This window comes from Pelophylax lessonae (genome assembly GCF_965119305.1).
Source record: "Pelophylax lessonae genome assembly, chromosome: 1".
Lineage (NCBI taxonomy): Eukaryota > Metazoa > Chordata > Amphibia > Anura > Ranidae > Pelophylax > Pelophylax lessonae.
Genome location: NC_138768.1, coordinates 128,128,642 through 128,200,730, shown reverse-complemented (window position 1 = coordinate 128,200,730; position 72,089 = coordinate 128,128,642). Strand labels below are relative to the sequence as shown.

General features: G+C 41.5%; 1 protein-coding gene across 1 annotated transcript; it reads left to right on the top strand.

Moving 5' to 3' along the window:
• The first annotated feature begins 24,051 nt into the window (after positions 1–24,051).
• On the top strand, positions 24,052–64,303 carry CRHBP (corticotropin releasing hormone binding protein). Its single transcript, XM_082242495.1, has 7 exons — positions 24,052–24,199; positions 24,366–24,456; positions 25,907–26,064; positions 46,169–46,379; positions 57,763–57,911; positions 59,230–59,350; positions 64,090–64,303. Exons 1-7 carry the CDS (start codon positions 24,110–24,112, stop codon positions 64,242–64,244), a joined length of 975 nt encoding a protein of 324 aa, XP_082098621.1. The 5' UTR covers positions 24,052–24,109; the 3' UTR covers positions 64,245–64,303.
• Positions 64,304–72,089: the final 7,786 nt, after the last annotated feature.

The following is a 72,089-nucleotide window of genomic DNA, read 5'->3' as shown; positions in this document are numbered from 1 at the left end:
GCCACATTTCAGGCTTCAAACATAAAGATATAAAACTGTAATTTTTTGTGAAGAATCAACAACAAGTGGGACACAATCATGAAGTGGAACGAAATTTATTGGATATTTCAAACTTTGTTAACAAATAAAAAACTGAGAAATTGGGCATGCAAAATTATTCAGCCCCTTTACTTTCAGTGCAGCAAACTCTCTCCAGAAGTTCAGTGAGGATCTCTGAATGATCCAATTTTGACCTAAATGACTAATGATGATAAATAGATTCCACCTGTGTGTAATCAAGTCTCTGTATAAATGCACCTGCACTTATTGCTTCTCGGCCTTTTGGCTAAGATCAAGTGTAGTATCTGTTCTTATCAGTGTTGGAATGGAACCTGAAGGTTAGTATCGGTGGTGGCCGAAATATACCGGGGCGCTCTGGGCGTAACTGGAGGACCGGAGTAGGCCAAACCAGAGAAAGCCGGAGGGTTCCAATGCCTTCCTGATTTGAATGGGTCCGCCCCTACCAGTTTGAAGGGAGCGAGAAAACTGGATCTGCGGCCAGTTAGTACTGCTCCTGGATGTGATTGGTAAGGAACGGCGGTGGCGGTGGGGGAGCCTTTCCTCCTGGGTTGAATCTGGCCTTGCAAAAGGCTTGTCCCCAGTTGAAGGCAGGTTCTCCCTAAGCTGTCCAAAGTTCTGATGCCTCCTGGTAGGATAGGGCTACACTTGGTCTGGCCTTTGGGCCGGGGTAGAAAGAGCCCGTAGTGTATGTGCCCCTGGGGTGGCAGCCCAGGGGTGCCTTAATTCTCACTGGTGAGGGGCAGCTCGCCTTGAGTTTTTCGGCACCATGGTCACTGCACCTACGCACACTTTTTTAAGCACCTGCCTCTTGGGCAAGGCCTTTTGGCTTCGACCAGAGGAATTTTTATTCCGGCCGGAAGGCCTGCCTTTGTTTTTCACTTAGGCACTAATTCACCTCTCCACTTCCCCTCCCCCACCTTTTTGTTTGTGTGTGCCTTTTCTTTGTGGTTTGTCACTTTTCTATCACCTTTTTTCACTTGGCACGACTTGTAGGGTGTGGGTCCTCGGGCCCTACCTTGAGTCTTGGGAGGGGGTGGATATGGCCTTTTGGCTTGGTCCGCCCTCTCTCATGGGGTCTCCCTTCGGGGGAGCCCCACTTAGTACTCGGTGGGGGCTGTTTCGGCAGTCCCCCTGAAGAACGGGGTCAGTCTGGTTCCGGCCAGACAGACCATGAGTACCTCAAATCCCTGTCAGGAGTCTTGCGCCCCGGGGGATCGAGGTTCGGGTCCTACCTCTTCGGAGGGAAGACCATTTGTTCGCACACCCTGTGCACTTTTTGTGTTCCTCACGTTTGTGTGTGTGTGCACTTTTTTATGCACCGGGTGAAGTCTTTTGAGTGTGTTTCACACGCTACGGGCTTTAAAAAAAAAAAAAAAATGCACCTGCACTGTGATAGTCTCAGAGGTTCATTTAAAGCGCAGAGAGCATCATGAAGAACAAGGAACACACCAGGCAGTTTAAAGCCGGATTTGGATACAAAAAGATTTCCCAAGCTTTAAACATCCCAAGGAGCACTGTGCAAGCGATAATATTGAAATGGAAGGAGTATCAGACCACTGCAAATCTACGAAGACCTGGCCGTCCCTCTAAACTTTCAGCTCATACAAGGAGAAGACTGATCAGAGATGCAGCCAAGAGGCCCATGATCACTCTGGATGAACTGCAGAGATCTACAGCTGAGGTGGGAGACTCTGTCCATAGGACAACAATCAGTCGTATACTGCACAAATCTGGCCTTTATGGAAGAGTGGCAAGAAGAAAGCCATTTCTTAAAGATATCCATAAAAAGTGTCCTTTAAAGTTTGCCACAAGCCACCTGGGAGACACACCAAACATGTGGAAGAAGGTGCTCTGGTCAGATGAAACCAAAATCAAACTTTTTGGCAACAATTCAAAACGTTATGTTTGGCGTAAAAGCAACAAAGCTCATCACCCTGAACACACCATCCCCACTGTCAAACATGGTGATGGCAGCATCATGGTTTGGGCCTGCTTTTCCTCAGCAGGGACAGGGAAGATGGTTAAAATTGATAGGAAGATGGATGGAGCCAAATACAGGACCATTCTGGAAGAAAACCTGATGGAGTCTGCAAAAGAAATGAGACTGGAACGGAGATTTGTCTTCCAACAAGACAATGATCCAAAACATAACACAAAATCTACAATGGAATGGTTCACAAATAAACATATCCAGGTGTTAGAATGGCCAAGTCAAAGTCCAGACCTGAATCCAATCGAGAATCTGTGGAAAGAACTGAAAACTGCTGTTCACAAACGCTCTCCATCCAACCTCACTGAGCTCGAGCTGTTTTGCAAGGAGGAATGGGCAAAAATTTCAGTCTCTCGATGTGCAAAACTGATAGAGACATACCCCAAGCGACTTACAGCTGTAATCGCAGCAAAAGGTGGCACTACAAAGTATTAACTTAAGGGGGCTGAATAATTTTGCGCGCCCAATTTTTCCATTTTTTATTTGTTAAAAAAGTTTGAAATATCCAATAAATTTTGTTTCACTTCACGATTGTGTCCCACTTGTAGTTGATTCTTCACAAAAAAAATTACAGTTTTATATCTTTATGTTTGAAGCCTCTTCCTCTTTTTGGGTATTGAAATTTATCAATAACCCCTCTGGTGGATTGGTTCATCCGGATATTGGATCACTCTTCATATGAGACCCCTTTTTTACCATCAAGGATCTACCTGGACCCCTGTGACTTGTATTCATGCTAACATATTAAGTGTCTCTGGTAAGCAGCCCACTTAGTCACATCTATAGAGGATAGCTTATAGCACACAGGGATCTTGGTGGTGGTACCTCATTAGATGTTATCCTGGTGTCCAAACATACCACACCATGTTTATTTCTTTATGTTTTGAGTTTGTTCTACATCTTTGAGACCTGATTTTTGGAGTGTTTTCTGCTATCGGACGTGAAGGGGAGTCACTACCTGTGCACAATTGTGTATTTCCCATCAGAATCTGGTAAGCAGCATGTCTGACTAACAGTGTTTATTGATCTTGGAGGGATCCTGGTGACGGTCTCCTTTTGAATATATCACCCAAATCTATACATTTCTGGTGAGCGGCCTATCTTAATTTAGGATAGTGTGGCACAGCAGGGGTTCTTGTGGTGGCCCTCTTCTTGACTTTTGAATAGTTGGAATATACTGCACCATGAGATCTCTTTTTGTTTGTTTACACATATCTTGCTGTCTCCGCCGAGTGGACTGAGCTAATTTGGAAAAGAGAGATTCAACATCATCTTTACTTGCTGACAGGCTAATTTTGACTTTCCATCTGGTAAGCAGGTTGGACTATCCCTATTACCAATGCAGACTATTATTTGAGCGCCGCAACCTCACACTTTCATAATGGAGGATTGCAGAGTAGGGGGTATGTGTTTGAGAGCGAGTTGTTTCCATTTGTCCGCTAGTAGAAGCATGGGTAAGTCCCCTCCCGGAGCCAGAGACACTTCAAGGTCAACCCAGCCAGGGATGTCAGTGTCAGAAAACCAATGTCTAGTCTGCTCCATCTGGGCTGCCCAGTAATAGTTAGAAAGGTCTGGCAATCCGGCACTTCCTATGGAACTGTGTTGTGCTAGTATGGAGTGGGCGCATCTAGCCCTTTTCCCATTCCAAACATAGAATTTAATGGTTCTAGATAGAGCCAATATATGGTGGGTTGGGACAGGAATTGATAGGGATCTAAATAGGTATAGTATCTGGGGAATGATGAACATTTTGATGGCTGCAATTCTACTGAACCACGATATTTCATGGCATGCTAGGTTTGTCAATTCTTTAGTCAATTTGGCTTGGAGGGTTTTGTAGTTTGTGTGGACCAGTGAAGGTATTGAGGAAGTAAGAGTGATCCCTAAATAAGGGATCCCCTCGTCCTTCCAGGAAAATGGGAAGTGTTTTTGGAGAGGACACTTTGTTAGCCTGTCAGTGCCTAAGTTTAATATCAGGGATTTTGAGGCATTAACCTTATAGTAAGGTCCCAAATTGTGTTAACATTTGGTAGGCCGCAGGAAGTGATGAGTTGGGGTTCGTTAGGAACAAAATAATGTCATCAGCGAACAGGTTAATTTTTGTGTTGGGTGCGTTTTATGGTAAATCCTGAAATATCCGAGTTCGTTCTTATCGCCTCTGCTAGGGGTTCTATTGCCAGGTTAAAAACTGTTGGGGATAATGGGCAACCTTGGCGGGTGCTGTTAGATATTGCAAAGAGCCTGGAGAGGATGCCAGGGGTGTTGACTCTAGCTGTAGTGTTGGAGTAGAGGGCCAAAATTGAGTTGAGGATGTTACTGTTGAGACCAAACTTTTGTTGTGCCAATTTCATATAGAGCCAGTTCACTCTGTTGAACGCCTTCTCTGCGTCTATAGCCAACAGCAGAGAAGGCGTTTGAGTGCACATTGCGTAGTGTATCAGGGTGATTACTCTTCTGGTTGCGTCAGATATCTGATGCCCTGACACAAATCCAGTCTGCTCCTTCCCGATTAGTGAAGGGAGGACTTTCATAAGGCGTGTGGCCAGTATCTTAGCAGATATCGGAGTTGAGCAAAGATATGGGGCAAAAATTTGCAGGTGTAATAAGTTCCTTGCCTGGTTTAGGCAAAGTGACTACCAGGGCCGTCATCATCTCCGGTGGGAAAGAGGTGCCTTCAATAGCTTGAACGTATACATATTTCAGAAATTTGGTTAAGACCGGATCAAAGATTTTATAATACTCGTTTGGCAGGCCGTCTGGACTGGGAGATTTGTTGTTAGGGAGAGTGGGGCATTTAGGGCATCTTATTCATAAACAGCATTGAGGACGGGATCAGTAGTTCAATATCAGTTTTTGCAGATGACACAAAATTAGGCAGGGCAATAACAGCACAGCATGAAGCAGATATCCTACAGAATGACCTGGACAAAATAACGGAGTGGGCAACGACATGGCAAATGAGGTTTAACGTGGAGAAATGTAAGGTTTTACACTTGGGGACTAGAAACATAAAAGCACAATACACGTTAGGAGGGGAACCCTTGGGAGAATCAAAAATGGAGAAGGATCTGGGAGTCTTGGTTGATGATAGACTAGGCAACAGCATGCAATGTCAAGCGGCAGCTGCCAAGGCTAGCAGAATATTAGCATGCATAAAGAAAGGGATGTATTCCAGAGATAAGTCTATAATCCTTCCACTTTATAAAACTCTGGTCCGACCTCATCTGGAGTATTCGGTCCAGTTCTGGTCACCAGTCCTCAGAAGGGATGTGTTGGAGCTGGAGAGAGTCCAGAGAAGGGCAACTAAACTAATTAGGGGATTGGAGGACCTTGATTATGAGGAGCGTCTGCAATCGCTTGATTTATTCTCCCTGGAGAAGAGACGCCTGAGGGGGGACATGATAGCAATTTTTAAATATCTAAATGGGGATCTAGGCTTAGAAAAAAAGCTGTTCAGTCGAAGGGATTGCATGAGAACTCGGGGGCATACAATGCGATTAGAGGAGAAGCGTTTTAACCTCAGGCAACGTGGGGGGTTCTTTACTGTTAGGGCTACAAGATTGTGGAATTCTCTACCACATGAGGTGGTTTCTGCGGGAAGTATGGTGGCTTTCAAAAGACTCTTAGACTTACATCTCAAGGATCAGAACATTCAGGGGTATGCAAGATGATTACAGCCACACACATCTACACAGGTTGAACTGGATGGACTTTTGTCTTTATTCAACCTCACCAACTATGTAACTATATGTAACTATGTAACTGTGTTGTGGACAGGGAAGGGAGGTATATCAAGGAGAGGAAGGATTGTATGGCCGAGGGAGAGGGTTGCAGCGTCGAGGGGTCGTCTTTTAAATTGTAGAGGGCCTCATAGTACTTGGCAAACTCATCTGCAATCTCTTTAGGGTTGGTGATGCGGGTTCTGTTGTGTTCTCTTAGATTGTTTGCTTACTGAGTAAAATCTTCCTCATTTGTACATATGCGTCTAATCCTAAGGTACTGGCTATAAGGAATGGATGTAACTAATGGTTGTGGATGAAAACTGCTGGCATGTAATATGCTATTTCCAGCAGTTGGTTTCTGAAACAGTTCCTAAGACAACATGTGGTCCTTGGACTTAATGATTTTTACATCCAAAAAGGTGACCTGTGTTTTTCAAACAATCTTGTTTTTCAGAGCCGTCCCAGAGAGCAAAAATGTTATCTGTGTAGCGGTACCACATCAAAATGTGGTCCTTATACATAGAAAAGTTGTCATCAATGAATAGAGAGCGCTCCCACTCTCCCAGGTACAGGTTTACGTAAGCCGGGGCACAGCATGTGCGCATGGCCACGTTCTGCATCTGGAGGTAGTGGAAGCCCCCAAATGTAAACACATTGTGTCTCAGTATGTATTCTAGTGATGTGAGTATAAATTTGTTGAACGGTTGCTCGCCATCGTTCATTTGTGATAGGATTCGTCGCATAGTCGATAAGCCAAAATTGTATCAAACTATGCAGAGCCACCACGTCTAGAGTAACAAGAAAGAGATGTGGATTCCATCCAGTACCTGCAATAGATGAATAGTGTCTTTGATGTATGATGGCAAACTCATCACGAATGGTCTCAAATGTTCATCCATCACCCTACTTTTTTTTCTGTGATAGCTCCCTCTCCCTGGGGGATTCTGTGTGTTACACACAACCCAGCTCAGGAGCACACCCACACAAGTGGCCCCCCAAAGCAGCCATCTTGCAATAGGGGCAGTTGCGTAAGAGGAAGAGCAGACAGCGCTGGTGGGGGACCCCAAAAGCGGAGCAATAATATTGCACAGAATAGGTAAGTACTGTATAATATGTTTATTATTTTTGGAACAAAAATGATGCTTTTACAACTGCTTTAAATTATGCAGATGAGGAGAAGCAAGGGGTTTCTGTAGTCTAAGGCTGGGTTCACACTGATGTGAATTGGATGCGGGTGTCCCTGCATCCAATTCACATGACAGGAGAGTGTGACCGGCTCTCAATGGAGCCAGTTCACACAGCGCCGGTCGGCTGCAGTCCAGTTTGCAGAAGGGTCCTGTGCGTTTTTGGCTCAGTTTTAGGTACAAATTCAGGCCAAAATTTAGGCTTGATTCGCCCCTGAAATGGAGAACAGGACGCAACGGACCCCCTGCTGTGAGACGATCCGCAGTGTGTGTGAACCCAGCCTAAATCAACAGTGAGCAGCCAAGGTTGACAACACTGCTCTTCCATAAGTTACAAGCTATATTGCTCCTCTACAGGCATGCATGCCCATGATGACTCATCCAACAATGGGTGCTAGTTTCCAGCAGTCGTCAGCCGATGCAAAGGTTCGTCATTAAATAATAAGAAGAAAGAAGCCGCTCTTGATTTTAAAAGCCTCATATGTAGGTTTTATCAAAGCATCTGATACATGGACTATTCCAACGTCTCGTCCAAACTCTCTTGTGTTTCACTCACTGACAGACCCTAATCATAGAGTGAAGATGACAGGGGGAGAAAACACTTATACCACAATATAGTATATGAGACACCATATACCTATGTCTCATAAAACCTGTTTGAACTGCCTTTACAACTTTTTTTACAAATCGGATAGATGGCTCCTCAACCAGGGCATACGCTTAATGCTCAATAACAGATGTTTGTTTCAAAATAGGAACTCAGTGAAAATTTAGTAAGACCTAATAGACACATACACTATCTTACTAAAAGTATTGGGGCGCCTTACATGCACATAAACTTTAATGGCATCCCAGTCTTAGTCCATAGGCTTCAATATTGAGTTGGTCCACCCTTTGCAGCTATAACAGCTTCAACTCTTCTGGGAAGGCTGTGCACAAGGTTTAGGAGTGTGTCTACGGGAAGGTTTGACCATTTTTCTTAATTCATCCCAACGGTGTTCTATCAGGTTGAGGCCAATTAAGTTCCTCCACCCCAAACTCGCTCATCCATATCTTTATGAACCTTGCTTTTTGCACTGGTCCAAATCATTTGGTGGAGGGGGGATTATAATGTGGGTTTGTTTTTCAGGGGTGGAACTTGACACCTTAGTTCTAGTGAAGGGAACTCTTAAGGCGTCAGCATACCATGACATTCTGGACAATTTCATGCTCCCAACTTTGTGGGAACAGTTTGGGGATGGCCCCTTCCTATTCCAACATGACTGCACACCTGTGCACAAAGCAGGGTCCATAAAGACATGGATGAGCGAGTTTGGGATGGAGGAACTTGACTGGCCTTCACAGAGCGTTGACCTCAACCCGATAGAACACCTTTAGGATGAATTTTAGCGGAGACTGTGAGTCAGGCCTTCTCGTCCAACATCAGTGTCGGACCTCACAAATGCGCTTCTGGAAGAATGGTCAAACATTTCCATAGACACACTCCTAAACCTGTTGGACAGCCTTCCCAGAAGAGCTGAAGCTGTTATAGCTGCAAAGAGTGGGCCAACTTAACTACTTGCCGCCCGCCGCATGACAATATACTGCGGCAGTCAGCCCCCTACAGGCAAAGTGACGTATGGGTACGTCAGTCGCCTGCAAGCCTGTAGGGAGCGAGCGCCCCCAGCGGCACGCTCCCGCCCCCGCTTGTTCCCTGCCTAGCCTGCGTGTGTGACCGGCGGCTCCGATGTCCGCCGGCCACTCACGATCTCCCTCAGGAGAAAGAGAAAGGCAGACGGCTAATGTAAACACAAACATTCTCCCTGAATTAATGACAGAGGCTATGCGATCCTGCTATGTAGGATCGTATGTCTCTGTGATTACTTCACAAGCCACGCTCCCTAACAGTTAGAATCACTCCCCTAGGGACACACTTAACCCCTTGATCACCAATAAAGTTAACCCCTTCCCTGCCAGTGTCATTTTTACAGTAACAGTGCATATTTATAGCACTGATTTCTGTAGTAATGTCACTGGTACCCCCAAAAGTGTCAAAAATGTCAGTCAGGGGTCCGATCTGTCCACCACAATGTCGCAGTCCTGCAAAAAAAAATCGCAGATCGCCGCCATTACTAGTTAAAAAAAAAACAATAAAAATGACATAAATCTTTCCCGTAGTTAGTAAACGCAATAACTTTTGTGCAAACCAATCAAAATACGCTTATTGCGATTTTTTTTTTTTTACCAAAAATATGTAGCAGAAAACTAATTGGCCTAAAATGTTAAAAAATTTTGATTTTTACATTTTTTTGAGACTTTCATATAAAAAAAAATGTGAAAAATATTTGAGAATTTCATATAAAAAAATGTGAAAAATATTGTTATTTTTTCAAAATTGTCGCTCTTTTTTTGTTTATAGTACAAAAAATAAAAATCGCACAGATGATCAAATACCACCAAAAGAAAGCTTTATTTGTGGGAAAAAATAATGTCAATTTCATTTGGGTACAGTGTCGCACGACCGCGCAATTGTCCATTAAAGCGGAAGTAAACCCATCGATTTGATAGTTTCAAAAAAGAGTTAATATTCCCGGCATGCCGGAAATGCTAGCTGTCACATTGGTTGTGCTCTCAACCAAACTGTCAGACCATCCAATGGCTGGTGGCATAATTTATCACATGTGCAGCATCAAGGCAGTTGCAAATTAAACAGAGGCTAAGATGGCAGCTTCCTTGGCTGAAAACGATAGGGGGGTTTACTTCCACTTTAAAGTCACGCAGTGCCGAATCGCAAAATAGGGCCTGGTCTTTGAGCAGCCAAATCCTCCAGGGCTTAAGTGGTTAATATTGAACCCTATGGACAAAGACTTGGATGTCATTAAAGTTCATGTGTGTGTAAAGGAAGGTGTCCCAATACATTTGGTAATATAGTGTATATCTAAATCTATTCCAACCCAAATGTAACGAATATGAAACACAACTGAATATGGATAAGACAATATTATATCTAATCCCCCCTGTGCAAAATAACCTGCACCCTAATAAAACATTGTATATTATAAGTCCCTACACACTGCTCCCTCAATAACAGTAATGGGGAAAAAAGGGGAATTTAATGCAGCCACTCCATCTAAAGGAGGCTTTCCAAACAGGTTCACATATTAGTTTTTCGGGCAGACCTGATTGGAAGCTCCTTGTAAGTCCAGAATGAACCACTGTCAAATTGCAGAAAAAGCACAGATGCCATAAAAGTGTCATTCATTGCGTTCTGCTGTAATTTGGCAGGGGATCGCTTCACAGATCCCCTACTGAACGAACCAGATAGGGACCATGTGAAAGGACTGGTATGCTAAAACAAAATGCTTTTTATTCTTGGGTTTAAAAGTACTTTAAGCGAAACCAGGTAATATGGCTTAGCACCTAAGCACAAATTTTACAATTTGCATCTGTCTTTTTTTTTTTCAATTTTTTGCTTATTTTAATCAACACCAAAAATATGTGAGTAAATTCAGCATCAAATTGACACAAATTGTCTCTACAGTGGTTGCTTAGAGGATTTTTAATGATTTCAGCACTGTAGCCTCAATAATCTCCACTGAAGGCTCCAGATTAATTGGTTGTACAACCCAATGGGATCTTCGCACAGAAATCAGATAGCATGCTGTTTCCAGGAGTGTATTATATTTATAATTTTTCCTTGTCTGGTCGTTAACCCTACCAGACATCTACCTAAAGAGATGGAATAATGTGGTTAATGTAAATGTGTTTGGTGTATAATAGAAGAGATAAGTAAATCAGTTCATATGAACCAGTATATGATCTGGATCTGGCATATTCACGGGTAACTAAATAACTAAATGCACCCCGGCCCTATTATTATGAAGTGATCTGGTAAAAATGTCCTTCAGAGTTTAGAACCCACTAATACATAGCCAAAAACAAGTGTCAGCTACCCTCCAACCCCTATCCCTATTCTGATTTATGAAGAATTGGTAAAGGGATCAACTCTTTAAATAGATAGCCTCAATAATTTCCACTGAAGACTCCAGATTAATTGGTTGTACGACCCAATGGGATCTTTGCACAGAAATCAGATAGCATGCTGTTTCCAGGAGTGTATTATATTTATAATTTTTTCCTTGTCTGGTCATTAACCCTACCAGACATCTACCTAAAGGGATGGAATAATGTGGCTAATGTAAATGTGTTTGGTGTATAATAGAAGAGATAAGCAAATCAGTTCATATGAAACAGAATATGATCTGGATCTGGCATATTCACGGGTAACTAAATAACTAAATGCGGCCCGGCCCTATTATTATGAAGTGATCTGGTAAAAAGGTCCTTCAGAGTTTAGACCCCACTAATACCCTCCAACCCCTATCCCCATTCAGATTTATGAAGAATTGGTAAGGGGATCAACTCTTTAAATAGCTGGTGGTGAGCAGGTCCTTTGTAATTTTTTTTCAGTTGGAGGGGCCCCTTAACAGTAAAAAAAGTGACCTAAAATAAATGATAAACCGCATTTGTTCTAAAAAAAATATGTTAGGTTCCGAAGAAGACACCTTCCTCAATCTTATTGACTGTAATACACATTAAACAGGTACAACAAGGCAATCATTTCTGCAACACAGTCATGTTAAAACTAACTTCTCAAATAGTAAAATGATAAAATAATAAAAGTTGAAATGTAAAACATCTGCCAGAAGCCCTCATCTCTTTATTTGCCTCTGTTCTGTATCCTGGCACCCACACATTTAAAATTAAAACAAAAATTAAAACTAATTTCATAATTAGATTTTTTTTATAAAAAAAAGTCTGGGGGTCTTATCTTGCAGGGGGGCCCAGGGCAATTGTTCCTTTTGCCCCCTTTATAAATTCAGCATTGGATGGACCCTTTCATTCATCAAAGAAAGGGCTGGTGCTAATACAAAGTGTGAGAAGGAGTCTGTTCTATTTCTTTTAATAACAATAAAGATTTAGAGAGATATGAAAACACAACTTTTCCTTTCCTTCACTTTTTAATAACTCAACAGCAGCATGTAAAGGAAGATCTTTGTCTTCTAACCTGTTTTTAAATGAAAAAAAAAAAGAATTTCCTAGACTCCAGAGCTGCCTAAAGGAAAATGTCTGCCAAGATAAAATTGTTCATAAACCTACATTATATCAAAGTGTCTGTGTGTAAGCTTGCATTCATTGGATTGTTGATTTTGCATCCCTATTATGAACACAATTGTATTCAAGCAAAATGTAGTTTCTCCCCCCTCCCCCCAGAATTATCAAAATTATATTTTAGGTAAATAAAAGCTAAAATCATTATTAACGGACACAAACACAACATAACTTACAACATTCCTGCTAAATCTAAAAGATAAAACTGACGAGTTAATAAATAAAGCCTTGTGTAGGAATGAGGTCTTGGGGCCCATTCAGATAGGGGCTATATAGTGTGAATCAGCAATGTTTTATATGTGCCTGAAGCTGTGTGCAGGCAGCCTGTGTTATGCTATGGGGACACAGTGGCTGTACGAGGAAGTGTTTTCGCACGAAATGGCCGTAGAGCAGTATTACATGCCAGAGGTCCTAGCTACCAGTGCTATTGTGGGTTCTGGTGGCTTTTAATGCAAGTGATGTTCTGAAGATTGGACCTTTGTGTTTGGCTTTTTCTTGTTTTTAGTTGTCTTTTAATAAATACTACACTATGGAAAGCATTTTCTCTCTTGCATATCTATTGATATAACTTCCTGCTGGTTGGAGTACTTGAAGGAATTTTTTCCGGTGTCATCCTCTCTTCTGATTTGCTTTCTGGCTCAAGACCTGCTGTATAATATACAAAAACACATTAGCTGTCCTAATAAGACAGCAACATGGTCTGGTGAGTGCGCATTTCTGTTTTTGGGTGAAGGACCACTGGTGGAGGATTGACCTTGTTTACACTGACACTGATTATCCATATGGACTTTTTTTGCAGTTTTATGGACTGAGTTCATTATTTTTGATCATATGCACTATATGTTCACTAATTTTATGTTTTAGCGCTGCAACCTATTTTTTCGCTGTGCGAACACAGCCACAGGTCTTAATTTGACAGGTGTGTTGGTGCAAAACCTATGGCCCCGGGCACAGGCAGTGTGCATTTGGGGCCACTCACCCACATTTGCACACGTGTGAAAATGGCAGCTCCTGATTTTCCAGTGAATTTAATCTTTCACATAATATATTCAAATGGAACACACTGGGCATTATACACCAAGCTGTGATATCATGAACTGTATCCTAGAAGAAGCACATCATCACGCAATATGTGACAGCAGTTGAGTCAGGAACGAGGATAAAGTTTCATTGTTAAAATATAAGATTTTCACACCTGATTTCACCAGAAGATCAGAATGTAGAAAATCAAAATGTATAAAAAGAACAAAACAAATAACGTGGGCAGGGGGCCTTAAATCCCAGCAGTCTGGCACACAAGATGCGGGGGCTGCTATCAATTTTTCTGGAAGGTTGCTCCTATTTCTAGGAGAAAGGAAGTAGGTTTTGACTCCCAGCACTGTGTGCTAGTAAAGGGGTCTTTCTCATGGGTACCAAAATGTAAAAAGAAAAAATCTGAATCCCAGTGAGTCATCATCCACAGTGAGGACGACATGGGAACTTACCGGATAATAATGGCCCCCATTACAGAGAAGTTATTAAAAGCTTTTGCAAGTATAAGCTGGTTCCACAAGACCTCTTGTTTACTCACTGCGATCAGGGGAGAACAGTATATAGCTTCATAGTATGTCACACCATATACTGGGCATTTAGGGCTCCATGTGTGGGAATTACCATAAGGAGAAATTAACATTCTTTATAGTGTGAATCAGTCTAAAATAGCACATTTATAATACAATTTATAACAAAACAAGCATGTGAATCAAGGCAAACTCAGGTGGTTGTTTGTTGCTTGTTTTGTTAATAATTGCATTAAACATTCTCTGTTTTAAACTGATTCACACTATAACGAATGTTAATTGGTAATTATCACACATGGAGCCCTAAATGCCCAGTATATGGTGTGACATACTATGAAGCTATATACTGTTCTGCCCTGATCGCAGTGAGTGAACAAGAGGTTTTGTGGAACCAGCTTATACTTGCAAAAGTTTTTTATGACTTCTCTGTAATGGGGACCATTATTATCCGGTAAGCCCCCACCTTGTCCTCACTGTGGTAACTCACTGGGATTTGGATGTGTGACCCTTGTGGGATTCACTTTACATCCTGTGAATTGATTACCAGTTACCTGGGATCTTTTTACCCGACATTGCATTCACTCTTGTGTTTATCTATGGCTATGCTATTAAGTATTCTTTACTTTTAGCATGGACTTAGTTTGCACATATGTGATACCTGTTAAGCTCTGCACTTTTTTTTTTTTTTTTTTTATTGATATGCCCTGTATTATGGTATTGTGACAGCTGCTTTTTTTCAATTTGTATATGGTTTTAGGCATCCAGTGCATTTTTTTTCAGTTTTTTCTTTTTTTTTGTTTGTTTGTTTGTTTTTTTTTAATTCCAAGCTTCTTTTGCTGTGCATCCAGCAAGCTATTATGACGGAGAATGTACTTGCTATGGGATGGGGCATTCATTTAACCACTTAAGCCCCGGAGGATTTGGCTGCTAAAAGACCAGGGGGTTTTTTGCGATTTTTTACTGAGTGACTTTAACGGACAATTGCGGGGTCGTGCGACGCTGTACCTAAACAAATTTGACGTCCTTTTTTTCCCACAAACAGAGCTTTCTTTTGGTGGTATTTGATCACCTGTGCGATTTTTTGATCATGCGCTATAAACAAAAAAAGAGAGACAATTTTGCAAAAATAACAATATTTTTCACATTTTTTTATATGAAATTCCCCCCCAAAAAAATGTAAAAATCAAAATTTTTTAACATTTTCGGACAATTTGTTTTATGCTACATATGTTTGGTAAAAAAAATCGCAAAAAGCGTATTTTGATTGGTTTGCGCAAAAGTTATCGCGTTTACTAACAAAGGGAAAGATTTTTGTCATTTTTGGTGGGTTTTTTTTTAACGCGTAATGGCGGCGATCTGATATTTTTTTTTTCGGTACTGCGACATTGCGGCGGACAGATCGGACCCTTGACTGACATTTTTGACACTTTTGGGGTTACCAGTGACATTACTGCAGTAATCAGTGCTATATATATGCACTGTTACTGTAAAAATGACACTGGCAGGGAAGGGGTTAAATGTATTGGAGAGGGAGGGGATAAGTGTGTCCTAGGGGCGTGTTTCTAACTGTAGTGGGACATGGCTATTGGTGTAAAAACAAAGATCAACGGTCCTACATAGTAGAACCGTCTGATCTTCATTTTTACACCAGGGAGAATGACGGGCGGCTTGTTTACATAAGCCGCTGCGCCTTTCTCCCTTCACCGGAGCGATCATAGTGTGACCGGCGGACATCGGGTCCGCCGGTCACACGCACTAACTTGTCAGTGAACGAGCCTCGGCAGGCGCGCGCCCGCCCACAATTGGCTCGCAAGTCAGTGACAGGCGAGTGACGTACCCATACGTCACTCTGCCTGGCCGGGGCTGACTGCCGCAGTATATAGTCGTGCGGCGGTCAGCAACCGGTTAAAATGGGGGAGATATACTGTTAACATACAGTACAATTTAATTTTAGAATATTGTATAATAAGGACAGCCAAGAATATAATTTTTACAATAATTTATGTATTTCTTTAGCTAGCAACAACATTTAGTCTGCAGTCTGTTTAAAGTGCAGCAAACCAATCCTTGCAGAGATTACAGAGATAAATACTAATTACAGTGTAAACACAATTGGCAAAAATATTTCGAAAGCATAATTTAACATTGACCTTTCTGCTGATTACTGTGACACCTGTTGCAGCTGCTGGTGGGTTGAAATTGTTATTAGTGGAAAAAAAACAGTGTAATAAAATGGATTAGTACACCGTCGCCCAGCTTAAAGAAGAACTATTACTATATATATATTTTTTTTAAATAGAGTAAGGGAGGGTTATAACCCTCATTAATTGTTTTTTTTTTTTTTTCCATCTGTGCCCATTGGGGAAATTTCCCTTCACTTCCTATCCCATAGTCAAAAAAGGAAGTAAGAGGATATAGTGAGAGGCTATCCCTACAAATTAAGGGAATCCATTGGGAACCCACAGGTGACCGAAACTAGTGCCCCCATTGGAAGATCCTCTATTACTTTTCTGGGGACAACCAAAAATTTGGGGTTTTCATTTTACTTTTAATGATAACAGTAAACAGAGAGAGTGAATCTCCACAATGAAAAAAAAGTTTTACCTTTAGTATTACCTTTAGTATTATATATATATTATATATAACATACAACATGAATGCAGTGCAGAAGTCAGGAGTACACTCACCGGCCACTCTACTAGGGTCACCTGTTCAATTACTTGATAACACAAATTGCTAATAATTCAGCCAATCACAATGCAGCAACTTAATGCATTTAGGCATGTAGACGTGGTGAAGATGACTTGCTGAAGTTCCAAGCAAGTATAAGAATGGGGAAGAAAGGGGATATAAGTGAATTTGAATGTGGCATAGTTGTTAGGGCAGATGGGCTGGACTGAGTATTTAAATAACTGCTGATCTACAGGGTTTTTCATGTACAATCATCTCTAGAGTTTACAGAGAATGGTCTGAAAAAGAGAAAATATTAAGTGAATATCAGTTTTGTAGACAAAAATGCCTTGTTGATGCCAGAGGTCAGGGGAGAATGGGCAGACTTTGAGATGATAGAAAGGCAACATTAACTCAAATAACCACTCGTTACAACCAAGATATACAGAATACCATTTCTGAATGCATAACACATCGAACCCTGAGGTAGATGGCATACAGCAGCAGAAGACCACACTTGGTGTCACGATGCCAGCTAAAAACAGGAAACTGAAGCTAAAATTCGCCAGGCTCACCAAAATTGGACAATAGGAAATCAAAAAACGTTGCCTGGTCTGATGAGTCTCAATTTAAGCTGCAGCATTCAGATGATAGGGTCAGAATTTGGCATAAACAACATGAATGCATGGGTCCATCCTGCCTTGTATCAATCGTTCAGACTGGTAATGTGATGGTGTAGGGGATATTTTCTTGGCACACTTTGGGCCCCTTAGTACCATCTGAGCATCGTTTAAATGCCACAGCCTATCCGAGCATTGTTGCTGACTGTGTCCATCCCTTTATGACTATAGTTTTCTGATGGCTACTTCCAGCAGGATAATGCACCATGTCACAAAGCTCAAATCATCTCACCACTGGTTTCTTGAACATGACAAAAAGTTCACTGTACTCCCATGGCCTCCACAGTCACCAGATCTCAATCCAATAGAGCACCTTTGGGATGTGGTGGAACGGGAGACTCACATCATGGATGTGCAGCCGACAAATCTGCTGCAACTACGTGATGCTATCATGTCAATATGGACCAACATCTCTGAGGAATGTTTCCAACACCTTGTTGAATCTATGTCACAAAAAATTAAGGCAGTTCTGAAGGCAAAAGGGGGTCCAACCCTGTACTAGCAAGGTGCACCTAATAACGTGGCCAGTGAGTGTATATTGTACAACAATATTATAGAGGAATGGAGTATATTGTACAACACAGTGAATGCAGTGCAGAGATTAGAAGTATAATGTATGACAAAAATGAATGTAGTGCAGGAGCCAGGAGTATATTATACAATATAATGGATGCAGTGCAGGGGATAAAAGTATAACGTAGTCGTACAATATTGTTTACAATGCAGGGGGCAAGAGAATGTATGTTTTAAAGTTAAAGTGAAAGTTGAGTAATAGACCCCCCCACCTCCACTCCAAAATGGTTACCATTCTTTGCCTCCACCAACAGAGGGCTCCCATTGCCCTGGTGACTGTTTCAGTGCACAGTGTGGATAGCATGAGCAGCAGCATGTAGACAGGTACCTACCTGATGTGCTGCTGTTTTAATTAGTGTCTGGTCTTCGCAGATAGAGAAAAGTTAATTCTGGGTCTGCTGGGCTTTTTGGGTTTTGTGCTCCAGAAGGAAGGCCGGGCTCACTGAGCGAATGAGCGGGACCGCAGGGGAAGAGAAGAAGGTCCAGACCATAGGAAGATGTAGCCAGAAGCCATCCTCGACTACCACCACCCTAAGGGAATCCACCTACAAGGACTTTACCATATATGGACCTCAGTATAAAGGTATGCCTGGGCAGCCCAAGATTATTTAGCCAGGAAGAATTTGTGAACATTATTTAGGAGGCTGTGATCCTTGTACTATGAGTTTGTGATGCCACAACAACTTCAGTAAAGCATCTTTAACAGTTCCAAGCCTGGTCTGAAGTTATTGAAAGGGGTGCATGGTGGCACATTGAAAATCAGAAGAACAGGGCCTCTAAAGCACACATGGAGTATAGGAGGAAAGTCACTACAAAGGGTAAATTCAACAGAAGAGTCAGAGTAAAAATGTAGTTGCTATGGGTAACCATTAACTGGTGGGAATGAATAGCAGCCAGACACCGAAGAGGGGCACCAGGCTCGGGTGACAGGTCCTCCAGTAGTTAGGGGGTCTATGTCCCTGCTCCCTCCTTAGCGGCCGTCCCCTTATAAGCCACTGGTACCCAACCCGGAAGCCCCATGTTTCCAGCTACATTCTATGGGAGAGAAAGCGTTAATAAGTGCATGAATGAGGACCGCGCTAGTGCACAGTGGGACCCCCTTCTGTCACTGGGAGTGAGGTGGCAGAGATATGCTAAACTGGTGGAGAGGGCACAGGTTCAGCGGTGTCCTTCCAAAATACATTCATCTAAGATGTGTAGTGAGATGGGATGGAACACTTCACAGAGGGACTCTGAATGTTACATCACTGCACACAGTGAATGGCTCATCTCTAAGCTGGGGGTTCCACCTTAATGTTCACTTTCACATGACCGCAGCCATGTACCAAGCATTGATGAGCGCGGTGCACGAGAGGAGAGCCCTGCTCCACCCACAAGCATCTCAGCTTTCTCCCTCTCATCAGATCTTTCACTGCCTCCTCTTCTCAGTGCTGCCCCACTACCAGTCCAGGACCTGCCTTTACCCCTAAGGAGGCATTGCCCCACCTCCCTCACCACCACAGTGAGTGAGCTATGTGCTAAAATGTCTTGGTGTGGGGGAAGGATTTGTTGTATATAAATAGGCCAAAGCTGTATTTCCCTATTAATAGGTCATTGTGGTATTTGCATACTAATGAGCTGCCACTGGTTTTGCATATGAATAAGATGTGGCCACAACATAAAAGGAAAGCAGTGCTAAACAGTGGTAGGGCAAGACAAACTCGGTGCACTTCATGCTGTGATCTCCAGTCTTCGCAGGTCAACTGAATAAAAAAGCTTGACTGTCCTTGCAAATCATGGACAGTTGATATGCCTTCTGCGCACAAGTGTGGAGGTCAAAGTGGCAGTGTCCTTGCACCCCGTCTCCCTTGTACTCATCTTGTTCAGTGCTCCCTTGTTGTTCTTTCCCCCACAGAAGCTGTCCAAAATACCCTGTGCTTCTGATTATGGGCAGCATGTGACCTCCTTCCCGGGATAGTGCTCAGGTCTAGCAACCATGTGCTACGCCCAAGCAATGTCGCATAACCGAAGGAGTGACATCACCACTTCTCTGGTTTGCCAACACCAGACATTTCATCGCTGGCTGCGGGGGAGGTGAGAGCAGTCAGGGATTGGTAGTAAAGTAAGTATAGGGTGGACCTTTGCAGAGACACTGCCACTTTGCCCCATATGGGCAAGGTAATAGTTCATCATTAAAAAAAAATAATAATTTGCATTGTTTACTTTTTTTAATGGTCCAAATGTTACACGTTTGTATTCAATAAGGGACATTCTCCATATCACTCAGCTCCTCATGTAAACAAAAAACCTTCTGGGTTATTACGGGAAATTAAAAAATCCCCCATATCTGCACTTGGAGGCATCCTGCTCCCAAATGTCTGCTTCCTAAATAATCAGTGAATAAACAGTAATGTGGAATCCTAGGAGATTCCTGAAGTTCAGTTGCCATGTTCGGCCAATGAAATAATTTTTTCAAGCTGAAGTTTATTAATTTTTTATAGAATTTAATATATAATAATATATAATATAATTCAACCTAGTCCTAAAAACATACTATAGAATAAATGAACTCATTAGCCAATCCAAACTAGGGAATTTCCAAGGATCCAGCACACCCTTTCATTTATTGATTATCTCAGCTCTAAATGCAGACTTGGGGGGGAATCTTTGGAAATGTATACAATTAAAAAAAAATAAAAATAAAAAAGACCCTTAAGGGCTCTTTCACACGGTCGGCATTCCGTTGCGGACCGTGCTCTGCTCAGCAGGGATCGATCCGCCGATCCCCGCTGAGCAGGCGGATGACAGCTCCGTCTCTGCACTGTGTGCGAGGAGGGAGGTGTCAGAGCCCCGCTGCTCTCTATGGGGAATCGGATGAGAGCGGACCGCCTGTCTGCTCTTATCCGATCCCATCCGATCCCCAGGACGGATGAAAAATAGGGTTTCCATCCATCCGGATTTAACGGACAGGATCGGATGCGGATGGCAGCGGGTGTCAGTGGACATGTCACCGCTGACATCCGCTGCTCCATAGGGCTGAATGGGGCATCTGATCAGATCCGCCTAAAAAACTGACAGGCGGATCTGATCGGAACGCCCGTGTGAAAGAGCCCTTAAAGTGCAATCATGTGCAAGATCAGCACTGTGGACAGAGTATGACACCAATTCTTATCAATAATTGTAAAGTGTATCTAAATCCAAAGACATAAATTGACCACTTGACCCCCAGAAGGTTTTACCCCCTTCATGACCAGGGCATTTTTTTTGCTATTCAGCTATTTTAACTGGAAATTGCTCAGTCATGCAACACTGTGCACAAATAGAATTTATCATTTTTTTTCACACAAATATATCTTTCTGTTGGTGGTATTTAATCACCACCGGGTTTTTTCTATATAAACTAAAAAATACAGAAAAAGAAAAAATAAAAAGCATGTTTTTCCTAGTTTCTGTTATAGAATTTGGAAAATAAATAACCTTTCTTCATACTTTTAGGCTAAAATGTAGTCTGCTACATTTCTTTGGAAAAAAATAACATAAATCAGTGTATAATATTTAGTCTGTGTGACGGCCTATCTTATTTTTTGAGGCCCAAGAATGCAAGGACAGTACAAATACCCTCCAAAAAAACTTTTTTGGAATATAGACAGTGCAAGGTATTTAGTAAGAGGCATGGCGAGTGTTTTGAAGGTTTTATTTTTTGTCACAATTTTTTTTTTTTTAATTAAGAAATTAAATACATTTTTTTTTTCACAAAATGTTTTTTTTTTACATAATGTCACAAGTGCAGTACAGCATCATCATATTACTGGTGTGGCAGTGGTCAGGGATACTGACTGGTGACAGCATGTTAACAAAAATGTTGAAATAATTTTCAATTACATTTTTAAACATTGTTTTTCTATTTTAAGATTTTTTTCTTGTTTTAAGTTTTTTTTTTATTTTTATTTTTTTTTTACATGCTCTCATCAGAGTTGTTCAGTGTCACCATAATTTTATTTTTGATTGTTTTTACACTGTTTTTGCTTATAATAGTGATGATCTCTGTTATAGGCTATGGTTTTAGCTGTCATGAATGGCTTGTTTATTATTGTGATCTATGATTGGCTACAGCTAATCACATGGTACAGGTTGCTGTGATTTGCCCAGGTACCATGTGATAGCTGTGGGCCAATCACAGCATCACAATAGTAAGGAAGCAGTCATGAATGAAAGGCATTCATGACTGTTTTACTTACATTTAATCATGTGATTGCTATGATTGGTCATAGCAATGACATGATACCCCAGCCGCTTGCAGCGACCGGGGTACTGAACACTTTGATCTGGTGGTGGGGGAACGCCTGTGTGCATGTGCTGAGCAATGTGCAGTAAATGTACTGTGGGCGGGTGGCAAAAAGTTAATACTGTGTATCGCAATTCAGCAGTTCTGTGGTGGCTGCATTTGTTTTCTTTTTTTGTGGGTTTTTTTTCCCTTTAAGCTGTATTTAACCCACAAGCAAACATTTATTATATTGCAGCTTACCAATTCTTAGATGTGTTCACTGTTTTCGTTTCTTTTTTTTAGGCTTTCTTTCTTCTATTTTCATCTGGTGATCCAGCCACCAAGTCTGCTGTTTTTCAAAAGCCCAAGCTCTCCAGCAAAATGTATCAGTTTGCATGGATGAGATAAACCACTTAACACTGGCAGGAGTGCTTAAAATGATCAGCTTTAATTTATGCATGCAAAACCTTTATCCCAAAAGGAAAAAAACTGTTTACTGGAGTTTGGCTTCAATTTGTTAGTAGCTCTAAATTTGCTATTACATTGAGGACTACACGCAACCCCCCCCCCCCCTCCAGACTGGCAATGCTGCTGCCAGCTGTGCCTGCTGTGCTCTTTCCTCCAGAGTTGTGTCTCCCTAATACCGGGGGTGTGTTATTGGCCAGATCAACAGGCACAAACAGAGGGAAAGAAGCCAAAGAAAAGCAATGCAGGCGCCACATCTATTGATTGGTAAGCTTCAATATAATACATGATTGACAGACAAGATTGCCGAAAGGATCAATTGTTAAAGTTTATGTACATTTAAAGCAGATGTCCAGGCAAACAGTTTTACTAAGTTTTCCTGTGTAAAAAAAAAAGTAACTTTTAATGAGGTGTATGCTATATCCAAGATCCCTGTCCTTTTTTAAATATACTGTATACCCTTTTTCATGCCGAATATTACAAATCACACTATACTTCCTGCCCACTGTGTACATGACAATGCTAGTGTCGTTTAACAATCCTTCCCTCCCCTTGGCCAATCACAGAACACCTTGTATTCTCTGAATGCCCAGGGGAAAAGAGTGACACTAGTGCTTTCATGTTATGAAGTGGAGGAGAGGGGGAGGTGTTCTGTAGTTCTGTTCTGTAGTCTTAAACAATTTCTTCCCTAGGGTTAACAGCTGCTCCTCCATAAATACATTGAGTAAGTGTTGTCACCCTAGGACAGGAAATATGTTACTGGAAGAATCACCCAGTAAAAATAAAGCAAAAAACCTGAGAAAGGAAATTGAACACAGCCGCCACATCTATGAAATGGTGAGCAGCAATTATATTACCTTATTGTTTCTAGGGTTAGACACGCTTTACCAAATTTTATTGCATTCTTAAAAAATAAATGTAGAAAAAAGTTTATTATGTAATTTTATAATATAATATATTGAAGGGCACCTGTCATTAAAAAAAAGGCATACGCTCTACATTCTTCTCCTCTAAATCCACCTCCTCTAAAAATTCTAATTACCATCTCAGGTTATGGCATTAGCAGCAGGTGAAGTCAATTGAGGACTGCAATGTTCCGGGTCATGAATCAAAATGCATTAATGTCACAGGGTCAGCAATGAACAGTTCCCATATTTCTTTCATGACAGGTTTTCTTTAAGGAGTATGTCAGTAGCTTACATGCAAATGCATTTTTAATTATTCCAGTGCAGTTTTTTTTTTTTATTTAATTCGTAGGATTTTTACATCACTTTTGACTTATCAGGTCTACAGCAACTAATGTAATGTATTTGGAACATATTTCCCTGGCACAATACAGTATGAAACCTCTTCTATATCATCTTTGTCAGGCTTCATGAAGGCACAGATAAGTCACAACATTGTTCTATAATGATTCCTACTTTTTAATGCAGTTTGCATGATTTTATTTAAAAAAAAAAAAAAATAAAGTCTATTTTTATGATGTTGTCATTTAGATGCATCTAAGGCAGGTGATATTTTCTTAACATGACATTTACAGAAATATCAGGTATTTAAATTGTGGTTCTCAATTATGATACGTGACTTTGGTAGGATTTGGTGTTCTTGCCCCTTGCCAAATACACAAAATCATTTTTTTTCCGACAAGGTAACCCATGGTTACTGTGCTGCTATCAGTCAGAGGACCAGGTTCCTTCCCCTTCAGTTTTCTATATAAAGGGGTCTGTCAAAGAAACCCCTTTAGCTCCTCCTAATATCAACACAGACAAGAAGGGATTGAAGCACACACAAAGAGCAGGAGAGCAAGAGTGGATGTGCAGCATGACTCTGGCTCATAGGATTCACTGGCATGTTCTGCTCCTCTTCCTTGCAAGCCTCCGGGGACAGTGCAGGTACATACAGGTGAGCTCATCCTTCCCTTTACCCCTTGCACCTGTCAGCTGACGTAGTGCTGGGATTTACTAGAGAAAACTTTGTAATGCACTACAAATCCAATAAGTATATCTGAAACATAAATCTTGAAAAGTATTGATCAATATTTATTTAATATTTTTTTTTTCTATTATAGGTAAGAGATGCGACAGAAGATGCCCTGGTTGTTTTGAACACAGATTTTAAAAGGGAATTATCTCAAGAACAGATATATAGAAGGTCCCTCAGTAAGTATACCATAGTATATCACAGGACAGTGTTGATGTGCAGTTTTACAATATCATTTTTTCCTATTCAGCATTTTTTCGGTTATTAAAAAAAAAATCACATATTTTAGTCCTGTTGCACAGATAACGATGGCATCTTATGCAAACCATTCAGCAAAAATATGAATTGCAAATAAGAACATTATGAAATCTGAGCACAATGAGCAGAATTTACAGTTATTTCAACTGTAATTTAACTAGTATTATGTTGGAGCTTCATTATCAAAAATAATAATGATGAGAGCACAGCAAATGTTTAATGATAACTATTATGAATTGTTATCAAAAAAGATTTTTTTTCTTTTTTTTTTCTTTCTTTCTTTCTTTTTTTCTTTTCTTTTCTCTTTCTTTCTTTCTTTCTTTCTTTCTTTCTTTCTTTCTTTCTTTCTTTCTTTCTTTCTTTCTTTCTTTCTTTCTTTTCTTTCTTTCTTTCTTTCTTTCTTTCTTTCTCTCTCTCTCTTCTCTCTCTCTCTCTTTCTTTCTTTCTTTCTTTCTTTCTTTCTTTCTTTCTTTCTTTCTTTCTTTCTTTCTTTCTTTCTCTCTCTCTCTCTTTCTCTTTTCTTTCTTTCTCTCTCTCTCTCTTTCTCTTTTCTCTCTTTCTCTCTCTCTTTTCTCTCTTTCTCTCTCTTCTTTCTTCTGCTCTCTCTCTCTCTCTTTTCTCTCTCTCTTTCTTTCGTTCTTTCTTTCTTCTTTTGTTCTTTCTTTCCTCTCTCTTTTCTTCTCTCTCTCTCTCCCTCTCTCTCTTTTCGCTTTCTTTCTTTCTTTCTTTCTTTCTTTCTTTCTTTCTTTCTTTCTTATTTCTTTCTTTCTTTTCTTTCTTTTCTTTCTCTTTTTTCTCTCTCTCTCTCTTTCTTTCTTTCTTTCCTCTCTCTTTCTCTTGTCTTTTCTCTCTCTTTCTCTTGTCTTTTCTCTCTCTCTTTTCTTTCTTTCTCTCTCTCTCTCTCTTTTCTCTGTCTATCTCTTCTTTCTTTCTTTCTCTCTCTCTCTCCTCTCTCTCTTCTCTCTCTCCTCTCTCTTTCTCCTCTCTTTTTCTCTCTCTTCTCTCTCTCTTCTCTTTCTCTCTCTCCTCTCTCTCTTTTCTTTCTCTCTCTCCTCTCTCTCTCTTTTCTTTCTTTTCTCCTTCTTTACTTACTCTGATTCCTCCCTTTTTTCTATTTATTTTTATTATCTTCACCTTTAAATTGACATAACGTAGTGCCTCTGTATATCAGTGGAATGCCTAGAGCTTTAATGAGTTAAATACAGCAGTTTTACAAAAGAATGATCCTTATATAAAAGATCCAAGAAACTGTACCATGTGTACTTTTATTAAACATATAAGGCACAATAAGTAATAAGCTTTTGTTGAACTGTACATAGTGCTAGGGTGTTGTTATTAAAAATAACTATTTCTATCTTTCCTTCCCATCAGGGTGCATTGACATGTTAAGTATAGATGGACAGTTCACATTTAAAGCAGAACAACCTCAGTTGCACTGTGCTCTGTTTCTCATTGGGGACCCAGAGGAGTTTATCACCATTGAATACAATTTTGTAAATATAGATTGCCTTGGAGGAGACATATTAAAGGTAAGATGGTTATTGTTTGTTATCACTATCTACAGCTTGTGCTTGGGTTAAACCAGACATAAGCGACAATGAAGTTACTGCTTACCTTGAAAAAAATGAGGGCAGTTTATCACAGCCTGGTACTAGACTGATGCCAACTTATGAAGAAAAGTGTAAGGGAATATTTGGTTTGTGCTGCTATGCCAGTTTTATGTGTAAACTGAAAAGAGCGTTTGTGGAGGTCAGGCATTTATATGGTATACTCTTATAGAAGAAGCTTGGGGCATGTGTATGTAGGGATTATAATTATGTGGTATGATGCAGAATAACTATTTCCATACATTTTACTTTAGCTACTAATCCCCTCACCAATGTTCACACGTGAGCTGCCAGTTCGATAGAGCAACATCTTGCAGCTTTTATCTCAATAGAGTATTAGTAGAAATACTACTGATATTTTATTTCTCCCACATGAGGAATATGTCAGTATTTAGTCTTAGAAAAGCATATTGCTATGAACAGAGTTGATGGCTTTAAGGCCAGTTTTTAGGCATTAGGTGTTTGAGAAAGGGGGTTCTTACGCCCCCCGAAATGTTGGGTTTTTCTCCTTCTCCTTTCTTTCACAAGGGTCTAGCTCAGCTGTCTTTCCCATTATTCCATTTTGGGTACCTAATTTCTGAACATCAACTGCTATTTGACTTAAGTGGTGCTCATTGAACCTATATAATGTACATGCATATATTATTGTTGGTTGGAATTAACAGTGGAGCAAATACTTATGCTGTATGTGATATGACATACTTGCATATTTTCACCTATTGTATAATATTGTATATGCCTAATACAGCTTTATTGCTAAAGTATTTTTGTTATGTTGTGTGTTATTTTATATATTTAAAACTATTGTACTAACAGATTGATACACTGTGGAGGGGTTTAACCACCCTAAAAAATAATCTATTGTTGGTGGCTTAATGGTGTAGATAATTTCTCCCTATATAGTTACCTCTTTTATCCTTGCCCTCAGATCTGGTGTAAAATGTGTTCTATGCTTTTTTTGATACTCCTTAAACTTTCAATGTGCTCTTATTCTGTAAGTGTTAGGCCCCGTTTACATCTGAGTGTTTTGTAGCTCAAAGCTCCAAAGCTCTCAACATCCAAAATCCCATTTATTTCAATTATGACTGAGCACATACAGTATGAGCACTCAGGTGCCTGTAGCTTGATGCCTGGTGCTTGCCCAACTAAAACCAACTGTATTTACTCCTGGTAAAGTACAAGGTGAATACCTACCTCTCTTGTCATCCACACAGCTTCTCTAAAGAGGAATCGGTTTCTGCAGAAACAAATATTGCCAGTACAGTTGATCTCTTGCAGGCCCAGACTGGCCATAGGGCACACTGGGCACTTGCCCAGTGGACCGGGCTGCATGCCTTTCTAGGGCCCAAGGCAGCTGGGCTGCTCCTTGAGCCCGAGTCGCTCACCCCACTTCTCTGCAGCCGGCCAGCAGGTCAGTTCAACTGTTAGGGTCGGGGGGCAGAAACTACAAGTCAGCTGACCTGTGACCATGAAGAGGGATGATTTTGAGGAGACGCCAGACCAGACCAGAAAGTGAGTACAGCCCTGTGCACCTGGATAGGAGGAGCGGTGGGACGGCTGAATTTAGAAGAATCAATCTGTCCGTTTTCCTCCTGCAGCCTCTGAAAATGGACAGATTGATTCTTTTAAATGCGGCTACTCCTTTTGCTCTCCACCCCCCCAGTGCTCTCGTCCCCCCAGTGCTCTCTGCCCCCATGTGCCCTCTGACCCCCCCTGTATTCCCTGCCCCCCATGTTCTCCAGCCCCCAATGCTCTTTCCCGGGCCCCCTTACTCCCCCCCCCCCCGAAGCTCTGCTGGGTTCTCCTCTCCCACCAGCTGCTGCGGAAGGGGGAAGGGGCCGGTAAATATGTCATGGGCTGCTCAGCCTGAAATTTCTAGGTCTATTTTTTGTCCCAGTCCGGGCCTAATCTCCTGTGTTCCCCCCACTGCTGGATTGTTTCTCCCACTAACCCCTACATCACTACTCCTATTAACCCTCTAGTGGCGTAGGGGCTGGAAATTACATGCTTCCAATCCCTGCACTCTGTGTATCACATATTCCATCCTGACTCCTTCATTCTGTACATTACATACTCCTGACCCCTACACACTGTGCTTACATACTCCTGACAACTAAACTCAGTTAATTTCATATCTCTGACCTATGTTATGTACTGTATGTTACGTACTCCTGACCCCTGCACTTTATATGTTATCTTGTACAGTACATTCTCCTGAACAAAGTACTAATTGCTGTTGGTTGCTAAGTACTGCTTAGGAATTTTAATGAAGTTCTCCTTTCAGACAGGCTTACTTAGTGATAAATTTATATTTTATGTGCAGAAAAGCATTATTATTAGAAAAGTATCATTTTTAAAAAATTATTAAGCTGAGGTTTGTGTCTTTAAGATTCTCTTTTTTCACACTGTAATTAAGGCATATTTATGCCATGTATACAGAGAGTATGCCGTTTAAACCCCTCACACTGGTGTTGTCACCAGGTCTTTTACAATCCTTGCCAATTGTAAACTAGCTGTTTTTATGTGAAATTACCACATCTGGCTCAGCCTGTTAAATCCAATATTGATAAAGTAGTAAATAAGAAAGCCCAATTAAGCTGGGAATGTGCAGTTTTGTGAATAATTCCACGTTGTAAATGACACCACATTTTCCATACTTTCAAAAATTATTCAACTTTCAAAGAAGAATTATCTTTTATTCTCTCATTCCTTTAATCATTTTGTCATAAAAGCCCAGCCATGCTATTTGTTGTTGCATAATTTATGTAGGATATTCTGTGTATATATATATATATATATATATATATATATATTTATTGAATGCATGGAAGCTACTGAGGTGCATATTATACTGGATTGTAGTGTCTCTATGCTTGCTAATATATGCTAGGAAGAATGGGACTCTGAAGGCTTCTGTTCATTGTAATATTTACTCTGTTGGATTTTGTCATCTTTTGCAAATATCTTGTGAAATTTCTTCTGTGCTGGGACTCAATAAATGCAACTCTCTGGAAGAACTGATTACTGCGAAAATGACTTGAATTATAATAAATAATAATCATCCACCCACTAATATATCACTACATTTGTGAGAGCTGCATAATAAAAACGTTCATATTGGATGTTCTACCCAACTGAGAAAAATTACAGATATTGAGGAATCCAGCCCTCCAAAACCCTCATCTTCCCATCAAGTTTTTAAAAACTTGAGTCCAAAACTTTGCTTATATAGGCGTTATTGTAATTTCAAATTAAGTTCCATTGCTTACTGTAATAACATATGTTTAGAAGAAAACATCTTTTGCCATTGTAGTTTCCACAAAGACCATGAATAACAGAATTACAGGGCCTCATTCAGCTGCAGGTCATAGTTCAGCCAGATGAAGCATTAAGAGCATATCAGAACTTTATAACGAACAAAATGCATGAAGGAGCCTCATAACCATTAAATCATAGATGTTCCCTTAGGTAGTGTTTATGAATAAAAAATGAGTGACTTTAGGGGCTTGCAGTATAAATAGCACATTTGAAAAAATTTTATGATGATTTTTTTTCCTATTACATTTATAGACATATTAATTGTTGCAGATATACATCTTTGGTTTGATAACTGCTTTTAATACACATCAGTTTGTGTGGGTTCAAAGGTTTTCTGAGACACCAAATCTGTGTTCTCTGAAAGGTTCAAATAAAGCAGTATCTTTGTTTATAATATTTCTTGAAATAGTAGTACAATATTTCAAGTGTTAGTTCAGCTTTACATAAAAAAATGTAATTTAAAATAACACTGTTCACCCTCCCCACCAAACACCCCCCCCCCCCCCACACACACACACACACGGTCGCTGCTGTACTTACCTCCAGGGATGCTTAGCTGTCAGTGCTTACCCTATAAAGCTGGTCCAGCGAAATGGGGATTTAAAATCCCTGCTCTTCTTCCTCTTCTCCATGTGGTGCTCTCAGGCTGGACCGGAGCGTTTCTGATTGGTCAATGCTATCACAGAGCATCACTCTGACCTGTTCCTGAAACTCTGCACAGAGAAGATGGAGTAGAACTGATCCAGAGAATGTTATCCAATATCTATGGGTAACTTTCACTTTTTGGCCACAGTACAAGGCATCCACTGTGTGAACAGAAAGTGACCGCATCATGATCTCTACCATGATATAGGATTTAGAAGAGCTCAAAAACAAAATGCTTTATTTAGTCTAACCAAATAGAGTTTATAGAAAAATTCTAGTGGTTCCAATACCAAAGATATCCCTATCCGCTCACTAAATGCCCCCAAATAGAAAAAGCAGCGTTGAGTAGGGATAAGGTTCAGCTTCATCACGACCATGAGTTTTTTGGCAGATCCAGCATCTTTAAAAATTCATGGTCCCAGCAAATTTATGTGGGATTTTCCCCAGACCAAATTTCCTGTCAGTGTGCTAGAATAGCTTAGTTTAGGGAGATCTGGCAGCCTATATTAAGAGAGTTACTTGATAGACGATGTTATACTCTGCTATATTGTGATAAATTACTGTGATGATATACATATTATCTACCAAATTCTTCCACACCATTTCTAGCTGCAATTCTCCAAGGGGTCTGCAGCTGCTGGAGCAGAAGGAAACATTTCCCTAAATTACCCCCACACCAAGCATCCTAAATGAAAGCTTGGCAAAATTATTGGATTTGCAGCTGCTCCCATTCTAGCTTGTGGAAATAGCCCCTTTTCTAGAGTTTATGGTCTGCACTATACCACAGTGGCAGGTACTAAGTTGACATTAATTTGCTAGAAGGTCATCCCTGCAGGGTAAATTTTACTTTATGTCAAAGTTTACAGCCTATTCCAGTGTCCTGACACCGAAAATATATCACATAATGTTTCTGTAACTCGATCTTCAAATTTCTACTGTTTGCTAAAGGGAAAGTCCTGCAGTGCAGCTCAACGTTAATGGCCAATTCCAATGCTCTGGTACTCAAAAGGATTTGTGACGATTAGATAATGTTTATTAATAGCTAAAACATGCCTTGTCTCTCCTTCCTATATTACAGCCTAAGAAGGCTGCTTACATACTGTTTAGTCACTAAACCAAGGCTCGACAAATTCCAGGCGCCAGGTCGCCATGACAACTAGAAATTGTATCCTGGCACCTGGGCTTTTGTCAGCCCCAGTGGCATAGCATGGGGGGGGGGGGCAGTTGGATGCAACGGGAGTCCCCGAACAGGTGTAGTGTAACAGACATAGCGGAACAGATGCCAGCCCTATCAGTGCTGGACAGCCAGCGGGCAGGTGTCACTGTGCCACATATGTGTATGAGGCGGGGGTGAGGTGGGGTGGGATGGCGCTGTCAGGGCAGGTTAAAGAAGGAGAAGTACGAGACTGTGAAGGACAGTTTAGGGGAGATGCGGGCTGTAGGGAAGTAGGAGGGGTGGGTCAGGGGAGAAGCAGAGCTGACAGGGGCTGAGCAAATCCTCTGGCAGAAATTGTCCCCTTTGCAGCTCTCAGTGACACCATGGCGGCGTAGATTCGAGCCTCCCGCTCAGGGCTCCTGGAGCTCCTCCTACAGGATAAATGGGTGCAGGTCCATGCTGAGCTGTCTGGGAAGACTCAAAGCCCCATCTCGGAGCAGGAATTAGCGGTGCTGATTGGGCTCAGCAATGGCCCAGATGCCGAACACTCTCTTGCAGGGGACCCCTGGGCTCTTCAGTCCCCCACCCGGACTGGTTTAGACTGCGGCTCTGAGTCCAATCTGGGCAGCCCATGAGCCACCTATCAGTGACCATCAGTGCAGTATATCAGAGACCATCAATGCAGCAGAACAGTGACCATTAGTTCTGCCTATCAGTGCCCATCAGTGCTTCCATATCAGTGAAGCCTCATCAGTGCCTATTAGTGCAGCCTCATCAGAGTCCATCAATTCACATTAATGCAGCCTCATCAGTGCCCATCAATGCAGCTTTATCAGTGCCGCCTCACCAATGCCCATAAGTGCAGCCTCATCAGTGCCCATCAGTGCAGCCTCATCAGTGCCCATCAGTGAAGCCTTATCAGTGCTGCCTACACAGTGCCCATCAATGCACATCAGTACAGCCTCATCAGTGCCCATCAGTTTAGCCTCATCAGTGCAGCCTCATCGGTGTACATCAATCAGTTCAGCCTCATCAGTGCAGCCATATTAGTGCCCATCAGTGCAGCCTTGTCAGTGCCCATCAGTGCAGTCTCATCAATGCCCATCAATGCAGTCTCATCAGTGCTGCCTCATTGGTGCCCATCAATGCACATCAGTACAGCCTCATCAGTGCCCATCAGTTCAGCCTCATCAGTTCCCATCAGTGCAGCCTCATCAGTGCTCATCAGTGCCCATCAGTGCAGCCTCATCAGTGCCCTTCAGTGGAGCCTCATTAGTGTCCATCACTGCTGCCCATCAGTGCAATTTCACATCAGTGTCTATTAGTGCAGCCTCAATAAAAAATAAAAAGCAGGAGAGAGCGGCGCCAGCTTAGTGTAGCATAAAGTTTATTGGTAGACAATAAATATAGTAACTTACCCAGAGGTAAGGATAAAATGGTGTAGTGAGTGATGGAAGATAATCTGTCTCATTCTCCGTCTTGTGCGGCGTGAGACGGGAGCAGGGTGCCGGCGTTCCCCTGAGGAGGCTGGTGTATGGAAGCTGGTCCGCAGGTTAGGCGGCAGGGGAGGACTCGCGGCAAGGCTCCGACTTCCTGCTTCAGGTCCTGTAGACGTCACAGCTGGTGTCGTTAGGCTGTCCTGACAAAGGAGCACGGATGCTCAGAGCGAGTGCACCCCCTGTCATCTTCTCACCGGATGTGACGTCTACAGGCTTGGAAGCAGGAAGTCGAAGCCTTGCCTCGAGTCCTCCACTGCTGCCTAACCTGCGGACCAGCTTCCATACACCAGCCTCCCCAGGGGAACCCTGCTCCTGTCTCACGCAGCACAAGACGGAGAAGGCGACAGATTATCTTCCATCACTCACTACACCGTTTTATCCTTACCTCTGGGTAAGTTACTATATTTATTGTCTACCAATAAACTTTATGCTACACTAAGCTGGCGCCGCTCTCTCCTGCTTTTTATTTTTTATTGAGGCTGCACTAATAGACACTGATGTGAAATTGCACTGATGGGCACTGGGCTCTGGGTAAGTTACTATATTTATTGTCTACCAATAAACTTTATGCTACACTAAGCTGGTCCGCAGGTTAGGCAGCGGTGGAGGAAATACCACCAAAAGAAAGCTCTCTTTGTGTAAAAAAAAAAATAACAATTTCATATGAGTACAGTGTTGCATGATCGCGCAATTGCCTTTCAAAGTGTGATAGTGCTGAAAGCTGAAAATTGGCCTGGGCAGGAAGGGGGTAAAAGTAACTTGTAGGCAAGTGGTTAAAAAAAATAAAACTGTCTCCTAACTTTTTTAGCTGGCTCCTAGATTCAAATCAAATTTTTCAAGCCCTGTGCTGAACAATATTTGAGGCTATTGTCTCCCAAATAATACAGTTATATTTTTATTGCACAATAGCACCTGTCTTTTCTCTCCCTCTATATTTTGACCTAACAAAGCTACTTACATACTGAAGCCGCTGTACAATATTTGTGGCAGCTGTTCCTCAAATAAACTATTCTAATTTCTAAATTCATTGCTTTATTGAGGTCCAACTGAGCTGCTTACATACTGTCCAGCCACTGTACACTATTTGTGGATTTTGTCTCTCAACTAATACATTTTATGCCCTTTGTGCCTAAGGGTAAAACAAATTTAAATGCCTAAGCACAATCTTCAAACTTTGACATGTGTTAGTAAAACTGTACATATCATCATAACTACTTTGTGCATCCAGATGGATTATATTGCGTTTTTTTCAGGACAAATTTGGGCTTCCTTTGGGTGGTAAATAGTAATGGATATCTCCTGATTTTTTTTGTTTTATTATCAAAGGAAAACTGGCCCAAAATACAATTTTTTTAGCTGTATATTTCTTGCTACTACCATAGCCTTCCACCAAAGAACAACCCAAAATACATTTTCCTGCTCCTGACGATCACAGCGATACCACATACCCCATATGTGTATGTGAGGTGTTGTATGTACCCGTAGTACAGCCCAAAAACAATAGTGCCCATTTTGCTTTTTTATCCTAGCACACTGACACTAATACTACAAAAAAAATGCTGTCGACAAAAAATACTGATGCTGACCTTTGACCCTGAGCTTGACCTTTGGCCCTGACCTTAACCCAAACACTAACACTGGCACTGACCTAGATCAAACCTTGAACTAGGTATTTTTTTGTATTTTTTTATTTTATTTTTATTATTATTTATTTACTTGTATTTTTCTCTGCTAGGAGAGAGAGAGAGATACTAAGTATCTCTCTCCTCCATTCACAGAGTAAGAAAACACAGACCGGGTTTCACAGTGACTGATCAGAGGCTATTACTGCAATCAGGTGACCCAGAATCGGGGGATCCGGGTTCGGATTATTAGTATGGGGCCCGGGGTTCTACGTGAAACCCCAGTCTCTGTGCTGGGAGCGAGCCATGCAGCATGCTTCCAGCACAAAGGGAGATACACAAATACGTGGCTCCGCGGAAGAAAGCCCAGTCCAGTGGGGCTACATACTTTTGTACGGTCGGTGTAAAGGGGTTAAATAAGAAGGCAAAAACATCTTTCTTTACTTTCTTTACTCAGGTGCAGATCATCAAAGCAGAGGGGGAGGTTCCAAGGCAGGGAAATAAGAGACTTAGGCAGTGAGCAGATATTGCTATGCTTGTGATTACAGTACCTTGAAAAAGTATTCATCGGCCTTGACATTTTCCACATTCTAGCATGTTACAACCAAAAATTTAAATGTGTTTTATTGGGATTTTATGTGACAGACCAACACAATGTGGCACATAATTGTGAAGTGGAAGACAAATGATAAATGTTTTTAAAACTTTTTAACAAATAAATACCTGAAAAGTGTGGCATGCATTTGCATTTAGCCCCCTTTACTCTGATTATCCTAACTAAAATCTAGTGGAACCAATTGTCTTCAGAAGTTACCTAAATAGTAAATAGAGTCCACCTGTCTGTAATTTAATCTCAGTATAAATACAGCTGTTCTGTGAAGCCCTCAGAGTTTTTTTAGAGAATCTTAGTGAACAAACAGTATCATGAAGGCCAAGAAACACACAAGACAGGTCAGGGATAAAGTTGTGGAGACGTTTATAGCAGTTATAAAAAAATATCCATGGCTTTGAAAATCTCACAGAGCACTGTTCAATCCATCATCCAAAAAATAAAAAGAGTATGGTACAACAGCAAACCTACCAAGACATGGCCATCTACCTAAACTGACATGCCAAGCAAGGGGAGCATTAATCAGAGAAACAGCCAAGAGTCCCATGGTAACTCTGAAGGCGCTGCAGAGATCCACAGCTCAGGTGGGAGAATCTGTCCACAGGACAACTATTAGTCATGCACTCCACAAATCTAGCCTTTATGGATGAGTGACAAGAAGAAAGCCAATGTTAAAAGAAAGCCATTTGCAGTTTGGAGAAGCCATGTGGGGGACGCAGCAAACATGTGGAAGAAGGTGCTCTGGTCAGATGAGACCAAAATTGAACTTTTTGACCTAAAAGCAAAAATCTTTGTGTGGCAAGAAACTAACACTGCACATCACCCTGAACACACCATCCCCATCATGGCAGAATCATGTTGTGGGGATGCTTTTCTTCATCAGGGACAGGGATGATGGATGGAGCCAAATACAGGGCAATCTTAGAAAAAACCCGTTAGAGTCGGGGGGTATGGCCACCGCCGTAGCTGATGGCTGCATGAGCTGAGAGCTCCACAGCCAGACCAGGGACAGCTATGGATTGAGAGGCCCCCGGGCACATCTACTACCACAGCTGGTTACCTGAACACAGGCTGCACCTACTGCCATGCCCAGGAGATGTAGAGACTTCTTCATGCCGAAGAAACTCACGGCATACTTCCTGGATGCATCTACCGGCTATGCCAAAATGGCGGCCACACCTGCCCAGCTCCTCGCGCACTTATGATGCGTGACCACGATAAATATATGCGCTCCCTGAAACTCAAATACTATTCACAACACAACAAAGCAGGAAAAATTCTAGCGGCTAGATTAAAGGCACGCAGAACCAAATCTAAAATCCCATATATTATGCATCCCTTCATAAAAATTAGGCTACTTAACCCACAAGAAATTGCAGACGCAGATTACTATGGGTATTTATACAACCTAAAAGACGACTCTCAGACTCCTCAGCCTCTGACAGAGACATAAGTCTATTCTTAGACCAAATAGGTCTTCCCAGAGGCGGCTGGTCATATGGGGCGCAGGGGCGCCGCCCCCCTATCTATGTGTCCGGCCCCCTAATCTACATGCGGTGCGCCGGACGCATGGAGTTCAATGGGGCTTTTTTTTTTTCAACCATGTGATTAGAGCCAGAGGCTCTCACAGGTAAAAAAAAAGGGTGGGCTCGGGGCACAGAGCAGTGTGCCCACCCTGTTGTGTGACAGTAGCGAATGAAAATTCACTATTGTCACAAGGATCCTCCTCCTGGCCAATCAGGAACCGGGTTTTGAGACCCGTTTCCCGATTGGCCGAAAGGAGAAGCCATGCCATTGGGCATGGAGGAGGAGGGAGGAGACACAGAAGACAGGGGGAAGAAGCCGAAGCCGCTGCCGCCTGCTGCTGCATCCAGGCAGGGTGAGTGAGCGGGGGTCCTGCCTGTCCTGTCTGAGAGGAGAAAGTAAGTGCTCTGAGAAAAAACTATTCAGGTGTCTAGTGTGATAATTGCCAGTATATAATCAGATAGTGGAAAGATGGTGAAAAGCTGATACAACATGGGAATTAAACATGTCCATAAAGAGTTTAAAGATATTCAAGTCCATAATATGGAGCGTGGAGTCCCAGAAAAAGTCAATGTGCTATTTGAGTTAAATACATGAAAACTGCAATAAGGGCTGGCTCCGAGACACAGGGAAGTCAATTCTGTGGATGAGAACAGATAAAAGGGCACACAGAGCACCTCTAAGTGCAATAAAGTTAGGTATCACAGGCTTGTAATTGCTCTGGTGGTCCGTGGAGGGAAGCTGTAGGGTCCAAGTGTCCCCGGAAAAAAAAGATGTTTGCAGCCGATAAGATGGAACCGGTAGACAGAAAGGCCGGCCGGGCGTCTTCCGGGTTCAGCTGATGTCCGGGAACCAGGTTGGAACGCAGCAAACGCCGCGTGACATCACCGGGGCTAGGAATGACACGACGCATTTCATCCCACATCTGAAAAAAAAAGTGCGCATGCCCATTGTGAGCTTGGCGAATGCTCTGAAACGCGTTGTGTCATTCCTAGCTCCTGTGACGTCATGCGGCGTATGCTGTGTTCCAACCTGGTTCCCAGACATCAGCTGAACCTGTAAGACGCCCGGCCGGTCTTTCCGTCTATCAGTTCCATCTTATCGGCTGCAAACATCTTTCTTTCCGGGACACTTGGACCCTACAGCTTCCCTCCACGGACCACCGGAGCAATTACAAGCTTGTGATACCTAACTTTATGTGAGTTACTATATTCTGTGCTTCCATTTGTAATAAACTAATACTGCACTTAGAGGCGCTCTGCGTGTCCTTTTATCTGCCTGTCCTGTCTGTCCTGTCCTCTCCTCTCCCCTGTCTCCTGTCTCTCCTGTCTCGCTGTGGTCCGGGGGAAGGGGGATGGTGTGCGGCATGGTGTGGTCGGGGGGGGGTATGGTGCGGTCGGTCTGACGCTCCCCCTCCCCGGGCCCATGGAGCACCAGCCGCCACTGTGTCTACCTACCCTTTCACTTTAACAATTGTCATTTCTTAACCCTCCAATTGCCAAAGACAAAATTTCCAAAACAATAGATGCCCTACTTAGTGATAAATATCCAGGCCCAGACGGCTTCACCAATTAATATTTTAAAACCTTTAAGACTACCTTAGCACCCTATCTCCTAAGATTGTTCCATGACATCTTCTCCTCTAAGGCACTCCCAGCAGAAATGCTTTGAGCACACATAGTCACCCTCCCAAACTGGGTAATTCACCAAACACACCTGCCAATTTTCGCCCTATATCATTATAAAATGCAAATATCAAAATTTATGCTAAAGTAATAGCCAGGGGCATATCCAAAATACTACCATCCCTAATAAAATCAGACCAAAATGGACTTAATGAGCAATAGACAATCTTCAGATGCCACCAGAAGGATCCTAAATTTGATCCACCATGCTGAGTTTTCTAAGACGCCTTCTCTGCTCCTATCAATAGAGGCAGAGAAAGCATTTGATAGGGTACATTGGCGGTATATGTCAATGGCACTGGAAAAATTTGGATTTCAGGGACCAATTCTGAAGGCAATATTGGTGTTATACTCCACCCCATCAGCCCAAGTCTTTACCTCTGGTCTACTCTCTAAGCCTTATTTTTATCACAAATGGCACCAGGCAAAGTTTCCCCCTGTCACCCTCTATCTTCAACCTAATGATAGAACCTCTTGCAGAAACCATCCGCTCACACCCACACGTCTCCGGTTTTAGTTTAAAAGGAGAATCCTATACAGTTAGCTTGTTTGCAGATGACGTCATCTTATTAACAAATCCACTAACCTCACTTCCATTTACTCACCAAATACTGACCGACTTCAGTAAAGTGTCCTACTACAAAGTTAACTTTTCTAAGTCACTAATCCTAGACCTAGGGATTCACAAACACACAAAACATTTAACTATGACACTCCCATACATCTGGAAGACAAATGGAATCCCGGTACGTAGGAATTATTCTAATACCATCTGTATCCTTACTTGCTGAAGCAAATTATAAACCTTTACTTGCTAAAATTCAGCAAGACCTACTCCAACCCTCATATAAAGAACTGACCTGGTTACGCACAATTGCAGCTTTCAAGAAGATGATACTTCCACAGAGTTTATACCTTTTCTGCACATTATCAATCCCGCTCTCTTCCTCGCGTATACTGCCCTTCCACAACCTTCATAAACAGTATATTTGGCAGAGTAAATGCTCGAGATACGCATGGTCACATATGATCAAACACAAAAATGCTGGGGGGTTAAGTATGATAGTACTAAAAGATTATTATACAGCAACACAACTATCTCACATCAAACACTGGTTAACTCCAAACTCGGTTGCCCGATGGGTCAGTGCTGAAGCTGCACTAACAATATCGACACAACTCTCCACATTACTATTAGCTGACTGTTGGAAACAACTTCAACTGAATACATTACCAATAACATTCCAAGCATCTAATAAAGCTTGGAGAACCCTAATGACTTACCCAGATGATCCCTCAAAAACAGAACACTTACAAATGCCTTTTACAGCAGTAGAAATCCTCATCCCCCTACTTATCCATGCAAAAATGGAGAAACCAAAACACCCAATGGGTGGAAGATCTTCTAAATAAAGGGGCACTAAATACCTTCTCTAAATTAATTTCTCAGTACAATATCCCCAAATCCGAATCATACACATATATCAGAAATACTAAATTCCTCAAGGCTAACCCTCTCCCAACAATTAAAATCCTTTTCCAACTATATGCTTTCTATGACCCCACAAAACAAGGCACTAAAATCATATCTCTATTTTACGAAGCAAAAAAACATTTTGCAAAACTAGCCCTATCCTGAGATGGGAACTAGACCTCCAGAAATCCTACTCACCAAAAAAAATGCAAGAGACATTCAAATACACACACAATATCTCTAGATGCTCCAATCACTGGGAACCCTCCCAAAAAATAAATTCCCGCTGGTATCTCACTCCATACCGAGTGGCACAAATCTACCCTTCCCAGTCACCTTTATGTTAGCGTAACTGTGGACAAGTAGGCAAATTGTACCACACATTATGGAACTGTAAGAACTTAACAAGCTTCTGGAACCAAACCTTTAGTCTAATTTCCTCTGTTACAGGCATTTTAACAACACCAACCCCAGCACTAGCCTTTCCTAATTTAGAGATTGGGAACTTTCCAACCATATATCGTTTTGTAGTTGCACATATACTACTGGCATTTAGAATGGTTATTACTAGATACTGGGAATCAGATAAAGCTCCTAACATATCTGAAGTGATCACATCTGTTAATCTCACTTTTAACTATGAAAATACGCTAACACGCTAAATAAGCTCTAATGAGATTGACAAATTCGAAAAAGCTTGGCATCCATTGTTGCCTTGGGTCAAGACCTTAAAAAAAATGCTTATTGTGAATTTTTTCTTCTTCTTCTTTCGGAATAGGCTCCTCTTTATGTAAATGCTGTGCCTTTAAACATCTATTTCCACTAGTACTGATATAAAAAAAAATGTAACTTCTACTTGATAACTGGTTGAATTTTGTTTGGTATCCTGATATGTACTCAGTATTCTTGTATTCATTTTAAACTTAATAAAGACATTGAAAAATAAAAAAAAATCATGTTAGAGTCTGCAAAAGACTTGAGACTGTGGCAGAGGTTCACCTTCCAGCAGGACAACAACCCTAAGCATACAGCCAGAGCTACAGGGGATGGGGATGATTTAGATCAAAGCATATTCATGTGTTACAGTGGCACAGTCAAAGTTCAGACCTAAATCCAATTGAGAATCTGTCGCAGACGCTCTCCATCTAATCTGACAGAGCTTGAGCTATTTTGCAAAGAAAAACGGGCAATAATTTCACTCTCTAGATGTGCAAAGCTGGTATAGACATACCCAAAAGACTTGCAACTGTATTTGTAGTGAAAGGTGGTTCTATAAAGTATTGACTCAGAGGGGGGCTGAATACAAATGCACGCCACACTTTTCAGATATTTATTTGTAAAAAAGTTTGAAAATCAATTATTATTTTCCTTCCACTTTACAATTTAGTGCCACTTTGTGTTGGTCTATCACATAAAATCCCTATAAAAAAAATTTAAGTTTTTGATTGTAACATGACAAAATGTAGAAAATTTCAAGGAGTATGAATACTTTTTCAAGGCACTGTATGTGAAGCTGCAGCCCATACAGAAGAATTGTCGGATAATGCGACACCATATTACTACATCCTGCACCTGTTAAAAATGAGTGCCTATTTCTCCCAGTGTATTTTTACAAAGAGACCAGCAATTACATACTTGCAAATATACACTCTATATATATATTGTTACTACTGGAGTGGAGGAGGGACAGAGACTAGTAGCGGTGAGGATATGGGAGGAGGGACAGACCCAGATTATCCTGAGCTGGTATTCTTAGGACACTGCCTCCATTGGCATTACAGACCCGGAGTCTGAGAGTCCCACTATAGTAAGCAGGGACGTACTTACATCACTGTTTGTTAGAGAAAGAACTACAACAGGGATATGGCAAGACTGATGGCTAGAGAATACAAGGCATTGCTGCCATCAGTCTTACAAACAGGAAACCACTGGGAATTAAAAATGAACAGGCTATTTCAGAGGAACTACTGAATAAACCAGAGGATGCCTGATATATTCAATTATGGTAGGAAATCAGCAACAAATAGACATGGGCAATTCGTTTCAGTCTGAATATAAATTTGGACGGATTTATGGCTATTCAGAGATTCAGATGTATTTTGTTTAAATTAGTTTAGTTTAATTTTGTATTTTTGTTTTCTAATGAATTCCAAATTATGAGAATGATTACAATTCGGATCGTTCGAAAAATGATCGAAGGATTCTAATTCTGTGTAAAGAATAGCTGGTTTTTAAGGAGTGGGCTGAGAAGCCAGCTGCCACGTCCTTAACAACTGATGACTCATCAGCTATCAGCGGGTTTCCCCACTGACAGCTAAATGTAAAAAAAATTATTGCCGGTAATGAAAAATGTATGAAAAAAATGGCATGGGGTCCCCACAAAGTCCACACCAGACCCTTACCTGAGCATGTAGCCCGGCAGGCCAGGAAAGATTGGGGGACGAGCGAGCATCACCCTCCTAAACCATACCAGGCCACATGCCCTCAACATAGGGGGTGCTTCGGGGCAGGGGGACTCTGCCCCCCCAAAGCACCTTGTCTCCATACTGATGGGAAAAATTTCCTCTTCCATACAACCCTAGCCTTGTGGTTGTGGGGGGTCTGTGGGCAGGGGGCTTATCGGAATCTGGAAGCCCCCTTTAACAAGGGGGCCCCCAGATCCCGGCCCCCCCATGTGATTTAGTATAGCCTGCTCAATCACCAAAAAAGCGTAAAAAGTGAATAAAACACAAAACAAGTTTTTGACAATTCCTTTATTTAAAAAAAAAATGTCCCCAGTGCAGATCCAATGTCAATCACGACGCCCGTCGCTACTGCCAAACCAAAAAAAGAAAAAAAAACTCTGGTACCAATGAAGGCTCCTGCCATTTGCAAGCTCTGCCATCGACGTTTCTTAAATAGCTAAGGGCTGGGGCCAACATCACCAGGAGGTCTCGTTCCTTGTGAGGTCATCGACCCAGCATGCCCCCCCCGGTCGATTACGTCACAAGGGGCAGGGTCACCCGGTGATGCAATTGGGTAGCCCTGCCCCTCAGTTATTATAGAACTGTCAGACAGTGGAGCTGGTAGATGGCAGGAGCCTTCAAGTCAGCGGCAGGCATCATAATTGACGTTGGCTCTACTTCGGGGGATATTTATTTTTTGGGGGGTTTATTAATAAAGGAATTTTAAAAAAACTGTCTCTGTGTTTTTATTTACTTTTTACACTATGTGTACTATGTACCCCTACTCATTCACATAGGGGGGCAGGATCTGGGGGCTACTCTGGGGAAGCCAGCTGACAGCTGATGAGTCATCCTTAACAACCATCTATTCTTCACACAGAATTAGAATCGGTCTATCATTTTTTTGACCGATCCAAATTCAAACCATTCTGGAAATTTGAAAGGTGTTAGAAAATTAATATTTGAAACCAAATTAAATGAAACAAAATGAAACAAAATTAGTACCATAAAAAATCGTAACGTATTGAAGGAGAGCATTGCACTCTTGAAGGTAGTAATATAAACAAAAACAAGTTTCAGTTCTGCACATGTGTAGCAACAAGGACATGTAAAAAAGTTTTTTTACCTGGAGTTCAGCTTCAATATTTATTTTAAGATAAACCCTGTCTCATCTCCTCTTATGTAACTCTTATATTGCAGCCTAACCAAGCTTCTTACATACTGTCCAGCCACTGAACAATATTTGTGTCCCTATAAATAAATTATTATTTATATTTTGAGATAAAACCTGCCTCACCTCTTCCCCTTAAATTTTAGCATAACCAAGCTACTTACATAATGCTCAACACTGACTATAGTCTCTCAAATAATAAACGTAATATTTATTTAAGGATAAAACCTGCCTCATCTTACCCTCTAATTTTATAGCCTACGCAAACAATTATATGCAGTTAAGCCACTGAACAATATTTGTGGCTACTATCTCTCATATAATAAAATCTAATTTATATTTCAAAATAAAATCATCATTGTCCCTCCTGATTATATGGTGGGCTAACCAAGCTGTTTGCTTACTGAACAATATTTGTGGCTATTATCTCTTAGATAATAGACTCTAATGTTTATCTCAGGATAAAATCTGCCTTGTCTCTCCCTCTTATATTGCAGCCTAACCAATACATTTATATACTGTATGTAAGTATGTAAGCAGATTAGGGATATGGGGATACGATGGAGCTCTGGGAATGTTAAGTTGTGGATTTAAAATGCTTTGTGCACTCTATTTTGACTTTTTTTACACTTCTAAAACAATGCAGTGTGGTACTGTGAAAAAAGAGCCATGCCAGCTGCTGATGAGATCTGCGCAGACAATCACACTGGAAGAAATACAATTAAAGGTCCAGTAAACATCTAGTCTATATACAGTACCTTGCGAAAGTATTCGGTCCCCTTGAACTTTGCGACCTTTTGCCACATTTCAGGCTTCAAACATAAAGATATAAAACTGTAATTTTTTGTGAAGAATCAACAACAGGTGGGGCACAATCATGAAGTGGAACACAATTTATTGGATATTTCAAACTTTGTTAACAAATAAAAAACTGAAAAATTGGGCGTGCAAAATTATTCAGCCCCTTTACTTTCAGTGCAGCAAACTCTCTCCAGAAGTTCAGTGAGGATCTCTGAATGATCCAATGTTGACCTAAATGACTAATGATAATAAATAGAATCCACCTGTGTGTAATCAAGTCTCTGTATAAATGCACCTGCACTGTGATAGTCTCAGAGGTCCGTTTAAAGCGCAGAGAGCATCATGAAGAACAAGGAACACACCAGGCAGGTCCGAGATACTGTTGTGGAGAAGTTTAAAGCCGGATTTGGATACAAAAAGATTTCCCAAGCTTTAAACATCCCAAGGAGTACTGTGCAAGCAATAATATTGAAATGGAAAGAGTATCAGACCACTGCAAATCTACAAAGACCTGGCCGTCCCTCTAAACTTTCAGCTCATACAAGGAGAAGACTGATTAGAGATGCAGCCAAGAGGCCCATGATCACTCTGGATAAACTGCAGAGATCTACAGCTGAGGTGGGAGACTCTGTCCATAGGACAACAATCAGTCGTATACTGCACAAATCTGGCCTTTATGGAAGAGTGGCAAGAAGAAAGCCATTTCTTAAAGATATCCATAAAAAGTGTAGTTTAAAGTTTGCCACAAGCCACCTGGGCACACCAAACATGTGGAAGAAGGTGCTCTGGTCAGATGAAACCAAAATCAAACTTTTTGGCAACAATTGAAAACATTATGTTTGGCGTAAAAGCAACACAGCTCATCACCCTGAACACACCATCCCCACTGTCAAACATGGTGGTGGCAGCATCATGGTTTGGGCCTGCTTTTCTTCAGCAGGGACAGGGAAGATGGTTAAAATTGATAGGAAGATGAATGGAGCCAAATACAGGACCATTCTGGAAGAAAACCTGATGGAGTCTGCAAAAGACCTGAGACTGGGACGGAGATTTGTCTTCCAACAAGACAATGATCCAAAACATAAAGCAAAATCTACAATGGAATGGTTCACAAATAAACATATCCAGGTGTTAGAATGGCCAAGTCAAAGTCCAGACCTGAATCCAATCGAGAATCTGTGGAAAGAACTGAAAACTGCTGTTCACAAACGCTCTCCATCCAACCTCACTGAGCTGGAGCTGTTTTGCAAGGAGGAATGGGCAAAAATTTCAGTCTCTCAATGTGCAAAACTGATAGAGACATACCCCAAGCGACTTACAGCTGTAATCGCAACAAAAGGTGGAGCTACAAAGTATTAACTTAAGGAGGCTGAATAATTTTGCACGCCCAATTTTTCAGTTTTTTATTTGTTAAAAAAGTTTGAAAAATCCAACAAATTTCGTTCCACTTCATGATTGTGTCCCACTTGTTGTTGATTCTTCACAAAAAATTACACTTTTATATCTTTATGTTTGAAGCCTGAAATGTGGCAAAAGGTCAAAAATTTCTAGGGGGCCGAATACTTTCGCAAGGCACTGTACATTGTTTTCTGTCTTGGGCCCTGGTGACTTTGAACCCCCGAAACACATTTGCTGCTCTCTTGATTGCCCCCCTGACCCTTATTGGACATTTTAGCAATGGAGCTGTGATTCAGTTCACATGACAAGTCAAAGAAACTGTCATCAACAAATTTACATTGGGATTGGATAGCAATATCAATAAGATAACCTTTTGGGTCTGCCTCACAAACGATATTAATTTATGTTGTTTTGCCAACGGACAGTTTATATAAAGTTGAATGTCTTTAATTCTTAAGAGTAAACTTTTCTATAGCTTTTAGATCTGGCATGGCTCCAACTTCCACCATTCAGGCCTATTGCCTCTTTATAAAAAGAATTAGGTTTTGCAGCCCAAAGTATTTAAAATGCTTTTTTTTTTTTTAAGTTGAAATAAATTAGATCAATATCTCATCTGCTTGTTTTTTTTATACCAGTATGATTATGCTCCACAATAATACTTTCTGAATAATACTGTCAGGTTTTTGATGGCTGGATCATTAAAGGAGAAAAGTTTCCCAGTTCGTTGGATCACCCCCTCTCCACTAGTGAGCGCTACACCGATATATGCGAAGATGGCAACATGCAAAGTATCACAAGGTCATCTCAGAATGTGGCAATGATTTTCTTCAGAGTTCACAAGCCAGGCCATGGCTTCACACTGACAATACGCAAGACTCCTAATCTGTTCCGTAAGTTGCTTCATTTCTTCTCAACAGAACCTTACTGAACTGCCGACATGATCATACATCTCCCGGGGAGGATGAAGTAATGAAGGGAATGTTAGGGCAATCTGATAAATGTCCAGCCAGTAATGACTATTGATTTTTACTTGTTGTACAGAAGTGAATAAAACATATATTTACTACTAATAAATACTGAAGTACAGTTTTACGACAGATTGGAAGCACAGCACTCCCTAAACAATCATTGCTAGTAATAACTGCATGTAGTACGCTGGGTGTCAAAGCCAAGAGCAGGGGAAGATAACCACAAGCCAGTACTTTTGCTAAAATAATAGTTGTGAATGCCAACACATCTTAGTGCAAAGTGTCATGTTATGTCAGGGAATGCCTGAACAATTCATTTAGTCAGATACATAGAGTGTTTTAATCCATCGATGAACCACAGTGCCTCCAAGACAAAAATATTTTATAAAAATAATTTAACTGACTCAAACTTAATTATTTTGAGGTAATTTTGCCAAGCAGGATTCTTTTAAAAAAAGAACACAACAAGATTGATGTAAGTATAGACTGCAGATAATCAAAAATAAATTTGTTACAATAAGTCACACACAAACACCACTAACAGTTTGCTTAAAAGGTTGACATCGATACTATGATTTACAATGAGTTGCTAAAGAATAAATATTTAATTTCCCCAATTATAGTTCTCCTAACTTGTATTTATAACATTTGGCAGATAATAATCTGCGGTTGACTAACTTGACCCGTGAAACCACTACAGTCAGATTCCTGGGTGCAGTCCATCTAAAGTCATGCCAATAGGGACAATTAAAATGACCACATTTTCAGGTGTTAGGATATTCAGTGGGGTAGCAAATCAAAGAGCATAAAATACTTCCACACAAAAAAAATCAATAATAAGTGTTGAAAATATAGTTACCATTTTAAGATGGCTATTTGCTTAAAATGGTCACTGCCAGACTCTCCTAAGATGACTGTCAATTAATGGGTGGAGCTGACCTTCCCCAAAACTGTGTCTAGTTAGGCTGGAGCTATGTGTCCTAGATTTAGTAATGTATCAAGTGATGGCCGTGCCTCAGATGATGTGTCCATGTGAGTGTCCAGATGAGGTAATTCAGATCATAAGTGTCCTCTCTGTCTACCTCCCTTGCTGTTTTATCTATTTGTGAATGATACACTCATAAAACATGCCCAGAGGGTGACCCAGAAGGTGTAACCCTATTCCTATTGGTGGCTTTGTTTAATACATTCCTGACCGCCCGCCGCACATTTACTGTGGCAGGCTGGCTCTCCTGCGCGAACCGACGTAGCCCTACATTGGTCGTGCGTGTGGTGCTGAGAGGCGAGAGATTGCCGCCAGGCTATGTGTTGAGTTATTTTGAGGGAACATCAAATTTATACTGTTAAATGAGCTGTACACTCACTACTTTACATTGTAGCAAAGTGTCATTTCTTCAGTGTCACATGAAAAGATATAATAAAATATTAACAAAAATGTGAGGGGGTGTACTCACTTACGTGAGATACTGCATATATATAGATATATATATATATATGTATCTATATATCTATCTATCTATATATATATATATATATATATATATATATATATATATATATATACAGTGGGTACGGAAAGTATTCAGACCCCCTTCAATTTTTCACTCTTTGTTATATTGCAGCCATTTGCTAAAATCATTTAAGTTCATTCTTCTTCCTCATGAATGTACACATAGCTCCCCATACTGACAGAAAAACACAGAATTGTTGACATTGTTGCAGATTTATTAAAAAAGAAAAACTGAAATATCACATGGTCCTAAGTATTCAGACCCTTTGCTCAGTATTTAGTAGAAGCCCCCTTTTGATCTAATACAGCCAGGAGTCTTTTTGGGAAAGATGCAACAAGTCTTTCACACCTGGATTTGGGGATCCTCTGCCATTCCTCCTTGCAGATCCTCTCCAGTTCTGTCAGGTTGGATGGTAAACGTTGGTGGACAGCCATTTTTAGGTCTCTCCAGAGATGCTCAATTGGGTTTAAGTCAGGGCTCTGGCTGGGCCATTCAAGAACAGTCACGGAGTTGTTGTGAAGCCACTCCTTCGTTATTTTAGCTGTGTGCTTAGGGTCATTGTCTTGTTGGAAGGTAAACCTTCGGCCCAGTCTGAGGTCCAGAGCACTCTGGAAAAGGTTTTTGTCCAGGATATCCCTGTACTTGGCCGCATTCATCTTTCCCTCGATTGCAACCAGTTGTCCTGTCCCTGCAGCTGAAAAACACCCCCACAGCATGATGCTGCCACCACCATGCTTCACTGTTGGGACTGTATTGGACCGGTGATGAGCAGTGCCTGGTTTTCTCCACACATACCGCTTAGAATTAAGGCCAAAAAGTTCTATTTTGGTCTCATCAGACCAGAGAATCTTATTTCTCACCATCTTGGAGTCCTTCAGGTGTTTTTTTAGCAAACTCCATGCGGGCTTTCATGTGTTTTACACTGAGGAGAGGCTTCCGTCGGGCCACTCTGCCATAAAGCCCCGTCTGGTGGAGGGCTGCAGTGATGGTTGACTTTCTACAACTTTCTCCCATCTCCTGACTGCATCTCTGGAGCTCAGCCACAGTGATCTTTGGGTTCTTCTTTACCTCTCTCACCAAGGCTCTTCTCCCCCGATAGCTCAGTTTGGCCAGACGGCCAGCTCTAGGAACGGTTCTGGTCGTCCCAAACGTCTTCCATTTGAGGATTATGGAGGCCACTGTGCTCTTAGGAACCTTAAGTGCAGCAGAAATCTTTTTGTAACCTTGGCCAGATCTGTGCCTTGCCACAATTCTGTCTCTGAGCTCTTCAGGCAGTTCCTTTGACCTCATGATTCTCATTTGCTCTGACATGCATTGTGATCTGGAAGGTCTTATATAGACAGGTGTGTGGCTTTCCTAATCAAGTCCAATCAGTATAATCAAACACAGCTGGACTCAAATGAAGTTGTAGAACCATCTCAAGGATGATCAGAAGAAATGGAAAGCACTTGAGTTAAATATATGAGTGTCACAGCAAAGGGTCTGAATACTTAGGACCATGTAATATTTCAGTTTTTCTTTTTTAATAAATCTGCAACAATGTCAACAATTCTGTGTTTTTCTGTCAGTATGGGGTGCTATGTGTACATTCATGAGGAAGAAGAATGAACTTAAATGATTTTAGCAAATGGCTGCAATATAACAAAGAGTGAAAAATTGAAGGGGGTCTGAATACTTTCCGTACCCACTGTATATATATATACACACATACGGTGTATATATATTTATATATTACACAGTGTAATAAAGGCTTAACAATAGACTTGCAATATAGAATATGGAGTCTATGTACTGACTTATATAAATACTTTGAGCTAGTCAGATTGTTACAAACAGTTCATTTCTGTGACAGGCAGTGGCGGCCCGTGCATTGGGTTCACCGGCCTTTGTAAGGGAAATGGTGGCTAGGGGGGGGGGGGTGGGGTTACATCCCAGAAGAGGCGCCGATCGGCAGCCTTCTGGGGGCGTAACCCGATCGCAAGTGCTTGCGATTGGACACCCCCACTTTCGGATATCCTGGCTGTGATTGGTCCAGTCTCCAGCCTGGACCAATCATCATCCAGGACATCCGATCCCTGACGTCACAATGGGGGCGGTGCCGGTGCGTGAGTCAGTCACTCACCGTCACCGCCGCTCGGAGGACGAGGGAGAAGCCGCTCTCCTTCCTGCCGCCGCCGCCGCAGAGAGGACGGACTGGATCGAGGAGGGAAGAACCCGCCGCCGCCGCCGCCAGGTAAGTGCATTAAATTGAAGGGAGCACGCACGCTGCACTCTGCATTGATTGGGGGACAATGCTGTGGGCACTCTGCATTTATTGGGGTACATTGCTGTGGCACTCTGCATTTATTGGGGTACATTGCTGTGGCACTCTGCATTTATTGGGGGACAATGCTGTGGGCACTCTGCATTTATTGGGGGACAATGCTGTGGGCACTCTGCATTTATTGGGGGACAATGCTGTGGGCACTCTGCATTTATTGGGGTACAATGCTGTGGTGCTCTGCAATCATTGGGGTACAATGCTGTGGCACTCTGCAATCATTGGGGTACAATGCTGTGGGCACTCTGCATTTATTGGGGTACAATGCTGTGGCGCTCTGCAATCATTGGGGTACAATGCTGTGGCACTCTGCAATCATTGGGGTACAATTCTGTGGCACTCTGCAATCATTGGGGTACAATTCTGTGGCGCTCTGCATTTATTGGGGTACAATGCTGAGGCGCTCTGTATTTATTGGGGTACAATGCTGTGGCGCTCTGCATTTATTGGGGTACAATGCTGTGGGCACTCTGCATTTATTGGGGTACAATGCTGTGGGCACTCTGCAATCATTGGGGTACAATGCTGTGGGCACTCTGCATTTATTGGGGTACAATGCTGTGGGCACTCTGCAATCATTGGGGTACAATGCTGTGGCACTCTGGAATCATTGGGGTACAATGCTGTGGCACTCTGCAATCATTGGGGTACAATTCTGTGGCACTCTGCAATCATTGGGGTACAATGCTGTGGCACTCTGCAATCATTGAGGTACAATTCTGTGGCACTCTGCAATCATTGGGGTACAATGCTGTGGCAATCTGCAATCATTGGGGTACAATGCTGTGGCACTCTGCAATCATTGGGGTACAATTCTGTGGCACTCTGCAATCATTGGGGTACAATGCTGAGGGCACTCTGCAATCATTGGGGTACAATGCTGTGGGCACTCTGCATTTATTGGGGTACAATGCTGTGGGCACTCTGCAATCATTGGGGTACAATTCTGTGGCACTCTGCAATCATTGGGGTACAATGCTGTGGCACTCTGCAATCATTGGGGGACAATGCTGTGGGCACTCTGCAATCATTGGGGACAATGCTGAGGCGCTCTGCAGTGATTGGGGACAATGCTGTGGCGCTCTGAATTGAAAGGGGCATGCACGCTGAACTCTGCATTGTGGGGGCACAGCACAGTGTTTATTGCATTGAAGGGGGCACAGCACAGTGTTTATTGCATTGAAGGGGGCACAGCACAGTGTTCATTGCATTGAAGGGGGCACAGCACAGTGTTCATTGCATTGAAGGGGGCACAGCACAGTGTTCATTGCATTGAAGGGGGCACAGCTTCAAAGTCACGCAATTTTTTTACTGCGTTTTTTGGCGCGAAGCAATACCTATTACATTTTTCTTTTTGCGCCCCCCCAAAAATTTTGAGCACCAGCCGCCACTGGTGACAGGGGTCTCGTTCTGTGTTTGTCTTTCTCATAGCTGAGCCAGTGGTGAATCACTGGATAACCAGGCTGTTATTGGTTTGGTCCACAAGTAATACAATGCAGTTAACCTCTCCCTAGACAAGGATTTATTTTTCTCATACATCTAGTCACACATATGTGGTGTCTTCACACTCCACATTTATGGGACTTGGAAATCCTTGTAAATATTGGTCAGTTTGTCTTTTCAGGTTTCAGGTGTGTAGATACCAGAAACCCATTGTTTACAGAGTTAGTTCTGTGAGCAAGTATGTTTACAGACTGAATTAGTTCAGTTTCTTCCTGTTGGGATAGTCAACTTAACCACTTAAGCCCCGGAAGATTTTACCCCCTTCCTGACCAGGGCCTATTTTGCGATTCGGCACTGTGTGACTTTAATGGACAATTGCGCGGTCGTGCAACGCTGTACCTAAACGAATTTGACGTCCTTTTTTTTCCACAAACAGAGCTTTCTTTTGGTGCTATTTGATCACCTGTGTGATATTTTGATCATGCGCTATAAACCAAAAAATAGCGTAAATTTTGCAAAAATAATAATATTTTTCACATTTTTTTTATATGAAATTCCCCCCAAAAAAATGTAAAAATCAAAACTTTTTAACATTTTAGGCCAATTTGTTTTATGCTACATATGTTTGGTAAAAAAAATCGCAAAAAGCATATTTTGATTGGTTTGCGCAAAAGTTATTGTGTTTACTAACTAAGGGAAAGATTTTTGTCATTTTTGTTGTTTTTTTAACGAGTAACTTTAACTTTTGGGGTTACCAGTGACATTACTACAGTAATCAGTGCTATACATATGCACTGTTACTGTAAAAATGACACTGGCAGGGAAGGAGTTAACTTTATTTGAGAAGGAGGGGTTAAGTGTGTCCCTAGGGGCGTGCTTCTAACTGTGATTGGATGTGGCTTGAGGTGTAAGAACAGAGATCAACGGTCCTACATAGCAGAACCGTATGATCTCAATTCTTACACAGGGGAGAATGACAGGCGGCTGTGTTTACATTAGCCGCCTGCCTTTCTCCCGCTGTAACGGACAATCGCGAGTGCCCGGCGAACATCGGGTACGCCGGGCACACGCGCGGTGGGGTCCGTAAGCGAGCGGGAGCGCGCCTCCAGTGGCTCACGCTCGCTCCCTAGAGCCTTACAGGCTAGCGACGTAGACCTACGTCGCTTTGCCTGTGAGGGGCTGACTGCCAACGTAAATCTTCGTCGGCAAGTGGTTAAGCCCTGCACACATGGGCCCGAAAAGCAGGGGGTATCAGACATTCGACCCGTGAGTACAGTAGCCGGTCTGACTGAAGCCAGTGGATTGTCTGGCTTCTGCCTAAGGGGCATGACTGAAAAAGGTGTCCCGATAGGCATTCGATTAGCGCTTTTAGCCAATGGCTGAGAGCGGTGACTGGTGTGTTCGGGTGGGGGCGTCCCCCTGTCAGAACACAATAGTTCAGTGTGGAGATTGCTGTACTTACATCGGATTTTTAACCTCCTTAGCGGTAATCCCGAGCGTGACTCGGGGTTGGTTTTTCATATCAGGAGCGGTAACCCCGAGTCACGCTTGGGGTGGATTGCAGAGAGCGCAACGGTGTTCTCTTACCTTATCCTGGCGATCCAGCGATGATCTCTCATTGCTGTGTCCGCCAGCCGAGAGTCCCGCCGCTCCTCCGTCGGTCTCCGTCGCTCTGATCACTTCCTAGTTCCGTTCCCTGCAGCAGCAATGCTGCATGGGAGATGAACTAGGGAGGGAAATTCAAAAAAAAAAAAAAAAAACGTTGCACAAAACACATTTTATATTATATATATATATATATATATATATATATGCATATATATATATATATACATATATATATATATATATATGCATATATATGTATATATATATATATATATGCATGCATATATATATATATATATATATATATATATATATATATATACCGGTGTGTATATATATATATATATATATATATATATATGTATGTATATATATATATATATATATGTATATATATATATATATATGCACACACACATATATCTATATATAATATATAATGCATGAATTATAATCTAATCAATAATATAATTTTATTATATATATTATATATTAAATAATAAAATAATATTATTGATTCGATTATAATTCACGTGTTTGTGTTTCAAATTTATTACATCTGGGATGTCTACTAGACTCTTGTTTTGGTCAGGTTTAAGTCAGTAATTACTAAGAATTGTAGGCCTATAATACATAACGCCAAATTTCCATGAAAAGAATTGTACCGCTTTTGGTATGTAATTCCTGACAGAATCATACCGCCAGGGAGGTTAATACAGGATCTCCTTCCGAGCGCTTCAATTTTTTTTTTTCGTTCAACCCGCTGTGTTGAATGAAAAAAAACTGATAGTGTGGATCTGGATAGGATCTGGATCTGGAAACAGATAGTGCAATCTGGTTAAACGTTATTAGGACAATGTCTTTCGCCTGGTAAGAAAACTAGTCCAAACAATTTAAAATGACAAAATATGTATATTTCTTTCTATAACAGTTCTGACTGTGAAGATGACTGCGGGTGTCACCAAAAATAAACATTTTGTGTAAACTTTAATGAGATTAAATGTATATGTAGATGTATTTAATACTCTGACATTAGACCATGCATACATTTTATTAGCTTTCAGTATATATGCATCAGGCAACTGTGCAGGTCCCAATATCCCATCAAACACATGCATTTTTACAATAAACATATTGCTAGCACAGACAAGGCTTTAACAATGACATTGTACTTGGCTCTTCCAATGATAGTGTTCTTATAGAATGGCCTTCGGTGCTTCCACGTTATTTGCAGACATTATAACATGCATACCTCCCAACTTTTTGCAATAGCAACGAGGGACACCTATTACTAAAAGTATGTAGGTATAGGACACACCCCCTGCCACACCCTCTTAAAGGAAAATTATATAAAAACAATGATTACTTAAACTCAGTGCTTTTTTTTTTTTTTTTACCACTACTATTGCTTTATATTGACTTTTGAAATTTACCAATGCAAAAATGTAGAAATTGGAGGAAAGGTTTAGCACTGGGAAACACTTTTTATACATAAATATTGCATTTTATATACAACTTTATAGACCAGACCATAATGAGGGACTAATAAGGAGGAAAGAGGGACAGAGGGACCTTGTTCCAAATCAGAGACAGTCCTTCTGTATCAGGGACTGTTGGGAGCCATGTTAGTATACAGAATTTATATACTGTATGATGTGATTATTCAATATTATATTATTATTTAATATAGTATTTTTATTATAAAAAATATTATATTATTTTACAGTATATTAAATGATAATATATTATATTATATGTTTTATACAGCATTTCTAGATGATGATGATGATGATGATTTAATAATATATTATTATTTAATATAGTATTTTTATGATGATCATATATTACGTTATATTATTACATACGTCCCAACTTTTTGCAATAGGAATGATGGGAACCTATTACTAAAAGTATGTAGGCATAAGACAAACCCCGTGCCACACCCTCTTCAATAAGAATTATACAAAAAAAATTATTAGTTAAACCCACAAGTGTTTTTTTTTTTTGTTTTTTGTTTTTAACACTACTTATATTGGCTTTTGAAATTCACCAATGCAAAAATGTAGGAATTGGAGGAAAGGTTTAGCACTGGGAAACTCTTTTTTATAGATAAATAGTGCATTTTATATACAACTATATAGACCAGACCAAAATGAGGGACAAATGAGGAGGAAAGAGGGACAGAGTGACTTGGTTCCAAATCAGGGACAGTCCCTCCAAATCAGGGACAGTTGGGAGCTATGCAACATGCCCTTTTCAATAACATATGAAATACTTTACTTTTAAACGTCCCCTTGCTTTGTGATTTAAATCATTTAGCGCCCATTCAGACTGGCGCGACACGACTTGCTGGGGCGACCTGTGAAGTCGCGGTGCACAGCGATGCAAGTCAATGCAAGTCGCCTCCAGGTCGCCCCAAAGTAGTACAGGACCCTTTTTCTAAGTCGGAGCGACTTGTGTCGCTCCTATTAGAACGGGTCCTGTACTACTCAATGGCGAGCGACCGACTGCGACTTGTCAGGCGACCAAGTCTATGAAATATATAAATTTGAAAATTGATCAATCCTGATGTACTAACAGCCTCATTTCTCATTTCTAGAGGCTGTAAAACACCGGGACAGTACAATTACAACCATATGGCGAGTTTTTTTTAAGTTGAATTTACTTTGTGACAATTTTTCGGAAAATTAAGAAATAAAATACATTTTTTTTTCTTTTTTTTTTTTTTTTAAATACTGGCACCAGTGCAGTACAGCTTCATCATATGACTGTGTTCAGGGATGCTGACTGATGACAGTATGTTAAAAAAATAAAAATGTTTTTTTTTAACATTTTTTTTTTTTACATCCTGTCATCAAAATAGTTCATTGTCACCATAGTAAAATGGTGCTACTCTGGGGGGTGATCAGGGATTTTTTACACTGTTTTTGCTTATAGACTGATGATCAGTGTATAAACAATAGCTTTAGCTGTCATGAATGGGTTTCTCATTCGGGAGCAGCTTGCTTTTTATTGTGATCTGGTGATCTGTGATTGGCTAAGCTAATCACATGATACAGGTAGCCAGGTATCATTTGATTGCTTTGGGCCAATTACAGATCACAACAGTAAGCAAGTTGTTTGTAAATGGAAAGCCATTGGGGACAGGTTGCTTACATTGTTATCATGAGAATACTATGACCAATCATACTGATCACATGATACCCTGTTACTAGTTATCAGTACCAGCGATCAGCTGTGTCCAGTTTACACAGTGGTCACAGGGGGGGGTTTCCTAAATGGCAGCAGGCCCAATCACATATATGTATGTGACCGAGCCTGCACGTGCCGCCCCGCTGCAGTATATCTGCAGGATCGGGGCGGCAAGTGGTTTGAGAAAATAAAAAATAAAAAAAAGAATGGATTTAAAATCTCAGGCATTCTTTTTCAATCTGTGTCCCATTTAAGAGGGTTACTTTCTCCTCTGTCCTGCAGACACAACAGGAAGTGAGAGGAAAACTTTCCAATGTGAGGTAAACCACCTTTTAAACAATTGTCACTGCAACAAATGTTGCTTATGGAAGTTTTCATCTTAATGCCTGTTCTGGAAACAATGCAAGTTTTTAACTCAATTTCAAACTTGTTGACCATAGTCACCGGGACAAATAGAATCTAGCAGACATACTGCAATAAATGGGCAGGGGTTCTAACCTTCCACCTTTCTATCTAAAAAATTTTTTTTTTACGTTTCCCTTTAGATTTACTTTACTTATTCATTAGCGTACACAAGAATTACTTGATTAGACCCAGGACATTCTAATCAGAAAGCTAATCGGAGGCTCAGCAGTAAAGTATTTTGCACTGTATGGAGGGGCACAAGGTGGAAGGCCTTCCAAAGTACTATTATATTAGCTGCTGGAAAAATTAGACTTGAAAAACTGTACTATCATTTTAGCACCTCAGAAAATCATGGTAACACCAAAATGTCATACACACCTAGAAGTCATTTAAATAGTGTAAATTGGCATATAAATGCAATTTACATACTACAGTGCTAATACTATCACTATTAAAGAAAACCAGAGATGTTTTCTTTTTCCATCGATTAGGATTCAGATTTCATTTAGTGGGAAATATAGAAATGAACATGGTTGCTTGCTCTGGGCAACAGTTCTATTTGCTTTAGACTTCCTTGTTCCAGATTTAAAAGATCAGCCAGTGGGACTACCTACACTGACTGTAGAAAAAAGAGCGACACCTCTTATCTGGGGCTAAAATTCATAGACGAATCATATGGGGCATCATGAAATTAATGAAAAAAATGAGTGTTGATGACTGTGTAAGTGCATTAAAATACGTTAGACTTTGTTTGACAGGAATATTTCTTTAAATTCTTATTATTCAAGCACAATAACAGTAACATATTGTATTTTTTGTTCTTTAGCATGCAATGTAATCTCCCAGTCACCAAGTGGAAAATTTACCATGATCATCCCCCATCAACACAGGAACTGCAGTTTTTCTATTATATACCCAGTTGTGATGAAAATATCTGACCTGACCTTGGGTCACTTTAATGAGCTACAGTTAAAGGTATGAACACAGCACACTACTGTTTTCAGTGGCCAGACAGCCATGGGATGCATTAAAAGTTATCTTTCACAAATTGTATGGGACGTGTACAGCTGGCCAACATTTGACTATATTTCTGCTTTCAACTCTAAGTGTCCCCATGTCTTGTGGTTTGTTTAGAGACCACCTACAAAAGGGCAGCTAAAAGAACATGAGCATACTATATATACATTTTTCTGTGTATGGGGCACGGCTCCATAGACACACACAGCTCGGGAGTCAGCACACATGTGTGCCCTCAGAGCAAGCAGCCTGCTCTGGGGGCACACAGAGAAGAGGGGGAGCCTGGAGGACTAGTGGGTTACCCCAGAAGAGGAAACTAAAAGAGGAGGTCCAGGACTACTCTATGCAAAACCATTGTACAGAGCAGGTAAGTATAACATCTTGGTTATTTTATGAAAAAAAAAAACTAGACTTTACAATCACTTTAAGTAAACCTGCTACCTGTTCAGACCAGTGATTGCAGTGTCTGATGGAAGGAACCTTTGAGCACCAACATTTTTTGCAACCCCGATGTTTTGCAACCGAGTGCCAAGAGCGCCAAAGATAGTAGATGTTAGAAGATGCGAACGGGTCACAATAAACCATGTTTTTTAGGAATATACAAGGTTTATAATGCCTAAAGGGTAATGTGGCAGCATGGAGCACATTGCATGATATAATATACTTAGCTTGCGCAAACCTGTCCTATCAAGAAGGGGCTAGTTAGTTGTGTTTGCCCCCAGACCCTTTATGTGTCCTTTATGCATGAAATGTTGCTTGTCATTTAGGATAGAGAAACTGAAACTGAAACAAGTACATGGCATTTTCCTAAAAGTTTTTACCTTTAAAAATGTCTCTTCTTAACTTTCTAGAAGGATAAGAAAAATTTGTATTTACTTCTCCATCTGGCCATATGTCCAACTGCCACCTAATTTCCCCTCTATTACTTTTCTGGAGACAACCAAAAATGAGGGATTTTCTTCACTTTGACTTTGAATGATAACAAGGGCACAGACACCAGTAACAACTGACAGAGGTTCTAATCCATCTCCACTCTATCCAAATCTAAAAAAAAGAGAAGAAGCATGTTAAATCCTTATAACTAAAAAAAAAAAAAAAAAAAAAAAAGAATCAACGGAGTAAGTTCTTATCTTATAAGCTAAAAAAGTAATTTACAGATAATGCAGATATTCATTCCACTTATCTTGTACTTTTTTAGTGTAGTTTTAACTTTGTTTAAAGATTAAAGGTTTTGCATTTGCTCTGTAAAATTAAAATAGACATGCTCCTTTTACAGAAGCCACCGCCAAGAGGATGCGGGGGAGCTGGAGACTTTGTGGAACTCCTGGGTGGTACTGGATTAGATCCATCAAATATGTTTCCATTAGCTGACCTCTGTCATTCATTTCATGGATCTGGTAAGTAATGGTATTATTTTTGTCAATAACTACAAGATTATATAGTCACTTAATATGGTTAATGTTATTCTCCTGTCCATGGGTCCTATCTTCATTATGTTTTCAAGATAATCAATTAGAAAGGCTATAATTATCCCATACAGAACTTTGCTTAGATGCAGTAAGTGGTTAAAGGATTTAAATATTACATCCTTGTATCAGTGTGTGTTTTAGAGATACAGGATTAAACCCGATTTGCCATTACCGTCAAATTTATGGTAAATTTAACCTGGCTGAAAGGGTAGGTTCCCAGCAGCCTTTGTCAGTGTGTGTTGGAGTAGTTTAGAAAGAGACAGTCTGTGTACGGATGTAAGGAAAGTCAGTTGCTATATTGCGCTGAATTACTGTGGATTGCACTGCGTTGCAACCCCACGTGTTCACAGTTCAGAGAGCCAGCAGTTCATTTTAGGAATTCTCTTCTGTCAGCCTGTGTGTCAGCAACAAACATAGTTGCTCTTAGTCTTTAGCTGATTTAACACAGATGTTTTTCATTTTTTTACATTTTATTTCACGTCTTTACATACACATTTTTTTTTGGGGGGGGTATGTTATATTTTCATTTTCTAGGTCCTTTTGTAGTGTGTGGTGTGCATTGTGCACTTGTTGCTGATGGGCAAAGCTGCCCTTTGTATGCAGCATATCACCACATACTTGTGTGATAAAATACCTTAATGTCATGATTGATATATCAGACCACTGGCTTACACAGTATGCACTGTAGCTTATGACTTGCCCTGCAGTCTGTTGTGTCCTGTCTGAAAATGCCTTCAAAACAGCAGGCTTTATTACAGAGAGGCAAATCTGCAATTTCCTTGACAGTGTGGACTGGCTCAGTTCTATTAAAATTAACCAGTCTTGAGTTGCCAATGACTACATATCCCTACAAATAATCATCTGGACCCCCCCATAATCAAAATGATTCCTGCTACCATTACCAGTTCCTGACACCCCTCCTGATCTCTTTTGTTTCTCTGATATTGTAGAAGTGCCACACAATGTTGGACCTCAGCTGCCAAATGTTTAATGTTTGCTGCCGGGTGAATCCTACATTGTACCTTGAAGTTTGCATCCTAGGCTCTGGAATTCAAAAATATTTGTGGCTATTGTCACCTACCTCATTTCTCCCTGTTTTTTGCTGCCTAGCCAAGCTGCTCAGCCAATACTATTCAGCCAATAAACAATATTTATGGCTATTGGATATTCTGTTTGAGATAATAGACTGTAATATTTATTTCAACATAAAACCTGCCTCATCTCTTTATATTTGGTGCCAATTTAAAGGGTTTGCATACTATCTTGACACAAGCCAATTTCTACAAAACACATGCTTAATGTCTATAGTTTAAAAATGTTGAGGACATAGGAATGGTAGGGAGTTTGGGGTATATGGGGTTCTGATTTTAAAGTGTTTTTGTGCACTTTATTTAAAAAAAAAAAAAAATGTAAACCTTTAAGACAATACAGAGCTAAAAAGAAGCTCACACACTATATTATCAGAGTTTTGTGCAACTGGCCAATTTGTACAACGTTGAGGGCTTTAGCGTCATTTTTTTTTTATTGGTAAACTTTCCTATAGCTTTTAAATCTGTTGTAGCTGCTACTTCAACTCATGATTTCAGAACTATTACAGTTTGATAAAAAAAATCAGGCATTGTAATCGACATTCCTTTGCTTACTGATGCCTTTACCTAGATGCCTTGCATCTTGTTAACGTGTTGTATATATTTGTTCTTCTTCTTTGAACCTAATAAAGAACTATTAGAAAACAAAAACATGCATTGCAGCCAATGAAGCTTATTCAAGCTGAAATTAATTGAATTGGGGTGCTGCTGCTGTAATTAAAGGAGGTGTAAAGGCGGAAAGTTTTTTATCTTAATGCATACTATGCATTAAGATAAAAAAAAGCCTTCTGTGGGCAGCAGCCCCAGCACCCCCTAATACTTACCTTAGCTCCATCTCTATCCAGCGATGTGCACGAGTCCCTCGGCCATCCCTCCTGTTTGGCTGAGACACAGCTGAGGCACTATTGGCTCCAGTGACTGTCAATCAATGTCAGTTAGGGGCCAAACTGCTGCTCTGTGTCTGAATGGACACACAGAGCTGCAGCTCGGCTCGAGGGGCCCTCATAGCAAGCTGATTGCTGTGGGGGCACTCGACAGGAGGGTGAGAACTGGAAGCAGCAAAGAGGGACCTGACAAGAGGAGGATCCAGGCTGCTCTGTGCAAAACCAACTGCACAGATGAGGTAAGTATAATATGTTTCTTTAAAAAAAAAAAAAAAAAAAAAAAACAGACTTTACAATTACTTTAATCCAAGCTAAATGTAGAAGTTAAAAAATCAACTATACATCCAAGAAATGTGCTGTCATGAAGACAGTGCTGCTGACGCTGTCTGTAAAAATCATACTGTTCTGTAACACCACCTACAACTTAAATGCATCACCTTAGCATGTAATTTATATGATTGATGTTTTCCCCATGGCATCCTCAAAGTTGCATTACCCTCACTGTACAGTATTTAAATAGAGTTTTCTTAAATGTCCTCCATGGCAGTGCTCAGCTCCCCATGTCCTTTTCACAATAGCTAGCCAATTTGCCTTGAAACTGGCCAGAATTTAGATTTGGGTTTGATACTAAGTTTGGGTTTTGTGGATTTCACACAGGATTTGACAAACCCACCGCGAATCATACCCAGGCATATTTACCCATCTCTCGGGTTAAACTATTAATTTAATATCATTCTCTGCTAAACATACCCTTATCAAAAAGCATAGAAAATAAGAGACAGCCAAAGGAAGAAATTTTTCTATGCTCATTACAGAATCCTAACAATATACTGGTAAAACAAAAGACAGTTTTTGACAAATGTATTCTCCTTTAAAGAAAGTAAGCCCAAAGGTAGCCAAAGGGGTGGTTACTGGTATAGTGTATTTGGATTTTGCTACAGCATTTGACACTGGCGCTTCACAGATTTCTAATGTGGCTAATGTTGCCCAGCCAATGAATCAAACAACCCGCAGCACTGAGCGATCTTTCACTTTTATTTTTTGAATAGGCAGCACCTCATGGCTGTGTCATACATGGCACCGACCTGTCATCACTAATCATTCATGAAAGTGAAAGACCACACAGTGTTTCAGTGCTGTATTATCCATTGGCCAGGGCAAATGAACACACAGTGTTTATCTTCAGTTCTGAGTGATTTGTCACTATTATGAATGAGCATTCAGCACTGCCTGTTCATTCATAATATTAAAAAATCAATCAGGGCTGCAGTTCTGAGTAAGCTGTCTTTGGTTGCTTGTACACATATAGGGCACCGGCAGATACATAATATCTTCTACTATTTCTAATGAACGCTAATGAACAATTCATAATAGTGACAGATAACTCAGCTTAGAGATGGAGCAGAGGCTCTGTGTTGGGTCTACCTACCCCCACAGGAATGTCCATATTTGGGCTTCAGAATAGGTCGGAGCTACAGTATAGCCAGCTTTAAGAGGTATTTTTAGGGGATAATCGGGCATAGAATCAGAACAGGACAAAGTGCAAAGTGTGCTTGTTCTTTTGAGGAAATAAGTGGACAGTGGACTAAAGCCCCCTGTTGGCTGATGTCACTCAGCCGATCCAGGCTGTTGATCGACCCCGGCTTTATAGTTTCACCCAGATGCCTTGACCGGTCGCTGAGAGGCTGAGACAGCCGCTCCTGCCACCTGCACAGCCCCATTGCTCCAGTGAACTCTGGAGGGGCAGAGCAGAAAGCCAGTGACTGACAATCATCAGCTCTCTGCAGACTGAACACCGAGAACTGAGCGATCAGCTGTCTTTGATCATTCGGTTCTTAGTGTAGAGGTGGCGGGAGACAGCTGCAGCTCGGATCGGTGCTGCAGCCATCTAGGTGAGTATGATTGTTTATTTTTTTGGATTCCCAAACTTCTGTTTTAATAAGGGACATAGTGGACTCTAGTTTTCATTTACCTCTGTAGCCATAAGCATTGTGGAGAAATTCTAATTTCTAAGCAGAATCTTCCTGCTTTTTGGGCAATATTTCCTGAACGTATAGAGCCCTAAACACAAGTACCATGCAGTACAGCATTTAGCTCATTTACGCACAGCCTGCCAGAGACTTTGAGAGGAAGGCAGCAGGGCCAGAGGTGTACACACAAGCTAGATAGGGATCTAACAATGAATTACTGCACAGCACATGCAGCTAGAGAGGTCAGTGATGGTTTGTTTAAGATCATTGTAAAAAAAAAAGGGAACTGGAAATATGGAAGAGTCTTCCACAGGAATTAGTTCCCACCAAATAAGTCAATTGTTTAAAGTTATTTTTGGATGCCATGGGGGAGATTTACTAAAACTGGAACACTTAGAATCTGGTGCGGCTGTGGATGGTAACCAATCAGCTTCTAAATTCAGCTTGTTCAGTTAAGCTGATTGGTTTCTATGCAGAGCTACACCAGATTTTGCACGCTCCAGTTTTAGTAATTCTCTCTACATGTGTTTTTTTTAGGGGGGTCAGTTGGACTTGGTAAACATATTTAGTATGACTAAGTAAGTGTATAACACAAACCTTGGCATGTTTGACATGAATGTTTTCTATGGTTTTACATTTTTATGCCATTATTATTATCAGTAATTGTACTATTGTTGATTTACTAAGTCTATTGTCGATTTACTAAGATTTGCTTTTGTTCATAGCCCAAATGAAGATCGGATGTGACAACAGCGTGCTACGAATGGTCTCAAGTGGCCAATATATTAACCGGGTGACATTTGAGTACACACAGCTTGACAGACAACTGGAAAGACAGCAGGGAAATAGCGTAGAAGAGGTCTGCTCTCCAATTGATTGATCCTGCATTTTTTTCCCTTATTCCAAAGCATTATTTTCAAATAAACAGAAACATAATTATTCATTTGCAACAATTTACTGTTTTTTTAGCTGCTCAGCAAGCAGGAGTTAAAATCGGCTATGACATTTCTATGTTATTTTAATAGACTCCTCCCTGCTTCTTGATTCTAATGCAAGATGGCGCTCAGATCTTTGAAAATTGTTGTTAGAGATTTACAAACAGATGTAAACATCGCAACATAATATAATAATTGCTGAAATCAAATAATTGTTTATCATGTCAATAAATTTATGTAAGATGATTCTGTCACTAAATTATAAAAAGTTTAAAAAAAATGGTCTCCCTGGAAAAAAAAGAATGAATACTTACCTTTCTGCTACTAGTGCCATCAATATTCTCTCTCAAAGAGATATAGCGGCTAAAGAATCTTAAATATCTAACACACTTCCAGGTGTGTCAAAAGAGTGTCCCCTCTCCCCCCACTGTGCTCTGTGGTTTCATCCACCACCCCATATGACAGTATTGTGGCCCCTATTTGGGCCCATCGGACAGAACCACAGAGTGCAGCAGGAGAGCATCATCCAACACACCTGGATGTATGTCAGATAGGGAAGATTCCTAATCCATGGCAGCTCTTCATGTGAGTAAAGGAAGTAGGACAGGTATGTGTGAACTCTACTCTTTGCAGGGAAGCCTTTTTCTTTTACTTTTTTAATCTAGTATCAGGGTTTATTTAAGTGATAGAATTGTCTTGTGGCTGTTAAAGAAGAAGTATAATTTCTTTTTTTTTTTTTTTTTTTATGCAGTGTACTCTCTCTAGGGAACAAAATACATGTAGTATTTTATCACATCTTGCTACATACTCTGGAAGGCTACTGTGGAAGGTTGGACAAGATGCCACTCCCCCTTTCCTTACTGGCATCCCTCAACGCACCTAACAAGGAGATGGCTGTATTGATAGTTGCCACCAATGTCCAACTTCCAGCACTTTTCCGAAACAAGTGTCAGAAAAAGGAATGCAGATGGGCAAGAGGCTAACATGCCCCTGCTTCATTCCTCTTGCCAGTGCTTGTCTTTAGAAAGTGCTTGAAGTCGGAGATAAGCGTCAACTATCAATGCAGCTGTCTACTTGCTAGGTGCATTGTCATTGTCTTTTTCATTCCCATCCTGCAAATCCATCTGCCCACATACAGCAAATACCAGGAAGTGAAAATGTCATACACAATTAAAGCTGAAGTTTAGTCAAAAAATTATTTGTTGTCCTATAACTGCAGTCATATCACTTACCTACTGTATAATGATACATGCCACACATTAGCTGTATCCTGTAGAAATGTTTTACGCAGTGATGACAGGTCCTCTTCCTGCTCTGAGGAAGTTAACAGCTCAGAGACTTCTGTGAGCTGTTGCAAAAAAAAAGATCTAAAGGGGACCCACCCCATCCTTCACTCTCCTCCAATAAGAAAATCATTTTCATAAATTATATTGTATACAGTGCATCTGGAAAGTATTTACAATGCTTCACTTTTTTCACATTTTGTTATGTTACAGCCTCATTCCAAAATGGATTAATTCATTATTTTCCTCAAAATTCTCCAAACAATATCCCATAATGACAATGTGAAAGAAGTTTGTTTGAAATCTTTGCAAATGTATTAAAATAAAAAAATCCCATTTACATAAGTATTCACAGTTTTTGCCATGACACTCAAAATTTTGGTCAGGCACATCCTGTTTCCACTGGTCATCCTTGATATGTTTCTGCAACCTGATTGGAGTCCACCTGTGGAAAATTGTTGCTTGGACATGAATTGGAAAGGCACATACCGGTCTATATAAGGTCACACAGTTAACAGTGCATGTCAGAGCACAAACCAAACCGTGAAGTCCAAGGAATTGTCTGTAGACCTCCAAGACAGGATTGTATTGAGGCACAGATCTGGGGAAGGGTACAGAACAATTTCTGCAGCTATGAAGGTACCAATGAGCACAGTGGCCTCCATCATCCATAAATAGAAGCAGTTTGGAACCACCAGGACTCTTACTAGAGTGGGCCGCTGAGCCAAAGTGAGCTATGGTCACTGTGACAGAGCTCCAGCATTTCTCTGAGGAGAGAGAAGAACCTTCCAGAAGAACAACCATTTCTTCAGCACTCCACCATTCAGGTATGTATGGTGGAGTGGCCAGGCAGAAGCCACTCCTCAGTAAAAGGCACATGACAACCCGTCTGGAGTTTGCCAAAAGGCACCTGAAGGACTCTCAGACCATAAGAAACAAAATTTTTTGGTCTGATGAAACAAAGATTGAACTCTTTGGCCTGAATAGCAGGTGTCATGTCTGGAGAAAACCAGGCATCGCCCATCACCTGGACAATAACATCCCTACAGTGAACCATTGTGGTGGCAGCATCATGCTGTGGGGATTTTTTTCAGTGGAAGGAACTGGGAGACTAGTCAGGATCGAGGGAAAGATGAATGCAGCAATGTACAGAGACATTCTTGATGGAAACCTGCTCTATAGTGCTCTGGACCTCAGACTGGGGTGAAGGTTCATCTTCCAACAAGACAACGACCCCAGCCACACAGCCAAGATAACAAAGAAGTGGCTACAGGACAACTCTGTGAATGTTCTTGAGTGGCCCAGCCAGAGCCCAGATTTGAACCCGATTGAACATCTCTGGAGAGATCTGAAAATGGCTGTGCATCGACGCTCCCCATCCAACCTGATGGAGCTTGAGGCTGTATTTGGTGCCAAAGGTGCTTCAACAATGTATTGAGCAAAGGCTGTGAATACTTACAGTATGTACATGGGATTTTTTAGATTTTTTATTTTTAATAAATTTGCAAAGATTTCAGACAACTTCTCTCACGTTGTCATTATGGGGTATTGTTTGTTGAATTTTGAGGATAATTATGAATTTCATTAATTTTGGAATAAGGCTGTAAAATAATAAAATGTGAAAAAAGTGAAGCGCTGTGAATACTTTCCGGATGCACTTGATTTGTGAATGGCGGGAAAGTCAGACGAAGCACAAGATTCTCTCCCCATTGAAAGATTTTGTAACATACAGTGTAATTCATTTTTCTCATTTAGGTAAGGAAGGAGGAAAAGATGGCTCCCCAGCAGTTTTTTTTGCTTCAGCTCTCAAAAAATTATTTGCTATTAAAGTGAAATTTCTGCCTAACACTAACCTAACCTGTGTAAAAAAGATGTGTGCATTTACCTATTTTCCATCTGCACCAGTCTGGTCACGTGACCCGCAGCTCTGGCTCCCCTGTGTTAGTCATTGTCAGCTGCAGGGCAGAGGAGGGAGCTCTGACCACGGCTGCAACATGGGAGCCTATGGGTGATGTCACCACTCCCAGATTTCCCTGCCGCTGTTGAGTGCTGCCTACTCTCCCATGCAGCCACAGCTCACTGACACAGGGGTCACATGACCGGACCACAGATGACTAAAAATAGGTACGTTTACTAATCTTTTCCACACAGGTTAGTCAGCATAGGTAGCAGGAGGGAGGAGGGAACATTTTTATACATAGTTTTAGGCAGGAATTCTGGTTTACCTTCCTCCGTGCTGAAAGATCAGCAGTAGGAAGAGGACCTGTTATCACTACATAGAATATCCAGGATCCAGCTGCCTGACAGACATGGGACATACTTCATTAACCCCTTCCCGTTGGGGCAGACGGGAGCGCTGTTATTTTGGGAGGACGTCATATGATGTCCTAGGTGGATTGTACCTCGTGCGCGCCCCACCGGCCTAGCTCTGGCGCAATCTGTCACCTGCTATGTCCAACGGACACAGCCCATGACAGATCACTGTACTGGGTCACTGCCAAAACTATGTAAACGCTGTGAACAATCACAGCAGTTCACATGACAGTTGTAAACAATGGGTGGCTTCCTTTCATGGCATTCATTTTGTATAATTGGGTTGATCACTGTAATTGGTCACAGTGATCACATGGTATAGTCAAGGCCAATCACAGCCCATCTGTACCATGTGATTAGCTGTGGCCAATCACAGCTAATCACAACTATAAAAACGGAATGAATCTATTTAATTCAGTATCAATGGTTGTTTATAACAGTGATATTCACTGTTATAAGCAATCATAGTGTGTAAAAAAATCCTGATCACCTCCCTAGAGTAGTACAGTGTAGAGAAAAAAAAGAAAAAAAGTAATAAAAAAGAAAAAAACATTTCTCTAGCGCTCATCGACAGACGTAGTCCTCGGTGATACACCACCTTCGGGTTATGTTACCTCCGCAGGAGCAGGACTAGACAGGAAATTAAAAAGCTCTGGCCACACCCTAGGGGCAGTCCCAGAGGGTATATCCTCTCTCTCTCTGCCTCAGCAAATCAGTTATTTTCTGTCTAGTTAGGAGTAAGGACCTAGATACCTTGCTGGGATCTTAGGTCCTGGCAAGAAATTTTTTTCTAAAAGGATTTTTGGACAGCTTTTTTTTTTCTCCAGTGTTCCTGTGAGATCTTCAAGCAAGAAAGCTGAACTGGGCGACGGGCTGGATGTTGAGATCCGGTGGTCACCCCAGTTCAGCCTACGAGCGCGTGCAGGCCATAGCTCCGCGCTGAGTCGGCCGCGACAAAGTCCCATTAAAGGACTGAACCCGCGAGTTAAACGTCTCGCTGAAACGCCAAAGACCATGAGTCACGGCGTCTGTATCGGTCGACAGCCCTCCCGCCCCGGTGGAGAGGGGTACTGTCAGGAGTTGGTGCCCGCCTGGTTCCGGTATGGTGAGTAGTATGTTCCCCCTGTTTTCCCTGACGGGTTTTGTGGTGAACGCGGGCCCCTCTCTGTATGGTAAGAAAGAGTTTCTTTCTATCCTATAACAGGTCACAAATCCTCCTACTTTGAGTGTGATTTTATGTGTGCAAAAGCCAGGAGGCTTGGTTTGGGAGCTAACTATCTATTGTATACATGTTTTAAAGATGTAATCTGTGGCATTCTGGGTATCTTATGGGTTAAGTATAAGCTACCTACCAGTCAGAAGCCATGGACATGTAGACTGCCTTCCAAGTCAGATCTCCAGCTAATAGCAGGCCTCCCGAACGGCCATGCGGTCCGCCAGGGCCGGTACCGCCAAACACGCCATATCCCCATGCAGAGAGAGTGTTGTGTGCCTGTAGCACACCGCTAGTCAGCACAGGCCGCCGCCATTTTTTTTGCTGGATCGCACCAGCCGCCATTTTGGCGTAGCCTCGTGTCTCCAGCATGGGGGCGGCCATGTTTTAGGTGATTCTACACCTCGTGGAGCTTGGGGGAGGCGCCGGAAGGCGTACAGAGGGGCGGAGCCGCCTCCTTTCTGCCTGGGCAGCCAGCCAAAAGACTTCCTGTTTGTCTAAGACAGCGCTGTAAGCTGTTGCAGTTCAACTCTGAACATCAAGTGGTGAGCCTGGGGGTCTATCTCTCTCTCTCTCTCTCTCGATCGATAGGGATCCCTAGCAGGTAACACTAAGGGGTTTTTTGTGGCGCTGAGGGTCAAAAAAAAAAAAAAAAAAAAGTTTTTCTTTACTTTGAATTATATCATCCAGGAAGTAACTGGAGTTATTATGGACCCTGCCACACAGATTCCCCCACCTGTTTCCCTCGAGGGGGCCTCGGGACCCGCCGGTGTACAGAGTATAGAGTCATTTACAGCAATTTTGGAGTCTATGGTGGCTCGGGTGGAGGCGGCCTGTCAGGGACGGGGGTCAAGGAAGCGACCCCCGCCTACCCCTATACTATCTGACACCTCTGACTCTGATTCAGAGATGGTCACTGCAGTTGCAGGTTCCTCTGCAAGGGCTGCTATCCCAGGTAAAGCCCCCTCAGACAGTGAGGAGGACGCTTCTTCTCCTGCTATAATTCAGGAAGAAGCATTGGTGGACGCACTAGTTGTGGCAGTGCAAGAAACCTTAAAACTTGAAGCTTTACCGGCAGAGGTAACTGAAACAGAGAGGCCTTTTGGGACTAATAAGCCCATCAAGATGGCGAAGGCTTTTCCTGTACCTAAATGTTTTGGAAATCAGATTAAAGGAGAATGGGAACATTCTAAACGTACCTTTACTATTTCCAAGCGTATTGCTAGACGCTATCCGTTTGAGGAATCCATCATTAAGAAATGGACGGTACCACCAGTCGTGGATCCGCCTATTTCCAGGCTGAATAAAGCCACGGTTATTCCAGTGGAGGACACTTCGTCCTTTAAGGATCCGGTGGATCGAAAGATAGAAGCGGAGTCCCGCACTATCTTTTCTCTGATAGGGTCAGCATTTAGACCAGTAATTGTTATTGGTCTAGTTTCCCAGACACTTACAGAATGGGCGAAGATGGTACGCCAAGATCTTAGGGGAAAAGATATTCCCCAGGAGACATCTGATTTGATAGAACAGATCATACAAGGGCTACGGTTTATCTGTGACGCAGCCTTGGACACTACTCCCTTGTTAGGGCATGCATCTAAGTTAGCAGTGATCCTCAGACGTGTGCTGTGGTTAAAATGCTGGTCAGCTGACCTAGGTTCCAAAAAGACTTTGACCAATCTCCCTTTCCAGGGGAATCGTCTATTTGGAGCCAACCTAGATGAAATCATTAAGGATGCCACCGGGGGCAAGAGTACTTTTTTGCCACAGGCTGCAAAAGCTAAGGAACCTCGCAACAAGCGAGGACCTTTCTTTACCGCCCATAAAGGACGCCCGGCTGGTACTTCCGGGAAAGGCAAGACTCCTCCAGGAGGGTTCAAGAAGGGCTGGTCGGACAAGCAGAGGACCAACCCAGCCAAACCCGAAGTAAAGGAGTACACAGCCTGAAGGTGCGCCCCCACCCAATTTCAGGGTGGGGGGACGTTTTCACCGGTATTCAGGACATTAGATCGAGCATCAACCACTACTACCGGTGCGATTCTTCCCTTCCAACATTTTAGTACAGGAAGCGGTAGCTACCGTTCCCTGTATAGATCTTTTCCTTTACCTTTTCCTAAGATTAGTCCCGATACCTCACAGGAATCGGATCTGATTGACCAGATAGGCCAAGTAGCCTCTAGTCGGGTGACTTCGGTCACTGAGGTTCAACCAGAAAAGATCACCTTGCCTGATAACTATCAGGTATCTGATAAATGTGTGGGAACAGAAAACGACCAGACTTTCTCGGATGGTCGGGGCCAGGTACCTCTAGGGACGCCTGGTTCAGATCCAATCAGCGCCAGTGGTCCTAGAAATTCTAGGCTGGCCTCTTCAAGCCGGCCTGGCCGACTTGGACAGGTTAGTCGCAGACGTTCCGTGGGAACTTCGTCTCAGGGAGTGTCTGTAGTCTCAAGGACCTATTTACCTTCGTGCTTTACAGTCGCTGGTTTTAATGGCCTGGCCATTGAGACCCAAGTACTGAAGGACAGAGGTTTGTCTACTTCTGTCATTCCTACCCTTATTAAAGCTAGGAAAGCGACTTCCAGCAAAGTCTATTATCACACATGGAAGACTTATATTGCGTGGTGCGAATCTTTAGGATTTCCTCCACGTACCTATTCGGTGTCTCGAATATTGGCCTTTTTGCAACAAGGGGTTGAGCAGAAGCTAGCCTTGAGCACCATCAAGGGTCAAGTTTCAGCATTAGCAATCTTCTTTCAGAAACCTTTAGCTACCAAATCCTTGGTGCGGAATTTCATCCAGGGGGTGCGGCACCTGGCTCCTCCAGTCCGCGCGCCCTTACCGCCCTGGGATCTTAATTTGGTTTTGTCGGTTCTACAGAAACCTCCCTTTGAAAACATCAGGGAGATTCCCTTGCTTACTTTATCCCAGAAGGTGGTCTTCTTGGTGGCTATTACTTCTGCTCGCAGGGTGTCAGAACT

Excerpts from the sequence above, each read along its gene's own strand:
- CRHBP (XM_082242495.1), top strand. The coding sequence starts at position 24,110 with ATGTGCAGCATGACTCTGGCTCATAGGATTCACTGGCATGTTCTGCTC. Across the intron at positions 24,200-24,365 it reads GACAGTGCAGGTACATACAG|GTAAGAGATGCGACAGAAGA; the intron begins GTGAGCTCATCC and ends TTTCTATTATAG. Across the intron at positions 57,912-59,229 it reads TTAATGAGCTACAGTTAAAG|AAGCCACCGCCAAGAGGATG; the intron begins GTATGAACACAG and ends CTCCTTTTACAG.